The sequence below is a fragment of the Panulirus ornatus genome, chromosome 58 (assembly GCF_036320965.1).
Source record: "Panulirus ornatus isolate Po-2019 chromosome 58, ASM3632096v1, whole genome shotgun sequence".
In the NCBI taxonomy this organism is placed as follows: domain Eukaryota; kingdom Metazoa; phylum Arthropoda; class Malacostraca; order Decapoda; family Palinuridae; genus Panulirus; species Panulirus ornatus.
Genome location: NC_092281.1, coordinates 29,714,648 through 29,777,491, shown reverse-complemented (window position 1 = coordinate 29,777,491; position 62,844 = coordinate 29,714,648). Strand labels below are relative to the sequence as shown.

General features: G+C 42.7%; 7 protein-coding genes and 1 pseudogene across 7 annotated transcripts; all 8 read left to right on the top strand.

The window, feature by feature from the left end:
* Positions 1-5,602: 5,602 nt before the first annotated feature.
* LOC139766701 (uncharacterized) lies at positions 5,603-7,207 on the top strand. Its single transcript, XM_071695620.1, has 2 exons — positions 5,603-5,776; positions 6,277-7,207. Exons 1-2 carry the CDS (start codon positions 5,618-5,620, stop codon positions 7,066-7,068), a joined length of 951 nt encoding a protein of 316 aa, XP_071551721.1. The 5' UTR covers positions 5,603-5,617; the 3' UTR covers positions 7,069-7,207.
* A 3,897-nt stretch (positions 7,208-11,104) lies between these two features.
* On the top strand, positions 11,105-12,591 carry LOC139766816 (uncharacterized). The gene is made up of 2 exons (XM_071695737.1): positions 11,105-11,155; positions 11,667-12,591. The coding sequence occupies exons 1-2, from the start codon at positions 11,144-11,146 to the stop codon at positions 12,456-12,458; spliced, it is 804 nt and encodes a 267-aa protein (XP_071551838.1). The 5' UTR covers positions 11,105-11,143; the 3' UTR covers positions 12,459-12,591.
* Positions 12,592-16,519: 3,928 nt separating this feature from the next.
* Positions 16,520-17,985, top strand: LOC139766815 (uncharacterized). The gene is made up of 2 exons (XM_071695735.1): positions 16,520-16,591; positions 17,055-17,985. Exons 1-2 carry the CDS (start codon positions 16,580-16,582, stop codon positions 17,844-17,846), a joined length of 804 nt encoding a protein of 267 aa, XP_071551836.1. The 5' UTR covers positions 16,520-16,579; the 3' UTR covers positions 17,847-17,985.
* A 3,913-nt stretch (positions 17,986-21,898) lies between these two features.
* Positions 21,899-23,383, top strand: LOC139766814 (uncharacterized). Its single transcript, XM_071695734.1, has 2 exons — positions 21,899-21,949; positions 22,455-23,383. Exons 1-2 carry the CDS (start codon positions 21,938-21,940, stop codon positions 23,244-23,246), a joined length of 804 nt encoding a protein of 267 aa, XP_071551835.1. The 5' UTR covers positions 21,899-21,937; the 3' UTR covers positions 23,247-23,383.
* A 5,230-nt stretch (positions 23,384-28,613) lies between these two features.
* Positions 28,614-30,234, top strand: LOC139766700 (uncharacterized). Its single transcript, XM_071695619.1, has 2 exons — positions 28,614-28,799; positions 29,296-30,234. The coding sequence occupies exons 1-2, from the start codon at positions 28,629-28,631 to the stop codon at positions 30,091-30,093; spliced, it is 969 nt and encodes a 322-aa protein (XP_071551720.1). The 5' UTR covers positions 28,614-28,628; the 3' UTR covers positions 30,094-30,234.
* Positions 30,235-41,004: 10,770 nt separating this feature from the next.
* On the top strand, positions 41,005-43,637 carry LOC139766813 (uncharacterized). Its single transcript, XM_071695733.1, has 2 exons — positions 41,005-41,143; positions 41,961-43,637. The coding sequence occupies exons 1-2, from the start codon at positions 41,132-41,134 to the stop codon at positions 42,441-42,443; spliced, it is 495 nt and encodes a 164-aa protein (XP_071551834.1). The 5' UTR covers positions 41,005-41,131; the 3' UTR covers positions 42,444-43,637.
* A 4,290-nt stretch (positions 43,638-47,927) lies between these two features.
* Positions 47,928-50,083, top strand: LOC139766812 (uncharacterized). Its single transcript, XM_071695732.1, has one exon. It carries the CDS (start codon positions 48,564-48,566, stop codon positions 49,056-49,058), a length of 495 nt encoding a protein of 164 aa, XP_071551833.1. The 5' UTR covers positions 47,928-48,563; the 3' UTR covers positions 49,059-50,083.
* A 2,209-nt stretch (positions 50,084-52,292) lies between these two features.
* On the top strand, positions 52,293-54,368 carry LOC139766697 (uncharacterized; annotated as a pseudogene).
* Positions 54,369-62,844: the final 8,476 nt, after the last annotated feature.

The window sequence follows — 62,844 nt, the reverse complement described above, 5'->3', positions numbered from 1 at the left end:
GAATTTTCAAAGCAAAATTATCTTACCGTACACGAAGGCCAAAAGGGAATCAACCTATTTTGTATGCTCTTGACGAAAACCAATCAAAATTTCAGTATCAAAAGCATGAACAAACACGCAAGAAAAGAGAAGAAACATTTTTCTGCCGACTCAACAATACCAGAATACGGACTCTTCACTACAACCATTACCATAAAACAGGAAGAGGAGGTATGTAGACAAGTGCCTATGTGTAGTTAAAGTAGACATGGTAGATGTTGATCTTACAAATCTATGCATTAAAACTGCAGATAAAAAGGGAAAAAAACACTTTTTGGTGCCATAAATAGAATCCAAGACACTGGCAAAAAAAAAAAAAGGCATACCTCTAAAGAATGAAACAAAATAATGCGTTAACGACAAAAAAAAAAAAAAACTAACTGAATGTACTTTATAATCTTGGTGTGGATGGGAATACTTTAAACGAGAGAGAGAGAGAGAGAGAGAGAGAGAGAGAGAGAGAGAGAGAGAGAGAGAGAGAGAGAGAGAGAGAGAGAGAGAGAGAGACTGAAGACTATTCTTAACCAAATATCTAACAAACCAACTAAAGGCATTAACAGGCGTGGCCTTCATCTTACTGCTAACAGCGATTAGATCAATTCCAGCGACATTGAGGCAATGCTCTAGCCAACAGTGACTACCATATCATCATAGAAATAAGATCTGAAATCCGTTGTAACAAACTTTTGTTCCCAAATCACAGGAAAAACAATTTTAAGAGAAAATGGGACACGAATGTAGAAAAATTAACTGGATTAACTTCGATACTCATTTTGAAGAAGAGTTGGGTATGCTCGCATCAAAAAAACAAACGACAAAATGGGCAAACATGACCACGAAAGCCAACGTTCACGATCGAATGCAGTAGGTCTCCTTCCTCCTCCACCTTCAATCTCTTCGAGCCCAGACTCATCATAATCAGTGATATGATGAAGCGGTGGCACTGTTGGAAGCACAGTAAGGGATCTCTAGAGTCAAGCCTCAGCAACACAGGTTGATATATTACTTCAGGAAACTGGGCCAGGCACTACAACTGTGGGTCTGACTGGACTGGTCTGGCCTCCTTCGCTGAATACCAAGATGTGTTCAAATCTTACATTTAGATAGGGTATTGTATGAGGACTTGCTGAAAAATTTCTTCGTGGCGAGTTTCATCGACAATGAAATCAGGTAGATTGGTCAACGATCCTGCAGTTCTTGGAAATCTTTAGCCTCTAAAGAAGGAAAACAAAATTATGGTCGTGACAAATAAGTCACCAGGATTATGCAGGGCTTATGGAAACAAAGTTTATGGCAAATTTCAAGAAAACTGGCGCAGACAGAGTCATGTTATGGCCCAAAAGTGAAGAATTGTGCTTCTCTATGTGACCTCCTAATTGGTAACAAAAATAAGTCAAATGACAAATTTGATAAGAAATGTAAGAAAAAAAAAATGAGTCAAGCATCAATGCCAAAATAAAAACGCGTCCCTTTTTAATTAGTTCTGGCCTCTGTAGAAAAATGGCTGAAATCACAAATATATCATGTGTATTATAACGGTCTTATGGAAAGGTACCTGCATACAGTGTTTTCGTCTATACTGATTTAAACTCTAAGGACAGCAACTCTAAATACATGGTTTTAATTTGTTTTCACCCTGTGACCCCCTTAAATCCTGTAAATGACCTAAATTAAAATGAAATGAAAAAGGAGGCGGATTGTACAGAAATGCAGTACGTGTTTATCTTGTTTTAAATCAGTTGATCCGAAAATGAAGGAATGGCTGACAGTGACGCATTTCACGGACCGTCCGTGCTGGAGCCCACATAGGCCCGCATCCTAGTAACGGCAGTCGGTCCTCAGTCAACCCAATTTTTCATCCTACCTCAGGGTACCTGGCTTAGGCTAAGATATATATATATATATATATATATATATATATATATATATATATATATATATATATATATATATATATATATATATATATTTTTTTTTTTTTTTCTTTTCTTTCATACTATTCGCCATTTCCCGCATTAGCGAGGTAGCGTTAAGAACAGAGAAATGGGCCTTTGAGGGAATATCCTCCAGGCCCCCTTCTCTGTTCCTTCTTATGGAAGATTAAAAAAAAAAAAAAACAGAGGGGAGGATTTCCAGCCAATCGCTCCCTTCCCTTTTAGTCGCCTTCTACGACACGCAGGGAATACGTGGGAAGTTTTCTTTCTCCCCTATCCCCAAGGATATATATATATATATATATATATATATATATATATATATATATATATATATATATATATATATATACACACACACACAAGTACAAAGAAGGACCATAAAACCGACACCCACTCTCAGAAACCTACTTCATGATCAAAAGCTGAGATCAAATTTATTCTCTTAAGAAGAGTAGACTGTACAGGGATTTCATAAAAGTTCTTAATATTCTGAAGGGACCTGATAATGTAGATCAAGAACTTAGTTTAAATAAAATTCATTATCTACTGGAACAAATGGAATGCAAATTCTACAGACTAATATGTAACATCAACAGAAGAATTATCTTCTCTATAGAAGGTGGCGTTACACTTCTTTCATGTTAAGATATCAATTACTTCAAAATCGCTTGTACACATATATCAACACTTCTGATTTTACGAAAAAAACATTAGCACGTTCCATTTCATCAACGGGTTCCAAACACGGACCTCCTCAAATGACTCATCACCAAAGAACAGTTTTGCATAGATTAGTATCGATAGTGAACAATTTCCTCTTTTGACCTCATTCTTTCATGTGAAATTCCATGCTTCCTTTACTTCACCAGTGCATGGTATTTCTTCCAGTCTTTAACCTGCTGGATGTCTCTACCGGTGGGGATCAACGGTGGGGAAAGAGCACTCTTAATGTTTAATGTCCAAACGTCATCTGCCTCGAACAGACACGTAGTCAATCTCATGTTATAATATGGCAGACAATCTCGTCATTGGCCAATGCGGACTACTGTCATCTGCATTTCCTGTGTACCTCTACGCTTCCTATGTCACTGTCAGAGACTTACATATCGATCTACGAAACCTGTGCATCATCCTCCTCCTCTCCCTTTTTTCTTTTCGTTGGAAGCTCCAGTCACAGACATAAGTCCACATCAAGGCCGGACATAAATTGAAATATACACAGCTCAATTACAGAGAGAAAAAAATAGCAAGAGAATGCATTTAGGAATTTTGAAGAGAGTGAAAAAGCTTTTCTTTTAAAATGTGGCAGGTCATAGTTATTGGGAAAGACAAGAGAGGGTAGAGAGTTCTAAAGCTTCGAGGCGCAGAGAAAGAAACTGTTATCGAAACGGCCTACCCTTGAGCTACCAACGGCCACAAAATAATCATGTGACCCAGTAGGTTACCGAGTTTTGCGTGGTCTAGCTAGTGGTTGGGTCACACAAGCAGCCAGCCTTCGAGTATAAGAACCAAAGTAATACCTATAGAAGAGGGAAAGTGAATCAAAACTGTGGCGTACGGCAAGTGGGTCAAGTTTTGAAGTTAGACTGGGAGAGTCGATAAGTCGGACCGCTTTTGACTCAACTCAGCAGTCGAGTAAGGATAAAGAGCGAGAACCACACCAGATCTGAGAGCAGTATTCCGTACAAGGCCGGATCAATCTTTTCTATAAACGGAACAACTGTTCGGAAGTAAAGAGATTTCGACATCTAAACAGGACTCGCAGTTTCTTAAGGGCAGACTTGGAGTCCTCTAACATCGCTGAGACCTTAACAATTGCTGTCTCAGATCTTTCGCATCAACTGAGAATTGTTAATCGGTCTATACGAGTCGGGTGTCGTTGTATGGATTTGTGTAATGTCTCTCTCATCTCTAGATATTGGTGCATGAAACCAGGTAAGCTTCCCTGACTCTGTAGATAAGAGATACAAACTACAGACTATATCGCTACTTTACGGCTATATGAAAATGTACAGACGTTTAAGGCTCTACATGAAAGACTTTTTGTAGGATACAAGACGCACCCTTGAGAAGGGAAGGGGCTCAGCTAGACGAGCCGACTCATGTATTATATGAAGGAGAAAGATATTAAAGTTCTGAAGGAGATAGAAGGACACTCTAAAAAGGCGCATTGCCTACCAGGAGAGACGGGAAGGGGGATGAGGCCGAAGATGAGAGGTTGGGGGTTGTGGGGGGAAAGAGAGATTTAAGCATATCACTACACAAAGTAAAAAATGCGCTAACGCTTGGAATATGGAGCTATGGGATATGACCATTGCTGTATCAGTAAGTCTGTAAAATGTACATCAAGCAGGAGTGTGGCCAACACAGGTTAACAACTGGATGAAAGACATATTTCTAAAAAGGACTAGTCATTTTATATTATTGCATTTTCAATAATGGTTTTCATGAGGATGTCTGCTGTAACACATAAAATTACACCTCTATCTTTCTAAAAAAGAATTCTAGGGAATCTCTCTCTCTCTCTCTCTCTCTCTCTCTCTCTCTCTCTCTCTCTCTCTCTCACGCTCGACTCCTCTAACACATTGGACAAAGTAGAGAACTTTCACATAATGAGAAGGAAAACAGAATATCAGATGTTAAGAAAAAAAAAAAAAAAAGGTTTTCAAGACGACAGAAAACTAAAAGGGAGTTTTTTCTTCTTTCTGGGGTACCATTAGGGAAGGTATCAGCTTTTCTATTAATTGTAGTAATGTTGTAAGAGAGTCACAGAGAAGTCAAAGGGAGTACAGTCAGATGTTTTATAAATGATACGTAAAATGATACGATCGGAAAGCATCATATATATATATATATATATATATATATATATATATATATATATATATATATATATATATATATATATATATATATATATATATATATTATATATCTATATAATTATATATATATATATATATATATATATATATATATATATATATATATATATATATATATATATATATATATATATATATTTATTTTATCCCTGGGGATAGGGGAGAAAGAATACTTCCCACGTATTCCCTGCGTGTCGTAGAAGGCGACTAAAAGGGGAGGGAGCGGGGGCCTGGAAATCCTCCCCTCTCAATTTTTTTTTGATTTTCCAAAAGAAGGAACAGAGAAGGGGGCAGGTGAGGATATTCCCTCAGTGGCCCAGTTCTCTGTTCTTAACGCTACCTCGCTAACGCGGGAAATGGCGAATAGTTTGAAAAAAAAAAAAAAAAAAATATATATATATATATATATATATATATATATATATATATATAAATATATATATAAATATATATATAAATATATATATAATATATATATAAATATATATATAATATGTATATATATATATATATATATATATATATATATATATATATATATATATATATATATATATATATATATCATATATATATATATCATATATATATTATATATATATTATATATATACACACAAACACACACACATCAAAGAAACTCGAAAATAACCTAGAATTAAGGGACTGGCCGCCAATCCTGCTCAGAAAGCTTACAAATTCTGAAGAATTGAAGAACAGTCTACCACCATAAGTGGCAGCAAGGGTCCAGGACCTGATGTTGGCGGGCGTGGTAAAAGCCGGATGGAGAAGCTACGCTGGGCGTGGTCGTCGCCTCCTAAAGGACAGGGTCGCGGGATCTTCCTATATAAGCAACCACGACCATCCCCAGGCAGACCAGAAGTACGACGAACTTCCCGACGACATGAACCCAATGGTGAGTCCTCCAGCAACGCGATCCCAAGCAAACCGCAGTGAACCTGTTTCATGGCCAGTTTAGTGGATCTTCTTATGAGCGTTCGTTAATAGTGATCGATAATCTGTTCATCTTGGAATTTTTGGCTACCAAGCCCTAGTTCTTTAGTTCTTTGATAATTATAAACGAGTATATGGATTTGCTTTACAAAACTCGTAACCTGTTCCTGTTTACACAGTTTGAATCTAGATCACAGATCCATATCTCGAAATGTAAAGCATGCTAAAGTGATAGAAATGCCACAAAACAGAACGGAAGAAACGGTGATCAATTGCACACTATCTGGCAGGTTAAGGTTGCATTTCCACCTACTATTTTACACTCAAATACCAACGAGTTTCCAGTGCACAAGAATTGCAGCTCGATAAATGTTTCACTACAGTACCTATCAACGCCTTCCAACTTATACTTTTCCCCCAACCACCCACTCGCATGACTTAACAGCGTTTTTCTCTCCGCAGGTACTCCTTCCCTTGTTGGTTGCGGGCTGTGTGGCCGCACCGGCCGCAAGCACTTTGGCTATCCACGCCGCGCACCTGCCCTTGGCCGCGCCTTTGGCTGTGCAGCATGAGGTGACGGCTCATGTGCCTACTGATGTAGAGCTCAAGGCAGTGGGAGGGGCAGTGGCTCTGGCTCACCCTGTGGCCGCAGCCGTCCCCGGGTACACCGTCCAGGGTGAGCTTCGTCAAGTGGAACATACCGTCGCCGCACCTGAACCTGTTGAGGTTGACGTGAAGAGCCTTCCCATCCTCGCCGCCCCCATCGCCCACCCTGCTATTGCTTCTGCTCTCCCTCTAGCTCAGGTCAAGGCCCTCGAGGTCCCTGCCGTGGCCCCTGTGGCTGTGGCCCCCGCGGCTCTCACCTACTCCAACTTGAACCTGAACGTGCCAGCACCTGTGCCAGCTGGAGACGCCCCCGCCCCTGAAGAGCTGGTCCAGCGCATCCCCGTCAAGGCTCTTGGCCGCGCTCACTACTCCTTCACTCCCCAGGTCACTGAGGTCCGTCCTGAACTCAAGATCTACGAAAAGACCTTCGATGTCGCTGTGCCTAAGCCCGTCTACGAGACCAAGGAAGTGACTCCCATCCACCACTCCTACGTGCCCGAGCCTTATGCCGTGCCTCAGCCCTACGCCGTACCCGAGCCCTACAATGTGCCAGTGCCAGTTCCCCATCCCGTCCACGTGCAGCACCATGTAGCTGCTCCTTTCGCCTACGGTGCTGCCCCCTGGGCCGGCCCCGTCGTCACCGTCTAACACTGAGTCTCCCTCGGGAGGCAGCGTCAGCTTCCACTGCCACCTGCAGTGGTAGAGTGACGCCGCAGTCCCGCTGTAAATATCAACATCTGTACAGGTTATCCTGAATACAGAATAAATTTCAGTTCCTCATTACAAATCATGCCTTTCACTCTAACGAACAATTCAACCTTTAATAAATAGTAATCTGTACAAAAAATACCAATACATAATTAAACAGATAAAAAACAGCCGTGAGTTATGAATTACCCAATGCTGACACATGTCTGCATACTCCCTTATTCACAAATAACACACGTTCACTTCTATGCAGGATCAAATGGTTTTGGTTGATTATATAAATCAAAATGAACGAGATTTCATCTGTTCGTCAGCTTTAAGACGCCCTTTCACACATACTGATCCAAATCCTTCGTCATATCAACTCAAACTAAAGCCAGTATATCGCCGCCGTGAAGACCTGTAAAATTTCTCCAATCTGTATGAACTATCACTCATGTTAGATGTCACCTATAATACGGAGGGCGTCCATCTGACTGATTTGCTGGTATGCCTGCTTAACTTACTGCGCACCCCATGCTCATCCTGTGAGCGGTAGCGAAAAAGGATTACAGATATCACAAAGGTTTTTTTTATCAGACCGTAGTAAACAGATATTACACTGGCTGCTACAAAAATAATTCACTATATAATCTTCAATACATACATTACTCATCCCTTCACATGGTAAGTTTTACCGGCTGTAAGCACAGTGGATACAATCTTAAAAGCGCTTCTACCTCTGGACACAATCAAAACTTATAGACCTGATGGCATCCATTCCCGTGTACTGAAAGTGTGCTTCCAAACTTGCACTTGTGCTTGCACATTTGTTCCATTTCTGTTTAAAAACCAGAATTTTTCCTTCTTCTTGGACGCATGTATCGGTACATCCCATCTCAAGGAAGAGTAACCGTTTCGACACCTCTAACTATCGTCTCATTATTTTCCCATCTACTGTTTACAAAGTCTTTCAATCCTTCAACTTTTATATCCTCAAAAATCTTGAATTTGTCTTTCCTCTGATCATTAGTATGGCTTCCGTAAGGAAAGATCCACTGGTGATATTCTTTTCTATTTTACTGATGATTGGCCATCATTACTGAAATATTTGGTGTAAATGATGGCCAATAACGAGGTTGGCTGCCATATTATAGTATGAGATTTACTGCGTTTCTATTCAAGGTTGATGACGTTTGGATATCAAGCAGTAAGGGGGTTCTTTCCCCACAATTGATTCCCACCGGTAGAGATATCCGGCAGGATAAGGACAGGAAGAAATACCATGCACTGCTGAAGTAAAGGAAGAATGGAATTTCACATGAAAGAATGAGGTCAAAAGGGGAAATTGTTCACTATCGAGACTAATCTATGCAAAACTGTTCTTTGGCAATGAGTCAATTGAGGAGGTCCATGTTTGGAACCCGTTGATGAAATGGAACGCGTTAATGTATGCATCAGTTTCGTTGTATACCTTTTCTTTTTTAGTAAAATCGGAAATAATGAAATATCTTTCCAAGCGATTTGTGATGTAACTTATATTTCAACATGAAAGAAGTGTGACGCCAGCTAATTCTAATGTTCGACTGTTCTGTCTGAAAGAAGCTAATTCTTCTGTTAATATAACATACTTTTTCTCTAGAGATTTGCATTCTATTTCCTCCAGTAGATAATTCATTATTTTTTAAACTAAGTTCTTGGTCTATATTATCAGGTGTCTTCAATATAAAAAAAAAAAAAAAATATTGAAATCCCGATACAGTCTAAACTTCTTAAGAGAATAAAATTGATTTTCTTGGTTTCTGATCATAAAGTAGGTTTCTGAGACTTGTTAGTTTTGTGGTCATTCTTTGTAAGTTCTAATCTTTTATTTCGTCCGCTATGTAGTGCAGGGATGAGAACTATGATACACCCACAATGTTGCTTTGCCAGCGCATTCAATTGTACCCGAGTTGTTCCTAGCAATTTTCGATCGATGACTATATTTAGAAGTCTTGGTACTAAGCTTACAGCTAAACTTTTTTCATGAACTTCAGGATTTGCCAGTGATAATAACTTCGACACATTTTTGTTTATATACTTTGAACACCGAATTTCGAGTATTTCATATTAATGTTCTCTAGTGTGAGAAATATTGTTTTGTTCAGTTATTTCTTCCTTGCGTTACTCCTTCACTTTGGGACCGATTGACCTAAAACTTGGTAGGGACGTACATGGACTCAATAGATCAAGGACGCCTCTTTTCATTTTTCTTCGCTCTCCTAAGAATTTTCTGTCAAAAACCATAAGACCTCAAAACGTACATTTCTGGCACATGTTCCTTATATGTAGTCTGTTGAGACAGGGAACTCATTACAACGATATGATTTTCGCATTATTGGGTAAAATTTCACAGTGTTCACAGAATTTGGCATGACGATTTTTTCCAAATGCCTCACATAGTGTTGAGCAAATTTGTGATAGGAATATTTGTGGCTTGTTCTTGAATGTATGTCGGCCAGCGTTCATGGAATTTGGGTAAAAAATGTCTTAACACATATCCTAATGACAAGTCTAAAGGTAAAGACTTACACATACAAAATTGTATCAACTTTGCCATTCCCATTCAAGGTGTGGGATTAAACAGCTCATGAATAGTTGCCGAGTACAGCGTGGTCTAAATGGCGGTGAGAGGCACACAACCAGCCAGCTCTCGGGAGCAAAAACCAAATTAATAACCTATACAAGAAGGAAAGTGAATCAACACTGCAGCGGAGGGCAAGTGAGTCAAGTTTTGAAGTAAAACAGTGAGAGTCGATAAGTCGGACCGCTTTCGACTCAACTCTGTCAAGTTAGTATACAGAGCTAGAACCACCCCAGATGTAGGAGCACTACTCCACACAATGATGGATCAATCCTTTGTATAAACGAAGAAACTGTTCGGAAGTAAGGAAATTTCGACGTCTAAAAAGCACTCCCAGCTTCTTTAAAGCAGACTTGCATTAATCTATCATCGCTGAGACTTATACATTTGCTGTTTTGGACCTTTTGTATCACCTGAGACTTGTGAACAGGTCTGTATCATAAACCTGGGTATCATCGTCCGGGCTTGTATAATAACTCTGAGCCATACATGAAACCAAGCAAGCGTCTCTAACTCTGTATGTAAAAACGAATTACTGCCTCCTAAATCAAGAGCACCATGACAGACTATATATCGACTTGAGAAATTCAGGGACATTTAAGGTTCTACATGAAAGTCTTATGTCGGATATAAGATGCTGCCTTGTGGAAGCGGATGGGGAAGAGCTCAGCTAGACGGGCCCCACTTATGTATTATATGAAGGAGAAAGATATTAAAGTTCTCAAGGAGATAGAAGGACACTCTAGAAAGGCGCAATGCCTACCAGGAGAGACGGGAAGGGGGATGAGAGTGAAGATGAGAGGTTGGGGGTTGTAGGGCGGGGAGGAGGAGACGTTTGAGCATATCATTACACAAAGTACAAACTACGCTCAAGGTCGGAATGTAGAGCTATTGGAGTAGGGCACTTCACGTATTGACAATACACTAACGGACATGACCTTCACTGTATCAGTAAGTCTGTGAAATGTACATCAAACAGACAATATGTGTGGCCAACACAGTTTAAGTTAATAACTGGATGAAAAACAAGGTCTAGAGACATTTTGAATTACTGCATTACTAACAGTGCTTTTAACGAGTTTGTCTGCTGAAACACAGGTAAACTTTAACCTGAAACTTTCTAATAATTCTAGGCAATTCTAGGTATGATATTTATGACTTATAATAGTTGTATATAGTCAGAAATATGGCCAGAGACCGTGAGCCTAACTCCATAACATTAAGGAAGAGTCTACCACCATAAGTGGCAGCAAGGGTCCAGGACCTGATGTTGGCGGGCGTGGTAAATGCCGGAGGGAGAAGCTGCGCTGGGCGTGGTCGTCCCTTCCTACTAGACAGGGTCGCGGGATCTTCCTATATAAACAACCACGACCATCCCCAGGCAGACCAGAAGTACGACGACTTCCCGACGACATGAACCCACTGGTGAGTCCTCCAGCAACGCGATCCCAAGCAAACCGAAGCTTTGACTCAGTTAACCTGTTTCACAGCCAGTTTAGTGGATCTTCTTATGAGCGTTCGTTAATAGTGATCGATATTCTTTTCCTCTTGGAATTTTTGGCTGCCGAGCCCCAGTTCTTTAGTTCTTTGATAATTATAAACGAATATATGGATTTACTTTACAAAACTCGTAACCTGTTCCTGTTTTCACAGTCTGAATCTAGATCATAGATCCATACATCGAAATGTAAAGCACGCTAAAGTGATAGAAATCCAACAAAACAGAACGGAAGAAACAGTGATCAATTGCACACTATCTGGCAGGTTAAGTTTGCATTCCCACCTACTATTATGCATACAAATACCAACGAGTTTCAAGTGCACAAGAATTGCAGCTCCATAAACGTTTCACTACAGTACCCATCAACTCCTTCCAACATATACTTTTCCCCCAACCACCCACTCGCATGACTCAACAGCGTTTTTCTCTCCGCAGGTACTCCTTCCCTTGTTGGTTGCGGGCTGTGTGGCCGCACCGGCCGCAAGCACTTTGGCTATCCACGCCGCGCACCTGCCCTTGGCCGCGCCTTTGGCTGTGCAGCATGAGGTGACGGCTCATGTGCCTACTGATGTAGAGCTCAAGGCAGTGGGAGGGGCAGTGGCTCTGGCCCACCCTGTGGCCGCAGCCGTCCCCGGGTACACCGTCCAGGGTGAACTTCGTCAAGTGGAACACACCGTCGCCGCACCTGAACCTGTTGAGGTTGACGTGAAGAGCCTTCCCATCCTCGCCGCCCCCATCGCCCACCCTGCTATTGCTTCTGCTCTCCCTCTAGCTCAGGTCAAGGCCCTCGAGGTCCCTGCCGTGGCCCCTGTGGCTGTGGCCCCCGCGGCTCTCACCTACTCCAACTTGAACCTGAACGTGCCAGCACCTGTGCCAGCTGGAGACGCCCCCGCCCCTGAAGAGCTGGTCCAGCGCATCCCCGTCAAGGCTCTTGGCCGCGCTCACTACTCCTTCACTCCCCAGGTTACTGAGGTCCGTCCTGAACTCAAGATCTACGAGAAGACCTTCGATGTCGCTGTGCCTAAGCCCGTCTACGAGACCAAGGAAGTGACTCCCATCCACCACTCCTACGTGCCCGAGCCTTATGCCGTGCCTCAGCCTTACGCCGTACCCGAGCCCTACAATGTGCCAGTGCCAGTTCCCCATCCCGTCCACGTGCAGCACCATGTAGCTGCTCCTTTCGCCTACGGTGCTGCCCCCTGGGCCGGCCCCGTCGTCACCGTCTAACACTGAGTCTCCCTCGGGAGGCAGCGTCAGCTTCCACTGCCACCTGCAGTGGTAGAGTGACGCCGCAGTCCCGCTGTAAATATCAACATCTGTACAGGTTATCCTGAAGACAGAATAAATTTCAGTTCCTCAATACATATCTTGCCTTTCACTCTAACGAACACTTCAACCTTTAATAAAAAGTAATCTGCATTTACAAAAAAAATACCAATAGATAATTAAACAGATGAAGAACAGCCGTGAGTTATGAATTACCCAATGCTGACACATGTCTGCATTCTCCCTTATTCACAAATAACACACGTTCACTTCTATGCAGGATCAAATGGTTTTGGTTGATTATATAAATCAAAATGAACGAGATTTCATCTGTTCGTCAGCTTTAAGACGCCCTTTCACACATACTGATCCAAATCCTTCGTCATTTCAACTCAAACTAAAGTCAGTATATCGCCGCCGTGAAGACCTGTAAAATTCTTCCAATCTGTATGAACTATCACTCATGTTAGATGTCACCTATAATACGGAGGGCATCCATCTGACTGATTTGCTGGTATGCCTGGTTAACTTACTGCGCACCCCATGCTCATCCTGTGAGCGGTAGCGAAAAAGGATTACAGATATCACAAAGGTTTTTTTTATCAGACCGTAGTAAACAGATATTACACTGGCTGCTACAAAAATAATTCACTATATAATCTTCAATACATACATTACTCATCCCTTCACATGGTAAGTTTTACCGGCTGTAAGCACAGTGGATACAATCTTAAAAGCGCTTCTACCTCAGGACACAATCAAAACTTATAGACCTGATGGCATCCATTCCCGTGTACTGAAAGTGTGCTTCCAAACTTGCACCTGTGCTTGCACATTTGTTCCATTTCTGTTTAAAAACCAGAATTTTTCCTTCTTCTTGGACGTATGTATTGGTACATCCCATCTCAAGGAAGAGTAACCGTTTCGACACCTCTAACTATCGTCTCATTATTTTCCCATCTACTGTTTACAAAGTCTTTCAATCCTTCAACTTTTATATCCTCAAAAATCTTGAATCTGTCTTTCCTCTGATCATTAGTATGGCTTCCGTAAGGAAAGATCCACTGGTGATATTCTTTTCTATTTTACTGATGATTGGCCATCATTACTGAAATATTTGGTGTAAATGATGGCCAATAACGAGGTTGGCTGCCATATTATAGTATGAGATTTACTGCGTTTCTATTCAAGGTTGATGACGTTTGGATATCAAGCAGTAAGAGGGTTCTTTCCCCACAATTGATTCCCACCGGTAGAGACATCCGGCAGGATAAGGACAGGAAGAAATACCATGCACTGCTGAAGTAAAGGAAGAATGGAATTTCACATGAAAGAATGAGGTCAAAAGGGGAAATTGTTCACTATTGATATCTATGCAAAACTGTTCTTTGTTAATGAGTCTATTGAGGAGGTCCGTGTTTGGAACCCGTTGATGAAATGGAGCGCGCTAATGTATATATCAGTTTCGTTGTATACTTTTTCTTTTTTAGTAAAATCGGAACTAATGAAATATCTTTCCAAGCGATTTGTGATGTAACATATTTCAACATGAAAAAAGTGTGACGCCAGCTAATTCTAATGTACGACTGTTCTGTTTGGAAAGAAGCTAATTCTTCTGTTAATATAACTTACTTTTTCTCAAGAGATTTGCATTCTATTTCCTCCAGTAGATAATTCATTACTTTTTAAACTAAGCTCTTGATCTACATTATCAGGTGTCTTCAATATAAAAAAAAAAAAATATTGAAATCCCGATACATTCTAAACTTCTTAAGAGAATAGAGAAAATTGATTTTCTTGGTTTCTGATCGTAAAGTAGGTTTCTGAGACTTGTTAGTTTTGTGGTCCTTTGTAAGTTCTAATCTTTTATTTCGTCCGCTATGTAGTGCAGGTATGAAAACTATGATATAACCACAATGTTGCTTTGTCAACGCATTCAATTGTACCCGAGTTGTTCCTAGCAATTTTCGATCGATGACTATATTTAGAAGTCTTGGTACTAAGCTTACAGCTAAACATTTTTCATGAACTTCAGGATTTGCGAGTGATGATAACTTCCACACATTTTTCTTCATATACATTGAACACCGAATTTCGAGTATTTCATATTAATGTTCTCTAGTGTGAGAAATATTGTTTTGCTAAGTTACTTCGTTCTTGCGTTACTCCTTCACTTTGGGACCGATTGACCTAAAACTTGGTAGGGACGTACATGGACTCAATAGATCAAGGACTCCTCTTTTCATTTTTCTTCGCTCTCCTAAGGATTTTCTGGGGTCAAAAACCATAAAACCTCAAAACGTACATTTTTGGCACATGTTCCTTATCTGTAGTCTGTTGAGACAGAGAACTCATTACAACGATATAATTTTCCCATTATTGGGCCAAATTTCAACCAGTGTCCATAGAATTTGGCATGAAGATTTTTCTTCCAAATGCCTCACTTAGTGTAGAACAAATTTGTGATATAACTATTTTTGACTCCTCTCTACAGGTCTAAGGTCACCAGAAATGTTCTTGACTGTATGTCGGCCAGCGTTCATGAAATTTGGGGTAAAAGATGTCTTAACACATATCCTAATGACAAGTCTAAAGGTAAAGACTTACAAATACAAAACTGTATCAACTTTGCCATTCCCATTCAAGTTGTGTGATGAAACAGCTCATGAATAGTTGCTGAGTACAGCGTGGTCTAAATGGCGGTGAGAGGCACACTACCAGCCAGCTCTCGGGAGCAAAACCCAAATCGATACCTATACAATAGGGAAAGTGAACCAACACTGCAGCGGAGGGTAAGTGAGTCAAGTTTTCAAATAAAACCGCAAGAGTCGATAAGTCGGACCGCTTTCGACTCAACTCTGTCAAGTAAGTATACAGAGCTAGAACCATCCCAGATGTAGGAGTACTACTCCACACAATGATGGATCAATCCTTTGTATAAACGAAGAAACTGTTCGGAAGTAAAGAAATTTCGACGTCTAAAAAGCACTCCCAGCTTCTTTAAAGAAGACTTGGATTAATCTATCATCGCTGAGACTTATACATTTGCTGTTTTGGACCTTTTGTATCACCTGAGACTTGTGAACCAGTCTGTATCATAAACCCGGGTATCATCGTCCGGGCTTGTATAATAACTCTGAGCCATACATGAAACCAAACAAGCTTCTCTAACTCTGTATGTAAAAACGAATTACTGCATCCTAAATCAAGATCACCATTACAGACTATATAGCGACTTGAGCGCTACATGGGAAATTCAGGGACGTTTAAGGTTCTACATGAAAGTCTTATGTAGGATACAAGATGCTGCCTTGTGGAAGCGGATGGGGAAGAGCTCAGCTAGACGGGCCCCACTTATGTATTATATGAAGGAGAAAGATATTAAAGTTCTGAAGGAGATAGAAGGACACTCTAGAAAGGCGCAATGCCTACCAGGAGAGACGGGAAGGGGGATGAGAGTGAAGATGAGAGGTTGGGGGTTGTAGGGCGGGGAGGAAGAGACGTTTGAGCATATCATTACACAAAGTACAAACTACGCTCAAGGTCGGAATGTAGAGCTATTGGAGGAGGGCACTTCACGTATTGACAATACACTAACGGACATGACCTTCACTGTATCAGTAAGTCTGTGAAATGTACATCAAACAGACAATATTTGTGGCCAACACAGTTTAAGTTAATAACTGGATGAAAAACAAGGTCTAAAGCCATTTTGAATTACTGCATTACTAACAATGCTTTTAACGAGTTTGCCTGTTGTAACACAGGTAAACTTTAACCTGAAACTTTCTAATAATTCTAGGCAATTCTAGGTATGACATTTATGACACATAATAGTTGTATATAGTCAGAAATATGGCCAGAGACCGTGAGCCTAATTCCATAACATTAAGGAAGAGTCTACCACCATAAGTGGCAGCAAGGGTCCAGGACCCGATGTGGGCGGGCGTAGTAAATGCCGGAGGGAGAAGCTGCGCTGGGCGTGGTCGTCCCTTCCTAAAGGACAGGGTCGCGGGATCTTCCTATATAAACAACCACGACCATCCCCAGGCAGACCAGAAGTACGACGACTTCCCGACGACATGAACCCACTGGTGAGTCCTCCAGCAACGCGATCCCAAGCAAACCGCAGCTTTGACTCAGTGAACCTCTGTTTCATAGCCAGTTTAGTGGATCTTCTTCTGAGCGTTCGTTAATCTTTTCTTCATGGAATTTTTGGCTACCAAGCCCCAGTTCTTTAGATCTTTGATAATGATAAACGAGCATACGAATTAGCTTTACAAAACCTATAAAACGTTCCTGTTTTCATAGTCTAAATCTTGCTGACAAACCCATATATCCAACTGTAAAGCATTCTGCAGTGATGGGAATTTCACAAAATGTCAGGTTAAGTACTGCATTTCCACCTACCATTCCACACTCAAATACCAACGAGTTTCCAATACACAAGAATTGCAGCTCCATAAACGTTTCACTACAGTACCCATCAACTCCTTCCAACATATACTTTTCCCCCAACCACCCACTCCCATGACTCAACAGCGTTTTTCTCCGCAGGTACTCCTTCCCTTGTTGGTTGCGGGCTGTGTGGCCGCACCGACCGCAAGCACTTTGGCTATCCACGCCGCGCACCTGCCCTTGGCCGCGCCTTTCGCTGTGCAGCATGAGGTGACGGCTCATGTGCCTACTGATGTAGAGCTCAAGGCAGTGGGAGGGGCAGTGGCTCTGGCCCACCCTGTGGCCGCAGCCGTCCCCGGGTACACCGTCCAGGGTGAGCTTCGTCAAGTGGAACATACCGTCGCCGCACCTGAACCTGTTGAGGTTGACGTGAAGAGCCTTCCCATCCTCGCCGCCCCCATCGCCCACCCTGCTATTGCTTCTGCTCTCCCTCTAGCTCAGGTCAAGGCCCTCGAGGTCCCTGCCGTGGCCCCTGTGGCTGTGGCCCCCGCGGCTCTCACCTACTCCAACTTGAACCTGAACGTGCCAGCACCTGTGCCAGCTGGAGACGCCCCCGCCCCTGAAGAGCTGGTCCAGCGCATCCCCGTCAAGGCTCTTGGCCGCGCTCACTACTCCTTCACTCCCCAGGTTACTGAGGTCCGTCCTGAACTCAAGATCTACGAGAAGACCTTCGATGTCGCCGTGCCTAAGCCCGTCTACGAGACCAAGGAAGTGACTCCCATCCACCACTCCTACGTGCCCGAGCCTTATGCCGTGCCTCAGCCCTACGCCGTACCCGAGCCCTACAATGTGCCAGTGCCAGTTCCCCATCCCGTCCACGTGCAGCACCATGTAGCTGCTCCTTTCGCCTACGGTGCTGCCCCCTGGACCGGCCCCGTCGTCACCGTCTAACACTGAGTCTCCCTCGGGAGGCAGCGTCAGCTTCCACTGCCACCTGCAGTGGTAGAGTGACGCCGCAGTCCCGCTGTAAATATCAACATCTGTACAGGTTACCCTGAATACAGAATAAATTTCAGTTCCTCATTACAAATCATGCCTTTCACTCTAACGAACAATTCAACCTTTAATAAATAGTAATCTGCATTTACAAAAAAATACCAATAGATAATTAAACAGATAAAGAACAGCCGTGAGTTATCAATTACCCAATACTGACACATGTCTGCATACTCCCTTATTCACAAATAACACACGTTCACTTCTATGCAGGATCAAATGGTTTTGGTTGATTATATAAATCAAAATGAACGAGATTTCATCTGTTCGTCAGCTTTAAGACGCCCTTTCACACATACTGATCCAAATCCTTCGTCATTTCAACTCAAACTAAAGTCAGTATATCGCCGCCGTGAAGACCTGTAAAATTCTTCCAATCTATATGAACTATCACTCATGTTAGATGTCCCTATAATACGGAGGGCATCCATCTGACTGATTTGCTGGTATGCCTGCTTAACTTACTGCGCACCCCATGCTTATCCTGTGAGCGGTAGCGAAAAAGGATTACAGGGGTCACAAAGGTTTTTTTTATCAGACCGTAGTAAACAGATATTACACTGGCTGCTACAAAAATAATTCACTATATAATCTTCAATACATACATTACTCATCCCTTCACATGGTAAGTTTTACCGACAGTAAGCAAAGTGGATACAATCTTAAAAGCGCTTCTACCTCAGGACACAATCAAAACTTATAGACCTGATGGCATCCATTCCCGTGTACTGAAAGTGTGCTTCCAAACTTGCACTTGTGCTTGCACATTTGTTCCATTTCTGTTTAAAAACCAGAATTTTTCCTTCTTCTTGGACGTATGTATTGGTACATCCCATCTCAAGGAAGAGTAACCATTTCGACACCTCTAACTATCGTCTCATTATTTTCCCATCTACTGTTTACAAAGTCTTTCAATCCTTCAACTTTTATATCCTCAAAAATCTTGACTTTGTCTTTCCTCTGATCATTAGTATGGCTTCCGTAAGGAAAGATCCACTGGTGATATTCTTTTCTATTTTACTGATGATTGGCCATCATTACTGAAATATTTGGTGTAAATGATGGCCAATAACGAGGTTGGATACCATATTATAGTATGAGATTTACTACGTTTCTATTCAAGGTAGATGACGTTTGGATATCAAGCAGTAAGAGGGTTCTTTCCCCACAATTGATTCCCACCGGTAGAGACATCCGGCAGGATAAGGACAGGAAGAAATACCATGCACTGGTGAAGTAAACGAAGCATGGAATTTCACATGAAAGAATGAGGTCAAAAGGGGAAATTGTTCACTATCGATATCTATGCAAAACTGTTCTTTGGTAATGAGTCTATTAAGGAGGTCCATGTTTGGAACCCGTTGATGAAATGGAACGCGCTAATGTATGTATCAGTTTCGTTGTATACTTCTTCTTTTTTAGTAAAATCGGAAATAATGAAATATCTTTCCAAGCGATTTGTGATGTAACTTACATTTCAACATGAAAAAAGTGTGACGCCAGCTAATTCTAATGTTCGACTGTTCTGTTTGAAAGAAGCTAATTCTTCTGTTAATATAACATACTTTTTCTCTAGAGATTTGCATTCTATTTCCTCCAGTAGATAATTCATTATCTTTTAAACTAAGTTCTTGATCTACATTATCAGGCATCTTCAATATAAAAAAAAAAAAAATATTGAAATCCTGATACAGTCTAAACTTCTTAAGAGAATAGAGAAAATTGATTTTCTTGGTTTCTGATCATAAAGTAGGTTTCTGAGACTTGTTAGTTTTGTGGTCCTTTGTAAGTTCTAATCTTTTACTTCGTCCGCTATGTAGTGCAGGTATGAGAACTATGATATAACCACAATGTTGCTTTGTCAACGCATTCAATTGTACCCGAGTTGTTCCTAGCAATTTTCGATCGATGACTATATTTAGAAGTCTTGGTACTAAGCTTACAGCTAAACTTTTTTCATGAACTTCAGGATTTGCCAGTGATGATAACTTCCACACATTTTTCTTCATATACATTGAACACCGAATTTCGAGTATTTCATATTAATGTTCTCTAGTGTGAGAAATATTGTTTTGCTAAGTTACTTCGTTCTTGCGTTACTCCTTCACTTTGGGACCGATTGACCTAAAACTTAGTAGGGGACATATATGGATTCAATAGATCAAGGACGCCTCTTTTCATTTTTCTTCGCTCTCCTAACGATTTTCTGAGGTCAAAAACCATAAGACCTCAAAACGTACATTTCTGGCACATGTTCCTTATATGTAGTCCGGTGAGACAGAGAACTCATTACAACGATATAATTTTCCCATTATTGGGCCAAATTTCAACCAGTGTTCATAGAATCTGGCATGAAGATTTGTTTCCAAATGCCTAACTTAGTGTTGAGCAAATTTGTGATACGAATATTTGTGGCTTGTTCTTGACTGTATGTCGGCCAGCGTTCATGAAATGTGGGTAAAAGACGTCTAAACACATATCCTAATGACAAGTCTAAAGGTAAAGACTTAAAAATACAAAACTGTATCAACTTTGCCATTCCCATTCATGTTGTGTGATGAAACAGCTCATGAATAGTTGCTGAGTACAGCGTGGTCTAAATGGCGGTGAGAGGCACACAAGCAGCCAGCTCTCGGGAGCAAAACCCAAATCAATACCTATACAACAGGGAAAGTGAACCAACACTGCAGCGGAGGGCAAGTGAGTCAAGTTTTGAAGTAAAACCGCGAGAGTCGATAAGTCGGACCGCTTTCGACTCAACTCTGTCAAGTTAGTATACAGAGCTAGAACCACCCCAGATGTAGGAGTACTACTCCACACAATGATGGATCAATCCTTTGTATAAACGAAGAAACTGTTCGGAAGTAAAGAAATTTCGACGTCTAAAAAGCACTCCCAGCTTCTTTAAAGCAGACTTGCATTAATCTATCATCGCTGAGACTTATACATTTGCTGTTTTGGACCTTTTGTATCACCTGAGACTTGTGAACAGGTCTGTACCATAAACCTGGGTATCATCGTCCGGGCTTGTATAATAACTCTAAGCCATACATGAAACCAAGCAAGCGTCTCTAACTCTGTATGTAAAAACGAATTACTGCCTCCTAAATCAAGAGCACCATGACAGACTATATAGCGACTTGAGCGCTACATGGGAAATTCAGTGACGTTTAAGGTTCTACATGTAAGTCTTATTTAGGATACAAGATGCTGCCTTGTGGAAGCGGATGGGGAAGAGCTCAGCTAGACGGGCCCCACTTATGTATTATATGAAGGAGAAAGATATTAAAGTTCTGAAGGAGATAGAAGGACTCTCTAAAAAGGCGCAATGCCTACCAGGAGAGACGGGAAGGGGGATGAGGCTGAAGATGAGAGGTTGGGGGTTGTAGGGCGGGGAGGAAGAGACGTTTGAGCATATCATTACACAAAGTACAAACTACGCTCAAGGTCGGAATGTAGAGCTATGGGAGGAGGGCGCTTCACGTATTGACAATACACTAACGGACATGACCTTCATTGTATCAGTAAGTCTGTGAAATGTACATCAAACAGACAATATGTGTGGCCAACACAGTTTAAGTTAATAACTGGATGAAAAACAAGGTCTAAAGCCATTTTGAATTACTGCATTACTAACAATGCTTTTAACGAGTTTGTCTGCTGAAACACAGGTAAACTTTAACCTGAAACTTTCTAATAATTCTAGGCAATTCTAGGTATGACATTTATGACACATAATAGTTGGATATAGTCAGAAATATGGCCAGAGACCGTGAGCCTAATTCCATAACATTAAGGAAGAGTCTACCACCATAAGTGGCAGCAAGGGTCCAGGACCTGATGTGGGCGGGCGTGGTAAATGCCGGAGGGAGAAGCTGCGCTGGGCGTGGTCGTCCCTTCCTACTAGACAGGGTCGCGGGATCTTCCTATATAAACAACCACGACCATCCCCAGGCAGACCAGAAGTACGACGACTTCCCGACGACATGAACCCACTGGTGAGTCCTCCAGCAACGCGATCCCAAGCAAATCGCAGCTTTGACTCAGTGAACCTCTGTTTCATAGCCAGTTTAGTGGATCTTCTTCTGAGCGTTCGTTAATCTTTTCTTCATGGAATTTTTGGCTACCAAGCCCCAGTTCTTTAGTTCTTTGATAATGATAAACGAGCATACGAATTAGCTTTACAAAACGTATAAAACGTTCCTGTTTTCATAGTCTAAATCTTGCTGACAAACCCATATATCCAACTGTAAAGCATTCTACAGTGATGGGAATTTCACAAAATGTAACGCTAGAAACGGTGATCAATTGCACGCTAAATTACATTGTCAGGTTAAGTACTGCATTTCCACCTACCATTCCACACTCAAATACCAACGAGTTTCCAATACACAAGAATTGCAGCTCCATAAACGTTTCACTACAGTACCCATCAACTCCTTCCAACATATAATTTTCCCCCAACCACCCACTCGCATGACTCAACAGCGTTTTTCTCCGCAGGTACTCCTTCCCTTGTTGGTTGCGGGCTGTGTGGCCGCACCGACCGCAAGCACTTTGGCTATCCACGCCGCGCACCTGCCCTTGGCCGCGCCTTTCGCTGTGCAGCATGAGGTGACGGCTCATGTGCCTACTGATGTAGAGCTCAAGGCAGTGGGAGGGGCAGTGGCTCTGGCCCACCCTGTGGCCGCAGCCGTCCCCGGGTACACCGTCCAGGGTGAGCTTCGTCAAGTGGAACACACCGTCGCCGCACCTGAACCTGTTGAGGTTGACGTGAAGAGCCTTCCCATCCTCGCCGCACCCATCGCCCACCCTGCTATTGCTTCTGCTCTCCCTCTAGCTCAGGTCAAGGCCCTCGAGGTCCCTGCCGTGGCCCCTGTGGCTGTGGCCCCCGCGGCTCTCACCTACTCCAACTTGAACCTGAACGTGCCAGCACCTGTGCCAGCTGGAGACGCCCCCGCCCCTGAAGAGCTGGTCCAGCGCATCCCCGTCAAGGCTCTTGGCCGCGCTCACTACTCCTTCACTCCCCAGGTCACTGAGGTCCGTCCTGAACTCAAGATCTACGAAAAGACCTTCGATGTCGCTGTGCCTAAGCCCGTCTACGAGACCAAGGAAGTGACTCCCATCCACCACTCCTACGTGCCCGAGCCTTATGCCGTGCCTCAGCCCTACGCCGTACCCGAGCCCTACAATGTGCCAGTGCCAGTTCCCCATCCCGTCCACGTGCAGCACCATGTAGCTGCTCCTTTCGCCTACGGTGCTGCCCCCTGGGCCGGCCCCGTCGTCACCGTCTAACACTGAGTCTCCTTCGGGAGGCAGCGTCAGCTTCCACTGCCACCTGCAGTGGTAGAGTGACGCCGCAGTCCCGCTGTAAATATCAACATCTGTACAGGTTATCCTGAATACAGAATAAATTTCAGTTCCTCAATACATATCTTGCCTTTCACTCTCATGAAAACTTCAACCTTTAATAAAAAGTAATCTGTATGAAAAGAAATACCAACAGATAATTGAGTAAATAAAGAACAGCCGTGAGTTATGAATTACCCAATGCTGACACATGTCTGCATACTCCCTTATTCATAAATAACACACGTTCACTTCTATGCAGGATCAAATGGTTTTGGTTGATTATATAAATCAAAATGAACGAGATTTCATCTGTTCGTCAGCTTTAAGACGCCCTTTCGCACATACTGATCCAAATCCTTCGTCATTTCAACTCAAACTAAAGTCAGTATATCGCCGCCGTGAAGACCTGTAAAATTCCTCCAATCTGTATGAACTATCACTCATGTTAGATGTCACCTATAATACGGAGGGCGTCCATCTGACTGATTTGCCGGTATGCCTGCTTAACTTACTGCGCATCCCATGCTCATCCTGTGAGCGGTAGCGAAAAAGGATTACAGGGGTCACAAAGGGTCTAAGACAGACCACAGTGATCTGATATTACATAGGTTGTTACAAAATTGGTTCATTACATAACCTTCATTTCGCACATTATGTAGTGTTTCATACAAGTTTTACCGACTAGCCGAGAGAGAGAGGATACAAGCTTAAAATTTTAGGTACTTTGTTATTAACAATAAGGTGTTGACATTTCTTACAGGATTCATTTAAACCTATCCCTAAAACGGCCTGTTTTTCAGATTCTAAGACATAGTGCTCTAGTTTGTGTCCCAGTGTACGACAAACTTGTCCTAGCTGCGTTTTACATGACAACATCAGGCAAGTGCTACACAGAGATAGAAATGGAACATTAGGTCAGCCAAGGGAGAAGGAATCAGATAAGGTGACCCACCCAGCCTAGGTTATTAATATATGGTCAGCCAAGGATCAGTAACGAGGATCAAGAAGTCAGGATTTCCCAAGACACTGCAGCGAGATTGAGGCAGGTAAAGAGTTCAAGTGACTAACATGAAAACCAACACCAGAAGAAATATACACCTATGAGTTGACCCCGGAGTAAGTATTTCCCAAGACCGTTCAACACATCGTAACAATTCAATGTATACCAACTCTAGAAGCATAATCATCAGTTAAATACTTACCACAAACATTTATCAACGGTATCAGATACCTATTGTTGACAAACATCCATTAACTATCAGATACTTACGACGAATATTCATCAACTGAATCAATAAGACGTAATGTAAACTGTTCACTGAAAACAGTTTGCGTTAGACAGGAAAATGTGCATCTATTTTGATGATTTGATTTTTTACGGTTAAAGTGGACATATTACAAGTGGATTCTGCATTTCTGTGTGTATCAACATCACTGATAAGAACTATGATAAATAACGGGGGGATGTTCGTACACCTCCAGAGCAAAAGGAGGAAACGGAACCTACCTCTTGCAAAATGAAACGAAATGATTGCTTAATATCAGCAAGTTTACGACAAGAGGTGATTAACAATCTTCTCGCGGACAACATCAACGAGAGATCAGAGAAACAAGAGGTAAAGCAGTTTTCGTTTGGTTGATGAGACCATCGGAGGCAACAGCATTCGTGAACAGGTTTTTACTGCCGACTTCAACTTAATGAGGTCTTGCTACGCAGGTCCAGCTTCATTGATCTGTGACCACCACATTATGAAACTAGAAACAAGACCTTATATGATGGTGATTCAACTCTTGATCAAAATTACAGTAACAAAACTGAGGAAATTAGACAAGAAATCAGAAACAACTGAATTGATATCCTTAACTTACATAATGATTAAGATGTGTGAAGTGTATTTGAAAACTACTTACTATTGACAATGAATATATATATCAATAAGCGCCAATGAATATTTGAAAACCATCCAGGATGACTTGAATTATGAAGGATATAATTACTCGTAAGAGAAAATAAGCATAGAAGAAAAGTCAACTGACAACAGCGGAGATAGAAAATTTGACAATACACAGAAAGAATAGAAATTCAAAAAGCAGACGACAAAGTAAACACACAAAAATAAACAAACACGAAAACAAGAAGATACAAGAGAACCACTAACACACGAATATGGCAAATATAGCAAAGACAATCTTTTTACTTCTAAGTATACAGTCGAAAAATATTCCATTTCCACACCACAAAAAGTATTTCCAGATGTATATCTTACGTTGAAAAAAATTAAGAGCTATAAAGTACTGGAATTCTTAGATGAAGTAAAACTGGACACAAATCAACTGCTGCTAATAACAGCCTCAAGACTTTTATGGAAAGTTAGACGTTAAGTGACATTTCGTATAAACTCGATGTTTCACAAGTCACTAACTGACGGCAAAATACCACTCGAAGATAACAACCCCATATATAAGAAAAGTGTAAAGTAACGAGCCTTAAAGAACCATTCGATTAACCTCGCATAATTTAGATAAATAATCAAAGAATAGTGAAGCAGACTTGTAAAATCTATTGAGGCATACGAAACAGACAATGTACAATCAACAAAAAAGTAACGATACACTTGCCGTACTCTACAGTTTGAAAAACAGGACTAAAACTTGTGAAATTTTCTCCTGGGTCTCATGTATTGGCATGCATGCACTCCTTATCTAGCAACGGCACTACACAAGAAAGGAAAGCTATCAAGGAAAACTGGAGATGTATAGGAACTTATTCTATTCTGATTGGAATTACTAAGTACTTTTATATTTCTGTCATCTACTATCTACTGTATACTGAAATCTTTCTTGTATCTGGTAGGAAACGTAACAGAATATCTAATATTCATGTAAAAAAAAGTATACTGAAGTGTACAGCCATGAACGAATATTCAGGAATTTGAAAGAATTCTAAGACTCACATTTCGAAACGTAAACTTTGCAATTATACGTCAGCATAATCATCATCTCCCTCTGTTCTTTGACAAATGCAATGGTCGTAACAGCCACATACAAATTCAAGTATGACTCATTAGTACATGTACCTTTTGAGCACTCGTGGTCGATCATGCACCAATGTCCTGTAATTAAAAACAAATTAGCATGCACTGGTTTGATAATTACCTCAAGCAAAATAATGATTTCCAGATAATTAGTTCAATTTTGTCTACATGCTCTTTTTTTCCCTCTGCAAACTTTCAGTCTTTTTTCCAGGAATATTAGCCAGCATTTTCATTTTCTAATCGTTTTCTTACATAACTATATACGGGAAGTGGCAACGCATCCGTCTAACTTTTGTACTTGTTTCCAAGAGTAAGTGTGGTGCAAGTGCGTCTTGAAAGCAGTGAATACGCAAATAAAGTGACACTTCATTTTGAATTCCATCAAACCCATGGGTAACGATACTTCTTTTGTTAAATGTACATGGGTTCAGTAACTGAAGCGGCCGACTGGCTGAACACACACACACACACATACACACATATATATATATATATATATATATATATATATATATATACGAATAAAGTGCATATGAACGCGCACCTTCATAGAACATACAAACCTCCAACCTGCCAGGATCGAACCCGGGACCCCTGTGCAAGAGGCAGGCATGCTAACCGCTAGGCTATGGGACTGTATAATAGGAAACAACTATTCGAAATACTAAGTACTCGAATACCCTTCGTCTCACAATGGTGAGCAACGGGGTCTATCGGTTGTTTCCGAACAGACGCACATAGCCAGCTGATAGCGTTTTACCGAACCTAACTGTACAACGCGGAGGTATATGAATACGAATAAAGTACAGTTAGGTTCGGTAAAACGCTATCAGCTGGCTATGTGCGTCTGTTCGGAAATAACCGGTATAGACCCCGTTGCTCACCATTGTGAGACGAAGGGTATTCGAGTACTTAGTATTTCGAATAGTTATTTCCTATTATACAGTCCCATAGCCTAGCGGTTAGCATGCCTGCCTCTTGCACAGGGGTCCCGGGTTCGATCCTGGCTGTTGGAGGTTTGTATGATATATATATATGTATATGTATGTATTCTTTTCCTTTTTTTACATTGGAGGCTAAAATGTAAAATGATTCAGACAAAAGTCCACATCAAGGCCGAACCTCAAGTTAAATATACAAAGGTAAATGAAAGGGAAAAGGAAGAGGCAAGGGATAGTACTTGCGAATTTTAGAGGGGGGTGAAAACCCTGTCTTTTAAATTGTGCCAGGTCGTAGTTATTGGGAAAGATTTAAAATGGTACAGAGTTACAAAGCTTCAAGATGTAGAGAAAGAGAGTTATCAAAACGGCCCACCCTTGAGTTGCCAACGGCCACACAATAAACCATGTGACGCAGCAACTTGCGAGTCAAAAGCCACAGATGCAACTTCTCAAAATTTTTGGGCAAAAAAATGCAGGAAGTAGGACTGTACATGAATAACACTACGAAAACATAAAAAAAAAAAAATATCCAGAGATTATGTCAAATGGGAACAGTGATTAGAAAAAGAGCCAAACAATTCTAAGCGAAGAGAATATAAAGTCATGCACTTTAGAAACAAGAATTCTAAAACATGAAAAATTGCTAGGAAATCCAAGGTTCAATGGAAATGAAGAAAATTATTTTGAATTTCTAATCACCAATCTGAACTACACTAAGTAGTGTTAACGGCAAGGATGAGAGAGAGAGAGAGAGAGAGAGAGAGAGAGAGAGAGAGAGAGAGAGAGAGAGAGAGAGAAGGGGGGGGGGAATTTATGGATAAGAACTTCCATTACAAAACCTAAGAGACAATCCTACCTTTCTTCAACGCTTTAGTAATGCCACATTTTGAATGCATTCTGTTCAGTCTTCGTCTCCTGAATAATTGATAAAGAAAAAACAAACACAAAACACGGCTATAACAATACCTCCTGTTCAGAGAAACATACCTTGCGGAGAGAGGCTAATACGGTTAAGCCATTTATTACGTAATAAGCGAAATGGTGGGATAAATCTCTCCCCCCCATCTCTCTCTCTCTCTCTCTCTCTCTCTCTCTCTCTCTCTCTCTCTCTCTCTCTCTCTCTCTATCCTTGCCGCATAACCCGATCCAGTATACTACAGACTGGTGATAAGAATTTCAAAATCATTTCATTCATTAATCATTAGACTCTACAGTCACCAGTTTCACAGAGTCTTCACCACTGCGAGATATCTACGATAAGCTGTATGTGGCCAGAAACATTTTCAGAGGCCATATGGCTTGTTTCGTAACACACGAGAAGATTCTGCTACCACCAGTGACAGGATCGGATGGCCTACTGCTCATGTAATCGGGCATGGTTGCCGGAGGGGGAAGCTGCGCTGGGCGTGGTCGTTGCCTCCATAAGGAGATGGACCGCGACATCTTCATATATAAGCCGACCACGACCGTCCCCAGGCAGACCAGAGCTTCGACGACTTCCTGACGACATGAACCCACTGGTGAGTGCTCGAGCAACGGTGTCCTGAGAACACCGCAGTGAACTCAGTGAACTTGTTCAATGTCCAGCTTTGTCGTCTACTTGTAAACCTTAAATACTGTTATCGAATCTAGGTTATAAGCGCTTGTGGTCAATTTTCTGACATTTGATACAAGAAAAGCCAGATTATTTTTCCCTAATCCGCAATTCATTCGTAATTGCATGTTTTGGATCAACAAGAAGTTTAAAATCACGCACTGTAACGCATCCAAACCTACGCTACAATATTCTGAATGTTTTCCCCACAATAAACGCAGCGCTACATGTCATATTCAGTTCTCAAACTGCTTCAAATCGTCAGGTTACTCTTCCTTGCTCACACACTGAACGCTCCTCCTATACATACACGTATTACTGCTTCCCTGCCATTATGTTCTGAGCACCCCAAAACACCAGTATCGAACCCATCCGCCTTTCTATGGGAAAGAACGCTCACATGAACGTTGCTTCCTCCACAGGTACTCTTTCCCTTGTTGGTTGCGGGCTGTGTGGCCGCACCGGCGGCAGAAACTGTGGCCATCCACGCCGCGCCTCTGACCCTGGCTGCACCTTTGGCTGTGCAGCATGAGGTGACAGCTCATGTACCTACTGATGTGAAGCTCAAAACTGTAGGCAAGGCAGTGGCTCTGGCCCACCCAGTGGCCGCAGCCGTCCCCGGGTACACCGTCCAGGGTGAGCTTCGTCAAGTGGAACATACCGTCGCCGCACCTGAACCTGTTGAGGTTGACGTGAAGAGCCTTCCCATCCTCGCCGCCCCCATCGCCCACCCTGCTATTGCTTCTGCTCTCCCTCTAGCTCAGGTCAAGGCCCTCGAGGTCCCTGCCGTGGCCCCTGTGGCTGTGGCCCCCGCGGCTCTCACCTACTCCAACTTGAACCTGAACGTGCCAGCACCTGTGCCAGCTGGAGACGCCCCCGCCCCTGAAGAGCTGGTCCAGCGCATCCCCGTCAAGGCTCTTGGCCGCGCTCACTACTCCTTCACTCCCCAGGTCACTGAGGTCCGTCCTGAACTCAAGATCTACGAGAAGACCTTCGACGTTGCTGTGCCCAAGCCTGTCTACGAGACCAAGGAAGTGACTCCCATCCACCACTCCTACGTGCCCGAGCCTTATGCCGTGCCTCAGCCCTACGCCGTGCCCGAGCCCTACAATGTGCCAGTGCCAGTTCCCCATCCCGTCCACGTGCAGCACCATGTAGCTGCTCCTTTCGCCTACGGTGCTGCCCCCTGGACCGGTCCTCTCGTCACCGTCGAGCAATGAGTCTCCCTCGGGAGGCAGCGTCAGCTTCCACTGCCACCTGCAGTGGTAGAGTGACGCCGCAGTCCCGCTGTAAATATCAACATCTGTACATTCGCAAGCACTCTTTGACTATCCTAAATGCAAAATAAATTTCAATGACGCCGTATATCTTTTATTTCCCTGTCAAGCAAAATTTCATTTTGCCTGGACCAATACACTTTAAATACCACAGATGAACTACAAAAACACAACCAACAATAATGAAGATCTGGCGTGTTTGCTGAAATCGCCACTGCTGAATCAGGTACTCCTCGATTATCCCTGCTAGCGAGTCTATGGAGGAGAGCCATCAACTTAACATGGAAATAAAGTAAAACGTGTAAGGCCAGGTCTTGTTATTGCTGTAGTTTTACTAATCAAAACCAGGTGATGGGAAATGCCTTACCTAGTTTGAAGATATCAGCAGTTCTGTTTGGATAGGGACGTTTTTTTCCTACGTGAGAATTAAATTGTTTTTTTTTTCTCTTTTGTTCTAGTGACTGTAATGCTTTGCATTTTAATGTAAGTCTGCATCATTTATATTATGATTTTCAGAGATTTTGAAGAAATCGCATTGTTTCAATACTGTACTCGTATCTTAAGTACGGAGAGACTTTACCATGTTATTCTCTTCTTATGGTACATTTCTCAGAACTGGAAATAGTTTTGTAGCCATTCTTTGTATTTATTCAATTACTTATGTAATTCGGATATCAAAAGTAAACTGTACATTCAAGATGTGAAATTACAGAGTCATAGAAAAGTCATATGACTGTCCCTAGCGTTTGATCGTCGAAGTTATTAGCTATAAATCCCATCACGAGGTTTCCCTTATTGCTTGCTGCATAACACTGTTTATTTCATTCAATACGTGTACGTGTGCTGAAAAGGATTCCACGATCTTTTTCCTTACTTACTGAAGAATTCATATTCCCAAGCATTCTACATCATGTTTAGCATTTTTGTTTCCAAGGTGCACCACGTTACATCCGTCTACGTTACATCCCATTTTATATTTTTCAAGCTTTCTGGGTTTTCTTTTTATCCACATAGTTGCTTAATTATTGCTCTGTGTCCTGTTCTTGTATTACTGGTACGTTTCGAGACCTTATATTCGAGACCCACCTGTAGGTTGTTTATATATATTTCCTAAGGAACGAGGCAGACTACCACCAGCTTCTGTTGCATCCCACACCTTTTCATTCAGCCAGCCGGAGGCATCGTCAGTGAAAACTACACGTAACTGTATGGCGATGTCTTAATTATTAATCCATGTACACAGTCCGTTTCCTATGTTTCGTGATTTTAAACTAAATACGCCTATTACGGCTTTATCGAAAGCCTTTTTGAAAGTACATTACATCAAAGTGTATCAATAATTCCCAGTCGTTTTACGTATCACTGAAGAATTCAAATATATATGTTAGAGGAGCTCTGTTCTTGTAGAGGTCAGGTTGACTGGTATCATACTGGAATCCTCAAAAGACACAACAATTTTGTCTCCCCCCCCCTTTTTTTTAGTTGAAAATGAGGCTAATCAGAGTTTACTCTAATGAACATTTCTGATCTTTTTTCCTGCATAGATGACAAAGCCCAGTATCCAGTCTCTTGTGACTTCAACCTCTGGTTTGTGCTTTGCTAAGTGACGTTGTTATGGGAATATTATTTCCCCGTGTGATTTCATTTGAAATTCATGGGTCTGTTATCACATCTAACTGCTTCAATAGTTGGTACTGTACTCAGTTTCTATCAGTTTAGTTTTTCGTAATCTAGCCCTGGGAATGATACCGTGGTCTGGGGTCTTCGACTATAAGTTGCTATATGAAAGTCCTGAGAAGGATACAGAACGGCTTGAGGAACCACAAACAGGAGAGCTTAGCGGCACCAATCCCACTGATATATCGCACGAAGGAGAAGAATATTAAAGTTCTGAAGGAGGTACAAGGAGACGTTAAGAAGGCACACTGCCTACCCAGGAAGGTGGGAGACGGAGGCGAAGACGACAAGGGATGAGATGCAAGGAACAGAGGCACTAAGGATCAGACTGTAATGCTATGCAGAAGGCGTTTCTCATTCATGGACAGCAGTCTGTCAGACAATTATCTCTGCTGTGTTCTTCATAACGTGATCTGCAAAGTGTTAACGCAGACTTGATAGTAACGACGTAAAACAAGTTTGTAAGTGAGCTTGAGGTCGATGTCATCAGTGATTCAATATCAATAATGGTTCTTGTCACTATACTACCATACGTTGGGAAAACTTAAAAACATCTCCCTCACAACAGCTAATACACAGTATATGTACCATTTATATCTGCAGCTACTGTTTCATGACATCGGGGGAGAGGCACTCCGTTCGCATTTGATTGGGTTGTGCTCTTCAGCGAACTAGAATATGGATACTTCGCGTGTTAATGAGCAACTTAGTACTCCAATTATTCCTAAGACAGTCAGAGTTTCTTTCCCAGTCTCCGTTGCACTTCCTAAAACCTCACATGCAGAGTCTGAGCCTTATTAAGGTTTAATATTTCAGTCCACAAGTTGCGATACCGTTCACAGTTAGGCAGACCAGAGTGTTATCATACAACCTAACGGAACAAGGCCTCAATGTAACAAGCATCATCTAGGTTAATGCCGATAATACGTGAACGATACATAAATCGTAAATGTATATAGATCTCGCAAGGCGAAGATCCACTTCTCTCCGTGAGCAGAACTAGTGTTTAATAAGCAGAGGCCCTCCCGGTGTAGACACGTCGCGAATTTGCATACAGTTCGTCCAAGTAGTCAGGTTTGCCAGTGTTGCCCGGAACATACGGCGTCTTCTGGCTAACCTGCTTTATATAATATTTGAAATACACTCTCCCAATATTCTATTTCACTTTATCACTCTATGATACTCCCCCACATGCCTCCTTGATTACTATTCTATTTTACCCTACCATTATCAATACCGAATTTTTGCAGTGTTACAATAATTCCTTAACATATTAAAATCTGTTGCTCGGTCATTACTGGTCATTACTATCTAAGTCTATCAGCATTGTATTTTAATCAACAACTATCAAGTTTTGCTCTGATGACCCTAGTTACTCTAATATTAATCAGTATTGCTCGATCTCGACTGAATTTCTCTCTTACGAGCAGCTGATTTCGCTTATCATTCATCAGTACTTCACAGCTAGTCACTTTCATTTGTTCATTTACTCGTGTGGCTCTTTTTCTTTAAGTAACCAACATGGCACGGTGATGCCCCAATTAAAGTGAAAGAGAAAAGTAGTCCGACAGAAACATTGCAGGAAATTAATAAGAGATAAACAGGCGTTTATAGACCTAATTTTTAAAGGCATAAAAGTTTTAAGAAGGATAAATGAGAGGAGGAAAAGGATCCCACAACTCAGCTGTCAGAGAAAGGGAGGAGGTGTAACGGTCAATCTTCGAAACGCCTGTCGCCATACAAGATATTGTGGGAGGCAGACTTGGTGGCAGAGACACACAGAGACAGCTCACGAGAGCAGTGGCCAAAATGATACCAGCAAAACAAGGAGAGCGTACCAACACAGCGACCTACTACTGTTTCATTCGACTTAAACCAAACTTTTTTACACACTACAATGTTTTATTACATCATTACTCTCATGAGCCCAGGGTAAGTCCAGGGATTTTGGTTGGGTCGTTGGTCGACCAAGCCCTCAGGCCTAAATAAACCCCCCACAGCCTGGTAGCCTTGGCACACTATGCAGGCACTTGTCCAGTACACTGTTAAACTTCTCTCCTGAGAATTGAACACATTTTCTTGTTACACATCCGTTTAAAGCCGTGACGTCCCCATTCTACTTTCATGTAACTCAAAAGCTGCCTCATTCTACCCAATTACCGGTCCATCCTGTTTCATCTGTTTTACGCCGTTACTTCCCCATTTTACTCTTATATAACTCAAATGCCGCCCCATTCTACTCAATTACCGGTCCATCCTGCTTCATTAGTGAGTTTAGGCTAACCCATCCCCCATGGGTCCGGAGCTTATCTTAATATCATGGATGAATACACGGGAATCTAATTTCACCTCCAGGCCTTCCTGTGCAAAAGATTACATGAAAGCAAGTTTTTTCTCTCGTGGGGAATAACTTTACCGAGGCAAGGCTCGTCATCTGCATTAAACTCTTCTCAAGAACAGTAATTTTTTCTTTTACGGATGAAATATTGCACACGACGTTCTAGGAGAATGTTTATAGCAATAAAGAAATTATTCGTTTTTTTCAAAACTTATCAAGCACATAACCACAGTTAAACATCTAATACTTGTAGAAATGATACATAACGGAAGAGTGATTTTTGCTGAGAAATCCTCGAAAAGTCTCGTTGGATAATGATAATAAACGAATGTCTATTATCCTGTAAACTTTGCCTACATGAAGATGAATAAGATCCTTATTGTAGATTCTAATGGTGACTTAGGACACACACACACACATACACACACACACACACACATACACACACACACACACACACGTCACAGAGTAAAGGTTCTTTCTAAATCTAGGAAATCAACTCCAAGGTCCAGACGACTGCAGGCAAGCTAAGAATATCTTTCTTGACTGCTGACTGTTAAAACGAGTTATGGGAGTTTGAGAATTTGGAAGGGTTCTTTGGAGTACAGTCTTACAAAAAGGTCAAGACAACAAGAAAAGTTTATAAAAGTAATCTATACTCGGACTCAAAAGAGGTGCTACCGTGTTCAATCACTCAATTGTCTTTCGTAATTCAAATCAACCTTTCTCCCGTACTGGGAGGCCAGCGACCATCCATTCCAAAAATGCTCACCTTAAAGTTGCCCGACTCCGTCCAACCGACTTCCTCTGATTTATTTTCCCCCATTGCACTTATCCTATGACATTACACTGTGACCTTACTGTACAAACAAAAAACGGGAGTACTCGATTTTTTTCCCCTGTTGAAAATACCGATGATTCCAGGATATACTACATTCCAGTGCTTCCAGGAAACACACTACAGCGATTCAGAAAACTTACAAACGCCTTCAGGAGAGCTAGGCTTTACACCTCAAGGATTTATTCCGGAGTAATTGATGAAGGAAAACATGATATTGTAATTATACTAAATAAATACGAAGAGTATCCGTTTGTGGGCACAAAGCCCTTCTGTCTCGCACGTTGTGGCACTTCACCAGCCTGGTGCCTCCCGACAGAAGGCTTGGTATCGCGTCGTTACCACTGTCTGGTACAACAAGGCCCAGTGACGTGGTTCGTACCATCTCCGGCGCCCAACAGCGGGCTGGCTCAACAGACCATACTCTTCTTCCCCCACGCGAGTTTGCAAAGTTTGCGAGCTCTTACCTGGGGAAAAAAGATAACTTCTTGTTCCCCCAAGTTTGTCCGAGATGCATCCTGGTCGTCTCCTGAGAGAGGGATATAAAAACCCTTGATAACCTAACCGTTCAAAAGGGCTGGTGACAGTGGAGATGGCCAGCCGCTGTGGCCTCGCCTCGCTCCCCCCCAGGCTAGAAACCCCACACACACACTAGGGGCTAACACCACGTCTGCACGGTTATAAAGAAATACACACACGTAGCTCCATCCTGTGATCATACTTCTTCATCCAACTCTCGGCTGAGACACTGGCCTTTTAGTATTCCTTATAAGAAGGCAGGGTCAGTCTCTAACCCTCACACTTTCACGCGACGTAAAGGGCAAGGAATGAATCTGCCAACAAACATGGACGATATCTTACCTGAGATATAAATACCGAACGATAACAGACTATGCACCTGTCTTCGTTTGAGGAAGGCACATTCGAGACCAGAATGATGTGGCTATATTGAGACCACTGCCAAACAAATGGTGGTCGTTCGCGTAATTTGATAGTACCGTATCGAGAGTAGCAATAGACAGACATATGTCCCATGACCTACGAATTAGGTTAACCCCAACAACACCCTTTTATATGATGTGTTCCCGAGCACGATCCATAAACAGCTAATCCTACCATCTACACTTACAATCTCGTGGTTTTGCGAACTATACCGTACCGTTAGATGACTTCCATAATTCATCAATGGGTCCCAAAGAATACAAAGAAAAAATACACATGCATTCATCTATACATACTGTACCATTTGATGTTTATAAAACATATAAACAAAATCCACAAATTCTAAATGCTGTTCAAGCCGTCCAGTAATCAAAACGCCAGACACGTTGTAACTATTATCCACCACCTACTAAAAGCACTCCACTACCATCTAAATCATACATCTATCACCATCAAAATAATTTGCCATCAAAAACCATACAATCACCTCACTGAATACCTTCAGAACCATCTACTATCCTCGAAACCATCCACCACCACTAAAACCATTTAAAGACGATCGAATCACCCACAGCGTTCAAGTGCACCACTGCTGTCAGAGCCTTCTATCAGAATCATATCGACCAGCACCACGAACATTACGCTCTAACCTTATCTAAATATTCACAGCCATCAAAACCACTAACCAACACGGAGGCCATCAACATCAAAGCCAAAAATCACTGTCAAAGCCATGTACGACCGACCAAAGCATCTGCTATCATCGAAACCATCTACAGCCATTTGAAGAATCCAATACCAACAATACCATCCACCAGTAAAAAACTATCTAACTCTCTAGATTACCTAACAGTAGAAGAATTAACCACCGTTAAACCATTCAGTAAAACCAGATCGTCCTTTACAGTCATCTTTCACCACCAAACCATCTCTTGCACCATCAAAACTACCCATCACCTCCCAAGTGACCTCTCACCTTCAAAACCATCAGAATTCTGTTGTGTTCCATCATAAAAACCAACTACGACCATCAAAGCTATACAATATCATCAAAAAACATATATCACCCTCGCAGTCACCTTCCAGTCTAAAACCATTCCCGCCCGTCAGAACCATAAAACACCATCTTAAAACCACACACAACGCTCATAATATTCATTGTTTCGTCCAGCATCAACGAACAATCCATCACCATTAAAACCTCAACACTATCCATCACCAGAACTTCCTATCATCCCTAAATCTTCGTCCGTTATCAAAACTACTCATATTCCCCCTCACATTCACATGGCATCACCATGAAACACATCCAGACATCCCATCACCCTCCGGCAGCATCCTTTACGATCATCTTCACCGTCAGTACCATCCATCACCTTCACAATCATCCCTCACCAGCAATAAAACCCACCCCGCACTCCCTAAAAGACCGCGCATTCTTCTTCAATTCATTCGTCACAGCCATCTACCAACGGAAACACCAACGTCACATTCACCATCAGAAATCACCCATCGCCCTCGGCACCATCATTAACCATCACAACAATGCAGCCATGCTCATCCCCCTCACTATCGCCTTTGATCATCGAAACCGTCCAACATCAAACTCGAGCGACGAGTTTTTTTTTTTTTTTGTCTCGCATCTTTTACATGCGTGTCTCTGTGGGATCGTCCGGCATCGACCTTCCAGAGCACAGAGCCAGGGAGGAGGTGTGCGAGAGGCCCCTTCTACGTTCGCTTATACTGTTGCCAAGCCTAGAATGCTGGAGGTGCCTCCCCTGCGCGGCCCACAATGGCCACGACGACGCCACACAGGATGGGTGGGGCTATGGGACCTGGTCCGGCTAGTGGGGCCATGAAAGGTAACCTGCCCCCTACAGTCACTCTAGCCTTGTGTCACACACCTTTACTAGTCTCTCTCTCTCTCTCTCTCTCTCTCTCTCTCTCTCTCTCTCTCTCTCTCTCTCTCTCTCTCTCTCTTGTTGGTGGTAAGTGGTAGGCAATGAGCCAGCACTGCAGTGGCTGTCAAGTGTCCCTCCTTTGGCCTCATCCACATGTAGGGCGGCTGGCATTTAGTCCACGGACATAAGAGTCACTCCTCTTACACAACACTTGACAGCACGTGACTCATCACTCGTCCTCCGTCACTCTCGGTTCTCTTGCGGTGAGCTCTGCGCAGCGATAGCTAGCTATGCTTGCTTTGTAAAGTCTTGTCGTAAATTCTCATAAGTTCTCTCTCTCTCTCTCTCTCTCTCTCTCTCTCTCTCTCTCCTCTCTCTCTCTCTCTCTCTCTCTCTCTCTCTCTATATATATATATATATATATATATATATATATATATATACGTGTGTGTGTGTGTGTGTGTGTGTGTGTGTGTGTGTGTGTGTGTATTATCCAACAAGTTCCTTTTTTTTAAAGTGACAGACTTGGTATGAGCAAAACACGACCCATTCAAGGCAATCTCGATTAAGTGGACAAAATGAGTAGGAGGAAGTAAAAGCTGATATCAATCAGATTTCCGCTGGATCAGAGATTATAGGGAAAAAAAGAAAGATAGAAAACGAGAAAAGGAAGAGATTTCCACAGCTGAGCTGCTCGAAGAAAGGTGTTATAACGGTGAGTCCTCAAGTGGCCGGTCTACATATAGAAACTGCGGGAAGCAGCGGCTAAATGGAGGTGGGGTACACATGCAGACTGTTCACAAGAACAGCGGCCAACATTATACCTGTAGAACGGGAAGAGGACAGCAACATCGCGGCAACCATAAGTATACGGTTGGGAAGAGGTGATACCATGAGAATTAATGAGACGGACGGTTTCCGGTTGCCCCTCTCGTCAACGGAGAGGTGGACGGAGAACCATCCCAGGTATGACAGCAGAACAGGGAAGCTTAAAAGCGCCAACAAAGTGTGCCAGACGAGCCAGGCTGTGTGGGGCCTATATGAATCTGCGGGTTGCGGCTTCCAAAGGCTTGGTCGACCAACGATCCAGTCCCACAGCCTGGGTCTAGCGAGAGCTGTTGGGGGAGAAAATTCCGATAGACTTCCCCAGGTATTCACTAGTTATGTAAGCAGTGCTCCAGGAAATGGAGGATAAAAGCTCTACACATATGGAACAGCTGTTAACGAGGATAATGATCACGACACTTACACAACAACCCCAGCTTTTGGAAAGTAGATTTTGAGATAATGATTATGTGGAGTTACCAGGAGAGAGTGAGGATCTGGTTATGCCAACATGTTCATGTTATTACAGAGCTGAATTGTCGCGTTTTGAAAGTGAAAAGAGAAAATAGAGTAGAAGTGGGAAAGAGATGGGATAAAAACTGTATTTCCTCACCATTAAATTTAACGTAGTTACTGCCTCCTCATTCAGAGATGTTGAAGGGCCCAAAATAAGAGATGAAATACATTCGTCACGATAATAACGAGTATTAAAAGGAACGGGGAATGGAAGGAAAGTAAGCTAAAGAGTGAAAAAAAAAATAATTGGAGTCATCAACATAAGAGTGAATGAGCACAGAAGTGGAAGGGATCATCGATGGAGAGCAGAAAGAGTAGAGACAGAACAGAGTCCTGAGGGACACCACTGTTGACAGGACAAAAGGTAGGGAAGTCGCTCTATCAATGACTACTGCAGTGCAGCGGCCGGGGAGGAAGCCGTGCACGAGAGAGAGAGAGAGAGAGAGAGAGAGAGAGAGAGAGAGAGAGAGAGAGAGAGAGAGAGAGAGAGAGAGTACAAAACGTTTTAAGAGCGTATCCTAGAGGGCTGACGACCAGGAGCAGCGTTAACCTCCGCGCTACACTGGTTACCGCGTGGGAGGGACTGTCCTCTTGGCCTTACCAGTGACCCAGCGCCTCACCCACACATATAATCTCCTGAAGGCGTAATGCTCAACGTGTCGGACGGGTGAGGTGCTCTTAGAGAACACCTATGGTTGTTTAACGTCTGTTATTTGAAGACATTAACACATCAAACACGATAAGTAAACGACATTGAGGATAACTCAAGATTCGTACTTTGTATCTGACGAATCAGTTAGGAATATTACCGAATCATCTACAGAATCATATGTAAATAAGAAAAGAATGAAATCAAACAGATTGGAAACAACTAATCATAAACATTTGCAATCGTCAAAATGATCTCAACCATTATAATGATTCAGTTCTAGTCTGATGTGCGTCGATTGCAAACAAACGGTCATATCAAAAGACTGAAACCTCCCTCACATTACACCTTCACCACAGAAATAATCAAATTTCCTGTGCAACAGAAGGTTACCTTTACCACAACCATCACCGGCTGGCAGCCTGGGTTAACTTATTCATTACTGTACCACACTGCAGGATTATGTGTGTGTGTGTGGTTAACCCACTGCAAAGGCTCTCCATCTTCCACAGTGTTCCTGAGTGACCAGTGATGACTGCTGACCCAGGCTGACTGTAGCAGTCCTACAGCCCGCAGGATCTTGTGCAACACGCTGCTATTTGCTGTCTGCCTTCAAAAACTTACACAAGCCTATTATAAATGACAATCTTTAAGCTACTCCTGCCTCTACTATGAGTAAGGAGTGGGAGCAGGCCAAACCAGAATGATGAATGGGAGAAAAGTGTTCATTAATAACACGTCATTCCCACTTCTGAAGCAGAATTTAGTTCCAAATGTATGAAAAAGACATGAAGAGTCTGAATGGTAAGAGCGGCATCATGGAACAGTCCACTGTATGAAAATACTGTAAACTCCTATTCAGATACAATGAAGCAGTTGTTCAGTTTATGACTCCAGGGCACTGATGGTAAGGTGAATAAAAGGGAAGATGTAAGGTAATAAGAGAGACTGACAGGAAAACAGACGATACACGTCTGTCTGTATATATATATATATATATATATATATATATATATATATATATATATATATATATATATACACACACACACACACACACACACACACACACACACACATACAGACGTGTATCACTTCATTCATTGACATTACAGCAGGGACAGCACTGCAGCAGATGTTAGCGAGCGTGGGTGTGGGAGGGGGCAGCTGCGCCGTGCGTGGTCGTCGCCAACATAAGGACAAGGGTCGCGTAATGGTCGTATATAAGCCGTCCATGACCATCCCCAGGCAGACCAGAACGAGGCACGACGGAACTACGACGACCTCCTGACGACATGAACCCACTGGTGAGTCCACGAGCAACACGGACCTATACACACCACAGTTGTTAGTCAGTTCATAACACCATGTTCTTCCTCGATTCTCCCTGACCCAGTGCCGTTGGTTAATTCTTCGATATTTCATGAACAAGTATTGAAATTAGTTTTATCTTCACAATCTGAAACTCGTTCATACCTCTGCGTGGTTTGCATTAAGTAAACCTTATATTCATTTGAAACGATTCCTGAACTTATGCAGTGATGATATGTCCAGAATCTTACACGCTAAGATAAAAAAAAAGTTCAATATCAGATTTATCCACACAGTATCATGAATCGCCAGGATAATCTTGCATTTCCATCTAATCTTCCATAGTAATATTGCGAATACTTCAACTGCAGCGGATTTGCTCTATCCCCTTGAACTATGGTCTAATATACCAAGCCTGCAACTGCTCATTTCCCGAACCAAATGTTTTTGCTGTTTTTCTTCTTCCCATCCCTTCCCTCCCACCACTCAACTCATCCCTTCCCTCCCACCACTCAACTCATCCCTTCCCTCCCACCACTCAACTCATCCCTTCCCTCCCACCACTCAACTCATCCACACTCATTGTTGAACACATCGAGATTTGAATAACAAGATATCACTGTCAATTTCATGCATATGAAACTGTAATGCAGGTTTGCGCTCTCTCATGTGGGAGCTGTTCACCGTGAGGGTTTGAGCACTAGTAGGCCGTCTCTGTAATATACAGCTCATGAGTAACAGTTAAGACAGTCGTTCTTATCTGCAACTTAATGTAGTATATGAACGATCATGTGAACGTTGTTTCCTTCACAGGTACTCCTTCCGTTGTTGGTTGCGGGCTGTGTGGCCGCACCGACCGCAAACACTGTGGCCATGCACGGCGCTCCCCTGCCCTTGCCCACGCCCCTGGCTTTGCAGCAGGAGTTGACGGCTCATTTGCCTGCTGATGAGGAGTTCACGATGGTGGGCGAGGCAGAGGATGTAGCTCATCTCGTAGCCGCCGACGACGACGATCCCGGATACACCGTCCAGGGTGAAATTGATCAGGTGAATCAAACCGTCGCCACACCAGAACCTGCTGAATCCGATGCCACGATGTTTCCTTTCCTCGCCAACTACACCGCCCTCGCTGCTGATGCTCTTGATCTCCCTGTGGGTGAGGTCAAGGCCCTCGAGGTCCCCGCCCTGGCACCCATGGCTGTGGACCCCGCGTCTCTAATCTACTCCAACTTGAACCTGAATGCGTCTGCGCCCATGCCAGAGGGAGAGGCGGACGATCACGATGAACTGGTCTAAGAAAATCCCTTCAAGGATGTCGGCCGCGCTTACTGCTCCTCCACTTCCCAGATCGCTGAGGTTCCCTTCTATCTCAAGATCTACAAGATCTCAAGCAACTTCTATGTGCCAAAGCCTGTCAGTAGGACAAGTGAGGTGACTCCCATTTACTATACCTACGTGTCAGAACTATAAGCCGTGCCTTAGACCTACTATGTTCCCGTGCCTGATCCTCAGCTTACCCATGTATGTGGCTGTCTCCGTTGCCTTCGGCGCTGGTCGCTGGGCCAGTATCTTCGTCTGTATCGAAAACTAAACAGGGAGGCACCGTCAGCTCCCTCTGCCTCCAGCAGTGGTAGAATAATGTTGCTTTTCCGCTGTATATATCATAATCTGTATAATCTGTACTTTTCTTTAGCTATCCTGAAAGTAAAGTTAATCCAAATTATCATTTTCTTTAATGTCATTCTAATGGAAAATATCATCATGCCAGACCTAACAAATACTTTCATCATTAAAGATAAATCAGATAACATCAAGGGTCGTATGTGTGTTGAAATAATTGCTGCTTGATTATGCATTAGTGTCCCTCAGTCATCACAAAATGTGAAATGGATCTGGTCGCTCGACATTATACATGTTGGTTGAGCATGGTTTGGTCCACTCGACAGCCTTTAGATCAGCCACTTAACAAAACGACTCGAAATTCTACCTAGAATAAGTGTATCCAAACTGAGATACAAGACGCCTTCAGGAACCATAAATATGAGGGCTTAGCTGCACAGATCCGTCTAATACACTGATGGAGGACCAACGAGACATTAAGAAGACGCACTGCCTACCATGTGGGAGGGAGGGCGAGAGAAAAGCTAGCGAGGATTGAAATGATTGTTATGCTTGCTACAAAAGGCACTTTGGATCGGACGATTGACCTGAGAAGGAAGCAGAATTCACTAATGGAAAACAATCCACCACAAATCAATTTGATCCTAAACATGATGACTTGCAGTTTGGTGCACACAGAGGACTGCAAGACTGGCCAACACATACTCAGTAAAAACTGGATGCCAAACATGTTTTTGAGTAAGCTTAAAGATATTTTGATTCTTAGTTCAGGGTCAGTAATGGTTTTCATGGCTTTCTATGATGTAACATGGAGGAAAACAGACAAAAAAATGTCAACTTACTTCTTCCATCATTCAATCAATTTACATTTCTCTAACAACAGTTACATGACAAGTACATCTACCTATCCAGTTCTGAGAAGGCAACATCCTCTCTCTCTCTCTTCTCTCTCTTCTCTCTCTCTCTCTCTCTCTCTCTCTCTCTCTCTCTCTCTCGTCACAAGGAATGAAGGTGGCGCCATTAAGTTTCAATTTCTTCTGCATCATTCGAATAAGTGTGGAGATGCTTCAGCACATTCAACGTGGAGGCCAGCGCTTCATATCAGGTACTGGGACATGTTAACAGTGCGGGAGCTTATTTCTTACCACTCTGTACATTTTACAAATATTACAAATATAACAATCTGTCAAAAATATTTACGCGATTAGTCCCTCAAAGAAAACAAGAAATGATAAAATAGTAAAGACTAAAGGAGACAACGAGAGATAGATAGATAGATAGATAGATAGATAGAGAGAGAGAGAGAGAGAGAGAGAGAGAGAGAGAGAGAGAGAGAGAGAGAGAGAGAGAGAGAGAGAGAGAGAGCGCATTTACCTGTATTCATGAATACTTATGAAGAGATTTCGCCTTTAGATAGAGCAAAAGCGTACTGTTCGCAGCGTATGCGAACTGAATTTGGCGTTCCGAGGCGTTCACCCATCCAAGTACTGACCAGACCCAACGTTGCTGAACGTGGTCGTGTGAGGAGCGATAATGAGTATTAGTTTACGAGCAGTTATGATGATATTTTGCTCAAAGGCAGGGCTAACACGTAGCGCTTACCACAGTCAAAATACATTTTGAGCAGGGCTACCACGTATTGCTCACCACAGTCAAATACAGTCATGAAGAACGAATTGTGCGAGTTACGTGTTGTTAAGTGTTATGTAAGTGAAGGAGAGACGACTGTATGTATGTGGACTGAAAGCAAGCTGCCCACGCGTGGGTGAGACACAGGAAAAAAAAAAATAACAGCGACCTGGGCTAACAGAGTTGACATAGCAATCGAAGTGCTGGCTCATTGCGCTGCCTCTTCACTAACCCTCCCGATACCCAAGCTGGTAGTCCCTCCGTGGTACTACCCGCCTACCTACCATCTACAGAGAGAGAGAGACAGAGACAGAGAGAGAGAGAGAGAGAGAGAGAGAGAGAGAGAGAGAGAGAGAGAGAGAGAGAGAGAGTTTATAAAACCACGTGTTGGGGTTTCCACCAACCGCTCTGTAGCAATCTGCCCCCCACGTTCCCCTGGGTTACGCGTGGGAGAGGCTGTTTGCTCCTCTGCCCTTACGCTGGAAGCATCGCCGCGCCCACTCGACTAACCTCTTGAAGGCGGAATACTCACTGTGTCGCACAGTGAGGCGCTCTTAAAACAATACCTGCCGCTCTGTTTCTCTGCTCTGTGCAGAAGATAACGTATGAAACAGGATGAAGAATCGACGAAGCAAATTAGTAAGGATTCAAATATTGTTCCTGATGAAACAGTTACGAACGATATCAATTCATCTTCATATCCTTTACTTTATCACTTCGAATCATATATCATATATATATATATATATATATATATATATATATATATATATATATATATATATATATATATATATATATATATATATATGGTTTCAGTGCATTACACATGACAGCTAGGGACTGCGTGAACTAATGTGGCCTTTGTTGTCTTTCCCTAGCGCTACCTCACGCACGCGCGGGGGAAGCAGGGTGCCATTTCATGTGTGGCGGGGTGGCGACAAGAAAGGATGAAGGCAGCAAGTATGAGTATGCACATGTGTATATATGTATATGTCTGTGTATTCATATGTATGTATACCTTGAAATGTATAGGTATGTGCATGTGCGTGTGTGGGCGTTTATGTATATACATGTGTATGTGGGTGGGTTGGGCCATTCTTTCTTCTGTTTCCTTGCGCTACCTCGTTAACGCGGGAGATAGCGACTAAATACAATATATATATATATATATATATATATATATATATATATATATATATATATATATATATATACATATATATATATATATATATATATATATTTATATATATATATATATATATATATATATATATATATATATATATATATATATATATATATATATATATATATATATATATATATATATATATGCTTTGAAGAATGTATGTGAGAAATACTTAGAAAAGCAAATGGATTTGTATGTAGCATTTATGGATCTGGAGAAGGCATATGATAGAGTTGATAGAGATGCTCTGTGGAAGGTATTAAGAATATATGGTGTGGGAGGAAAGTTGTTAGAAGCAGTGAAAAGTTTTTATCGAGGATGTAAGGCATGTGTACGTGTAGGAAGAGAGGAAAGTGATTGGTTCTCAGTGAATGTAGGTTTGCGGCAGGGGTGTGTGATGTCTCCATGGTTGTTTAATTTGTTTATGGATGGGGCTGTTAGGGAGGTGAATGCAAGAGTTTTGGAAAGAGGGGCAAGTATGAAGTCTGTTGTGGATGAGAGAGCTTGGGAAGTGAGTCAGTTGTTGTTCGCTGATGATACAGCGCTGGTGGCTGATTCATGTGAGAAACTGCAGAAGCTGGTGAATGAGTTTGGTAAAGTGTGTGAAAGAAGAAAGTTAAGAGTAAATGTGAATAAGAGCAAGGTTATTAGGTACAGTAGGGTTGAGGGTCAAGTCAATTGGGAGGCAAGTTTGAATGGAGAAAAACTGGAGGAAGTAAAGTGTTTTAGATATCTGGGAGTGGATCTGGCAGCGGATGGAACCATGGAAGCGGAAGTGAATCATAGGGTGGGGGAGGGGGCGAAAATCCTGGGAGCCTTGAAGAATGTGTGGAAGTCGAGAACATTATCTCGGAAAGCAAAAATGGGTATGTTTGAAGGAATAGTGGTTCCAACAATGTTGTATGGTTGCGAGGCGTGGGCTATGGATAGAGTTGTGCGCAGGAGGGTGGATGTGCTGGAAATGAGATGTTCGAGGACAATGTGTGGTGTGAGGTTGTTTGATCGAGTAAGTAACGTAAGGGTAAGAGAGATGTGTGGAAATAAAAAGAGCGTGGTTGAGAGAGCAGAAGAGGGTGTTCTGAAATGGTTTGGGCACAAGGAGAGAATGAGTGAGGAAAGATTGACCAAGAGGATATATGTGTCGGAGGTGGAGGGAACGAGAAGTGGGAGACCAAATTGGAGGTGGAAAGATGGAGTGAAAAAGATTTTGTGTGATCGGGGCCTGAACATGCAGGAGGGTGAAAGGAGGGCAAGGAATAGAGTGAATTGGATCGATGTGGTATACCGGGGTTGACGTGCTGTCAGTGGATTGAATCAGGGCATGTGAAGCGTCTGGGGTAAACCATGGAAAGTTGTGTGGGGCCTGGATGTGGAAAGGGAGCTGTGGTTTCGGGCATTATTGCATGACAGCTAGAGACTGATGTGAACGAATGGGGCCTTTGTTGTTTTTTCCTAGTGCTCCCTCGCACACATGAGGGGGAAGGGGGATGGTATTCCATGTGTGGCGAGGTGGCGATGTGAATGAATAAAGGCAGACAGTGTGAATTGTGTACATGGGTATATATGTATGTGTCTGTGTGTGTATATATATGTGTACAATGAGATGTATAGGTATGTATATTTGCGTGTGTGGACGTGTATGTATATACATTGTGTATGGGGGTGGGTTGGGCCATTTCTTTCGTCTGTTTCCTTGCGCTGCCTCGCAAACGCGGGAGACAGCGACAAAGCAAAATAAAAAAAAAAAAAAAATATATATATATATATATATATATATATATATATATATATATATATATATATATATGTGTGTGTGTGTGTGTGTGTGTGTGTGTGTGTGTGTGTGTGTGTGTGTGTGTGTGGGTTTGTGTGTGTGTGTGTGTGTGGGTGTGTGGATGTGTGGATGTGTGTGTGTGTGTGTGTGTGTGTGTGTGTGTGTGTGTGTGTGTGTGTGTAAACATTTATCTGTCGATTCATTGATATTATAGCAGAGGCGGCGCTGTTGCAGATGTTAGCGAGCGTGGGTGTGGGAGGGGGCAGCTGCGCCGTGCGTGGTCGTCGCCAACATAAGGACAAGGGTCGCGTAATGGTCGTATATAAGCCGTCCAGACCATCCCCAGGCAGACCAGAACGAGGCACGACGGAACTACGACGACCTCCTGACGACATGAACCCACTGGTGAGTCCACGAGCAACACGGACCTGTACACACCACACTTGTTAGTCAATCTGTTCCATATCAAACTCCGAGATCAGTTTATAGAAAAATAGTTTATTGCTTCTCTAGTCATCAGTCACTGCCTTGATGATGAGCGAGCGATCAGTTTGTTGTCTCATAGTCCGCAAGTTGTTCCCTCAGGTCGATATGGATGTAGTTAGTAAAATCTCATATCCTCCTGAGATGCATCCTTAATCTACGTATGTAATGGTAATCGGACGGAAATGCTACACATTAAACAGTGCTACAAATCAATTGCAATCACACACTGTATTAAACAGTCGGGGTAGGACTGCATTTCTATCTACTTTTCCTCACTCACAGATTGAAGACTTCGACTGCATATGATTAATCCTCTTTTGCAATCACGTTCTGGTATCCCCAAGCCTAAAGTCTAACCCAGCCTATTTGCAGAAGCCAACCAATCTCTTGTACAGTTAACGTCTCTCCCCGACCCTTTACGACCTCTCGTAACGCAACCATATTATTTGTCGTACAACTTCACACTGGCAGATTTTGTTTTACATAAAAGATTGAAACTTGCTGTGTACGTATTAATTATGTGCATATGTCTGAAACCGTAATCTTGGTCCCCACCAACTATCACTGAATGCTGTCTCCTCTTCTCATGCTGAATCAGTACAACTAAAAACTACAGAGTATACATAAAGCCTTATAGTGTAATGGTTGTTTATAACAACGAAATATGTGAACATTCTTGTAAACGTTCTTTCCTCCGCAGGTACTCCTACCAATGTTTGTTGTGGGCTGTGTGGCCGCACCGACCGCAAGTACTGTGGCCTTCCTCGCCATCCCCCTGCCTTTGGCCGCGCCCCTGGCTGTGCAGCACGAGGTGACGGTTCCCATGCCTGCTGATGTAAAGCTCCTAATGATGGGCGAGGCACTGGCGGTGGCCCACCCTGTGGCCTCCACCGTGCCCGGGTACACCGCCCAGAGTGAGCTTCGTCAGGTGGAACACACTATCTCCAAACCTGAACCTGTTGAGGTTGACTTGAAGAGCCCTCCTGTCCTCACCACCTACACTGCCCACGCTGGCAATGAACCTGCTCTACCTGTGGCTGAGGTCAAGGCCCTTGAAGTCCCAGCCCTGGCTCTTATATCCTCCAACTTAGACCATCCCAGAAGAGGAGGCCGGCCGACCATGAAGAGCAGCTTGAGCAGATTCCTGTCAAGGCCTCGTCTGCTCTTCCTACTCCTTCACTTCCGACATCACTGTGGTCCGCCCTAAAATTCTCAATCTACGAGGATACCAGGGACGTCGCTGTGCCCGAGCTCGTCTGTAAAACAAGTGGGGCGAGTTTCATCCGCAGCATCTACGTGCAAGAGCCTTACACTGTGCCTTAGCCATACGTCGTTCCCTAGCCCTACAATGTCCTCGTGTCTGACCCCCAGTCCGTCCATATACAGCACCGTGCAGGTCTCCCTGTTGCCTATGGTCCTACCTACTGGGTCCTATCGTTGCCACAGAACACTGGAGACAGCGCCAGCTCCCACTGCCACCAGCAGCGGTAGACTGATCCTAAAGTCCCGCTGAACATATCCATTTGTATCATTCTCTAGATATCCTAAAAGCGTAATAAAGTTAAGTTACCTGTTTTGTATCTTTCATTACAATGGAAAATTTCATTGTCAGAGCTAACAAATACACTTACGATTAAAGAGAAATTTGCAAAAAGAAACAAGAAAACACTGAGGGTTGGATGTGTGGTGAAATAGCAGCTGCGGCACCATGTGCCATTATCCCTCAGTCACTAGAAAATGTGAAATGGATCTGGTCCTCCGACTTTATACTTGTAGAATGAATATGGATTTGTCCAGTGGACAGCGATCCGGGCGGAGACAAGCAACATTGAAGGTTTTCCTCACATTTCGTCGATTGGGAAGCTGCTACTGGAAATTTCAACTCTTTCATCCATTACTATGACTGATATTTGAACCAGTTAACAAACTGAATCCAAAATCAGAGCATTATATCGTCTGGGACCTGAATGTCACCGTCAGAGACCTGGATGTCGTTATGCAGATCCAGACAAGGTCTCTGAAAACTCATACCTTTAAAAAAAGTGTGCATCGTGGATAAGGACACAATTACCATCTCAACTGATTCAAGTTTTGAGTTATTTGGGTAAGTCATCCCGGGACACCAACCTGGTGGAGGGACAAGACATAGTACTGGACGTTACTGCAATGAAAGTGGAGAGGATTATACTTTTCTGACTCCTTTCGTAAAATCTACGAGTAGCTGTAGCAGAACTCAGGCTGACACTAAGAGAATACTAGAACTGTGATACCGTGGCCAAAAATCATTTTGTACAAACTGTTTGGGAAAACCAAGTGTATATATATATATATATATATATATATATATATATATATATATATATATATATATATATATATATATATATATATATATATATATATATTATATAAATATATAATAATCTACTGGTCCCCCAAATTGTTATAAACTAGTCACGGTCACTTCACCATTTAACGGCAGTGGAAACAAAAAGTTTTGATGGTTACCTCATCTGATCGTGAGATGGTAAGACCATGGCGTCAGAATTTTGTGGTTAACAGAAGTCAGATTTTTCTTTTCAGGTACTTTTTTCTGAAATAGGTAACATCAGTACAGACAGTAAAGTGAAGCAGTCCCTTTAATATGATTCTGATGTAAGTAGGAGCGTTTCAATGAGCTTTTAGTTCAATATCTTGCTTCAGAATTAGGTGGATTCATGATTTCTTGTAGCAATGTATCTGATGTATACAGATCCGTATGACAAAATTCTACAGTGCCGTCTGGGACCTGCATATACCTCCTGACCTCGTGTATGGCCTTGCTGTCTAAATTAATATCGCCATTATAGCGAATATCGTCATTTAAGGGCTAAAGGTATTTGATTTAGGTTTAAGCTTCTACACGAGAGTCTTAAGTAGGATCCAAAGGCGCTTACAGAAACTAAAAGTAAGAGGGCGGCTAAGCTGCATTAATCCCTCTAATAATATGAAGGAGAAGGATATTAAAGTTCTGAAGGAGGTACAAGGAGACGTGAAGAAGGCACACTGCCTACCCAGGGAAGAGAAACAGGGGTAAAGATGACAAGGGCTAAGATGATTGAATATACAAGATGCAAAGATAGAACACATATAGACGCTAACCTGTCACATATTAATTACTTTACATGACCTGCAGCTCAGGGCAGATTGAATATGATAGAGACAGGACCTATCAACAGCAATTTAGTAAAAAGAAAAAAAAATAGATGCAGAACGAGTCTCTGAATAAGCATCAAGTCATTTTGACTTACGTTAGAGTTAGGCATTGTTCTCGTGGCTTTCTGTGATGTAACACGAAGGAGTGACAATGAATGTATTTAACCTTAATCATCTCCATCACAAGTTCAATTCAAAGCACTTATGCAAAGCCAATTTCCATTTCCCTGACAATTACTGTTACACGAGAAGTGTTTCTTTACATTCATCTCTGGAAGGCAGACATCTGCCATCATTTTCACCGAGTGTGAACCAAAATACGAAATTCATGATACATGAGAGTTAGTTATTGGCAGAAACATAGTCACACGACCCAAGAGTATACCAGGTGTACTGTTGCTTATGTATTATTTCATAACATTCAACACTTCTGAAATCTGAGGAGGATACTCAGGCGTTTTAATGAGAAAACGCTAGAATGATTCCCAATCTAATCACAATGTTTCTACATCAGTCTCCGTCGCACTACTTAAAACTTTACACTTAGTCATGAACTCCTGAGCTCGTTCGTAGGTGTCTTAGCTCTGGAGTCTGCTGTGTCATGTGACATATCGGGATACCGAAGCATTACAAGACAAACCGACGGAACAAAAGCCTTATTCACACAACCTACCAATGCATGTAAATTCTTACAATGTGTGCGTAACTACAGATCCTGCAGTGTACAGACTACTGTCAGGGAACTGAACAAGTTCGGTTCTGTTCTGCCCTTAGTTTGACCTGCTCTCGCGCCTACACAGTCAATCTTCTGAAAGTGGAATAGTTAAAACGTCGCGGAGTGAGGCACTCCTGATAGGCTACCTTTCACTCCACTGTCTACTATTTGGCCTCCTGGCTTCACTTCATTCACTAGTGTACCACAGAGCCTCTGTTTCTGAGCAAATTTTGGTTCAAATGTGAAAGAAGGAGAACAATCATCAACGTGTATGGTGAACTGAGGCTTTTCAAAATCTAATAAGAAAAAAAAATGGATTTTCAACTCCTGTGCATGAAAGCAAGCGTTTACGTATATCTTTGCAAAGAAAAGGGAGAAAGGAGTACGCAAAAGAGATGATAGTGGAGAAAAAATGAGTGAGTGGTAAACCCTAGAAAATACATTGACATAAATGAGAAGTAGAGAGAGGAAGAGGAGAGTTCCTTATTAGTGGTGAGTGGTAGGGACAGCACAGCTCCTGACGTTGGCGGGCGTGGGTGCCAAAGAGGGATGCTCCAGTGGGCGTGGTCGACACCTCCACAAGGACAGAGGTCGCGGAATCTTCGTATATAAGCCGACCACGACCATCCCCAGGCAGACCAGAAGTACGACGACTTCCAGACGATATGAACCCACTGGTGAGTGAACACGAGCAACGTGCACCGCAGTTTTTATCCACCGCTTCATACCCATGTTTGTGATCTACAGTATAAGCAATGATCCTCTTTCTGACATTCGGTTAAGAAATGCCATTACGTAGTTCCGACTGACTAATTGTTGTGGTTAGCATTGATTTATCCATTGGCCAAGATTCGACCCAAACGCGGGCAGGAGCGCACAGTTCACCCAGCTGTTCATCCTTTCTCTGGTTGGCTGTTAAATGGGTGCCAGCTTTAACTGGGGTAAAACACTAAAGACAGGACAGGTCCAGACAACCGACAGCTTGTATTAGAATCGAGTCTATCCAGAGGTGTTCATGTCTGGGCACATGGCTTCATCGACATGGGCTGTTACCTTACTTTTCGCCTTCATTTAATAAGGTTCTCAGGTTTAGATTCTGTGATCCCAATTTTTTTCTTGTTTATATAGTTTGCAACGAGTGTGAAAGGTTTTACATTCCGCTGAAGAGCAGTATAAACCTGCGCGGTGATAACCCCAATAGAATCATCCTCACTAAACGCAACATTACACACCACATCCAGTTATACGCTACTTTGAATCGTCAGATTTTGTCTTGCAATTTCGTCTACAGTTCCGACTCACGCCTGACTTTACTGCAAGCCTGTCACCGTGGTCTGGAATACCCAAGGGTCCAACAGCTCACTCCAAATCTCCTAAGGTTTACTTCCTCACTCTCTTACATAACTCTTGATCCCCTGCAGCATCTCTCTCTCTCTCTCTCTCTCTCTCTCTCTCTCTCTCTCTCTCTCTCTCTCTCTCTCTCTCTCTCTCTCTCTCTCTCTGCAGAGTCAATGGAACTTGAGGAACAGGCATTAACAGGTGGTCCTTGTATACACTACCCATAAGTAACAGTGTAAACACTGGTTACTGACTTACAGTAGGGTCACTAACATCTGTAACGGAATTGGTTATGTGAACGACCATTTCAACGTTGTTTCCCCCACAGGTACTCCTTCCCTTGTTGGTTGCGGGCTGTGTGGCCGCACCGGCCGCAAGCACTTTGGCTATCCACGCCGCGCACCTGCCCTTGGCCGCGCCTTTGGCTGTGCAGCATGAGGTGACGGCTCATGTACCTACTGATGTGGAGCTCAAGGCAGTAGGAGGGGCAGTGGCTCTGGCCCACCCTGTGGCCGCAGCCGTCCCCGGGTACACCGTCCAGGGTGAGCTTCGTCAAGTGGAACACACCGTCGCCGCACCTGAACCTGTTGAGGTTGACGTGAAGAGCCTTCCCATCCTCGCCGCCCCCATCGCCCACCCTGCTATTGCTCCTGCTCTCCCTCTAGCTCAGGTCAAGGCCCTCGAGGTCCCTGCCGTGGCCCCTGTGGCTGTGGCCCCCGCGGCTCTCACCTACTCCAACTTGAACCTGAACGTGCCAGCACCTGTGCCAGCTGGAGACGCCCCCGCCCCTGAAGAGCTGGTCCAGCGCATCCCCGTCAAGGCTCTTGGCCGCGCTCACTACTCCTTCACTCCCCAGGTCACTGAGGTCCGTCCTGAACTCAAGATCTACGAGAAGACCTTCGACGTTGCTGTGCCCAAGCCCGTCTACGAGACCAAGGAAGTGACCCCCATCCACCACTCCTACGTGCCCGAGCCTTATGCCGTGCCTCAGCCTTACGCCGTACCCGAGCCCTACAATGTGCCAGTGCCAGTTCCCCATCCCGTCACGTGCAGCACCATGTAGCTGCTCCTTTCGCCTACGGTGCTGCCCCTTGGACCGGCCCCGTCGTCACCGTCTAACACTGAGTCTCCCTCGGGAGGCAGCGTCAGCTCCACTGCCACCTGCAGTGGTAGAGTGACGCCGCAGTCCCGCTGTAAATATCAACATCTGTACAATCTGTACTATTCTCTGGCTCTCCTGAAGGAAGAATAAATTTCAGTTGCTCACTATATGCCTTTTATATCATTTCCCTTCAAATCTTCATCGTGCCAGAACGATGATACAGTTTATCAGTAAACCACTAACTTAAAAACCAAAAATATAAAGGACAGAAATTAAGTGTGAAAATAACCTTTGTTAGATAAATTTCTTTCGGTACGAAATCAACCTTAATACTTAACAGTCACAATCCACTCGTACAATAACACAAAAAAGCACAAACTAAAATGCAATGGATAAGAGACATTGACAACTCGCACGATCCACACTGTCATCATTACCCAAGCTGGTCGTCCACGTGGCTCAAGTCCAAATATCCCCAGCACAAACAAAGATTCACCAAGGTAAAAATATGGATAAGAAAAAACGCTTCGGAGAGAATCTGCTTCACGGCATCCAGAGAGAGAGAGAGAGAGAGAGAGAGAGAGAGAGAGAGAGAGAGAGAGAGAGAGAGAGAGAGAGAGAGAGAAAAGTGGTTTGGCGAGGGTGTGGTTTCATGGTCATTGCCAGCCACTCACCCAGGGGAGGTCAGCCTTTGCTGGAAGGCGACGCCCTTACTTCCAAAGCTGGGGACGGACATCTTCACCGATGCGACCATCGTCTGCAGAGATCTGTCAGTGGTCTTCTACTGGCATATCATACCACTTGCAAACCAGGATACAGCGACCAATTGTAAGCAGCAACGTTGGCTCAAGGAACGAAAACATACGAAGGTTCGCCTGACGAGTGCTGCTCGCTGGGTGGAGCAGAGGCAGGGTGGGGTGAGGCTGCTGGTTGGGAGTGGTCCGGGTGTGTTGCCAGAGTGAAGCTCATGGCCACCTACCAACCCGGGTGTCCTCGGACCACACCCTATACTACTCCCCACCACCACTCCCACCTACCCTCATCCACGCCCGTAACTCACTAACACACACACACACACACACGTACACACACGTACACACACACGTACACACACAAACACACTACTTCCTCATAACCCTCTTTCTTATCTGACTTCTATCCCTCCACTAGATCATCTCTTTCTCTCTCACCTACCTTCTTCATCATTCTTCCCATCCTCACTCGTTTTTGCATCATTTCTTCTTGCATCTCTTGTTCGTCCCACGGCTCTTCTCCTCCAACTCCCTCCGCTAACCCCGAGCTCACAGATCCCCCAATATGGACACTCCTCAGTAACTCTACAGACACACCTGTGCCTCCTCCTCAGTTCTTCCAGTCACACACCCTACCCTTCAAAGGAGGTTTGTTTTCTCTTGATCGTTCACACTGGTGACTCGCCTCACTCATGGTTTCGTTAATCGTTCTACGTAAATCCCACTGGAAACATCAATAACGCTTCCATCCCTCTCTGTTAAATCTCCACGCAGTTCTCCGTGGTTTGCTAGCCTTTACATGCTAATGCTCCCCCGTCCACCCGGATAGAAGTCCTTTTAAAGTGTTATTGAAGTTGCTCGTTGAGTAATGACTCAGCTCTGGAGGCAAGGCATAGGTGGATATGCAGAGGGTAGAGGCAGTGAGGGAATTACGAAGAAGCGATTGGTGGCAAAGGTCGTGATTCTTGCAGATCTGGCTGACGCGGGGTTATGAAGGATATGTAGGAGAAACGATGTGGGTGTAATAACTGTTGTTTTTAACACCGATTCGCTAAGCTTTCTCTATGATTCAACAGTTCATAAGATTCTTCTCTCACGGAGGATGACGTGATATATGCTGTGTGGCGCAGGGTGTGTTTGTGTGTGTAGTAAATACGTGCATGTGTGATGTGTGCACTTATGTTGTACGGCGTGACAGAGCGTCAGTATGTATACACGGTGTATAGTATTTCAGTGTACATGTCCTGTATTACATTTCCCTGTACACGGTGCATTGCGTCGCTGTAGTAATGAGGTGCGTGCACTAATTACAGCCGACATGAAACATTACTCGTCGTCAGATCAAATTACCTTAACGCGCCTCATAAACTTGCACCTCCCTCTGCACAACAGCCCATTTTTATCAAGAGGCCTTAATTAACGAGAATATCACCCGTGAATAAAAAAAAAAAAAAACTGATCCAAGGGGCTGTAGTGCCAGCATGCGCGCAGTCCCCTTCATCCAGGAACAACACCTACAAACGAGACTGGTAGCAGCTGCCGTCACTGAAGGACTATGGTGTTCTCCGGCCCTCATTATCGTCCCCCATGCGGTACAAGATGTCGGTAAACCCACCCGCATCAGAGCCATGCTAAGGCGACATGAACGACACCATGCCATGATATCTCACCAGAACAGTCTCAATACAGTCTAAACATACACATAACTTTACAAAGCAAGTGATTATATAAACTACAGTTTCAGGGTACAAATATGGAGGTACCATGCAGTTCCATCATCGAAACTGATCTGAAGAAATGATAAAAAGTATAATCTAGGGTTAAAAAATTAACCTTATGCTCGAAAAATATAAAATAAACCTCACAGAGCCAAGGAAATCATCAGCTGCAAAGTTGTGATATCCACGTGAACATGTGTGGCTTTAAAGAACAAGTCAAGAACACAAAGTACGACTAAAAAGGATATTATTTATCATAGATAAAGACAGGACACGCTTTAGGAAGCGTGACCCAACTTCCTCCTTTGACGGGAAGTGATAATCAATGATAACACCAAAGTCAGATCAAAACTGAGCAAGATTCTGCAAACCTCGCGACGAAAGTGTAAAGCTGCAGGCGTGTTTATACAGAGGGGCGTGCGAATGCGTTAGTAAGTGCATCTTAAAATGAGCAGTGGGGATCAACCAGACGCGTGATGACGCCCTCATGAAGTTTAATGAAAATACAACCTCAGCAAACCCAGTGAAAATGTTCTAGGCTTCGGACCAGACTTGACAACGAGTGCATTAGTATGCTCAAAGGCTCTAGCTCATAACTTCACCTATGAATAGACTGTGTACGTCATCGCGTCCAGGTGATTGAAAATCCAACATCATTCTGTAATGCTAGTGGTGAGAGAGAGAGAGAGAGAGAGAGAGAGAGAGAGAGAGAGAGAGAGAGAGAGAGAGAGAGAGAGAGAGAGAGAGAGAGAGAGAGAGAAGAGAGAGAGTGATGGTTGAGTATGTAGCTACTGACACACGTCTTAATGTGTGGTTCTTGTTCATCTGTGAAGCAGAGTAGATGATCCCTGATATTGATAATGTCTATACACTGATCAATGCCCAACAATATCCACCAAAGTTAACAGGTTCATACATATTAGTGTCCATGGACGCTTGGTTGTGTGCTGGTGATTAACAAAATGAACAACCAACTTCATCAAGTCTAATCAAGATTGCGCAAAGCTCGTGATTCGAATCGGGTTGGGACATACGCACAGTCAATTAAACAAGTTCGTTATTTGGCTCCAACTTCAGTATCATCATATGTGATCGAAAGTCAACATGGTTTATGCAGGCCAACGTTCAGACATCACATTCGTGACACAACCAGAGGGAGAGACAGAGATGATTAATATTTCGGTATAAGTCCAAAACTCACATAATTTCGCCTCCTTAGTCACATAGACAATATGCAGGTTTTTCTTGTTGAATTACATGTATGCCTCCCTACCTTACCACATTAATCTGTGAGTTTCTGATATCCTCCACTAATGCAAACAGTCTCGAAGGGATCCAATGGCCTGTTGCTGTTTAAATTCCTTTGCATTTCTTCTGCTATATCCCAGTCTTCACAAATACACTGGCTCTTAATCTAAGGATCGTCTGAGCAAAATTTCAAACCTGTATGAATCATCAGTCGCGGAGTTGTCTCTACAGACAAGAGACAGACGCTATAGAGTGTTATCCATAACGACCAATGGGTAAAAGTTAGCAAGGAAAACTGAAAGAACGATTCAGAAATTCATTCCTCTCAACTAGTTACGACCAAGTCTTCTTCAGGACATTCTCTTGCAGGTGTCGAAACCAGTTGAGAAGAAAAAATTCCTGATCCCTTCTTTCCGTTTTCTTTGCCACCTTAGACACCAAGGAATGCAATAACAATATCTCTCTCTACTTCCAGTCTGGAAATAATGAGACGAAGCAATTCCTAATTCCTCTGCGAACAGTCTGAAAGTCCTATTTTAGGCATGTGATAAATGATGGCCAAACTGACGAAAATACACTACTGTATGTAATTATCCAGTTGGTTATTAGGATAATAACAAGCCCTCCTTAACGCCAAACAACTCATCTGAAGAAATATGCTTATGCATGCGTATTACCAACTTTACTGTGTGTGTGTGTGGAAGAAAATTTATGGAATTATCTTCAGTCTTACATCCATTAGTCTTTATAAAGTGTGTGGGTTCCCACCGAGCAGCAGGTTACGCAGAGTTCATATCTTCATCGTCTCCTCTGGGGTCGAACACCCACTACTAGACTTGGGAGGCAGTCACTAGACCCGGACCTTCAGCTCTCGGGCCAAGTCTGGTCACTCCACTGTATTACTCACCGGTAACCACTCCCCTACCTCGAGGTTGATCCACAAGGATGTGTCCTGGCCGCTCGATGGCTGACTGTTCAATACATCTCCAAGATAAATTACCAGTGATGGAATCATCATTCGTGACAACTGGTGTTTGAACTTGTATAGGAACCCACTAGATTTTCTTGCACCAGCATCAATATTCATATTGTTCCATCTTAGAACAAACAAGTTCAATAAACCACACAAGAACAGCACCGCATCACATCTAATTTTATATATAACGTCATTCTAACCAGAGACAACTTCTCGAGTCGAATCTGTGTACGGGAAATCTGAATACAGTGTCAAACTGGTATTCAAAACATGTCATACACGCGGTAGACTCTAAATGTAGAGATTGCCAAGACTCCGTACTCGATATACAAATAAATACGCGCGCAAAAAAAACTCGTGATATACACACACAAAAAAAAGCCTTATGATAAGTACCTAACCTTCACGTTCGACTGTTTTGCTACCAAACAAACTCATAAACATGGCTAGAAACCTTCACCAAGATACCAAACTAGAATTCACCAGACCTACCAGACAGCCCTTCTGTTTATCCTTCTTTCCATCGCCTCTTGCGGTGCCTCCAGTTCCCGAGGCTGTTTCAAACATACATGAATCAGCAGCCTCTACCATGATGTTCCTTCTGATATTACTCTATCACACCTCATCAGTTATTGGTGTTTTATTGAGAAGTTCTACTGGCAACCAGGTGGTCAGCCAGGGAAGTGTAGGGCGGGTGTTCAGCCGAGGAAGGCGAACAGGTGGTGGCCACGAGAAGTCAAGCAGGTAGTGGTCATCTGAGTTGGTCAGTGTTACGACCTTTGCCTGTGATTTGTTTCTCCATTTTTCCTTCTACAACGATGCTCTGTGAAGTGCATAAATGAAAACAAGAGAAACATTTGGTAGATTTTAGATAACGTAGGGATGGACGGGCCAAAAAGTATGCAAACACGAACAGGAATAACAGATATCATTCCTACGTGACTATAGATAGTTAAAGATAAATGTTACTTGCCGTGTTTAATCCAATAAACATTACCCCCTCTGTGAATAAGATGTAAGGATGATTGCTCTATGGCTGCATCAAACTGTTTCTTGTTTGTATAATTTCTGGTACTTCCATCCCTACACCATCTGGCATTCATCCAATGTCTTTTCATTACGTGTCAGCATTAAAACAATGGTGAATTCCGATTAGGGTAAAGAAATAACGAAACAGTTTTTGTAACCAGTGAAGCTGAGAATCGATAAAAGGACTAACCAGGACAGATCCATCAGAACAGAATAGAATTTAACAGGTTTATTTTACGGACGACATCATTCAAACGAAAGCAAATTCATTATCAAGCTTCACGTAAACCAGCATCGAGTATCAACTTGAGCTAAACGGAACAATAGTTCAGTCCAGTAACCTCTCTAAATAGAACCGGAGTGGTTCCAGCTTCAAGTAATGGGCGGCTGTCGACGTGAGGAAGTAAAATATCAACGAACAAAATTAGACATCATGAAGTAAAGTCGACGGGTATACAAAATGTTTGGACGGGCTAAAAATTGGACGAATGGAGCATGGAAATATTTCTTTCATATTTCTATTTGTGTAATGGTGAGGATAATTTCCTCCCCTCACAACATTTTCCAAAAGAAACAGACAGTAGAAAATATTTCCAACATAAATTAGGCAGAAAATGTCGGATATTGTGGTTGTCAGTCTCGTCTGGAGGTCCTGGAGCGTCAATATTATCACGTTTCAGACAAAAAACACATCAAATTTCATTGAAATCCTCATGCAATAGTCTAACATTCGACATGTGAAATCTTTTAATGGCCAAACTAAGTTTCCACTGACTAATCTTGATGATGGATAGAATAAGAATGTATGGTGATGTGGTTATCAATGCTGAATATAAATCACGCGAGAGCCCACTAGGGCTCGAAACCAGAACAGAAATGTCGGCTCATACACAATACTTTTTGAGCAAACATCTTTTAAAACGAATAATGGGGATCCTGTGTACATGACAACTTCAAATCTTCACCGACAACTGAAGTTGTGCAAGAGGATGATCTATATCCCTTTGTGGTTTTGCTTAAATATTTGGGGATTGTATGGCTCTTTTCCCACTTCCTTCTAAACAGAGCCTAATTAAAACCAGTTAAACGTCTTATTCTCTTTCACTTTCCGAACTGAATACCTTTCTCCCCACCACGATGGTACCAGGAAGACTTCATTCCTTCCACATCTAAATTCTCACACTGTTATTCTTAATCCCAACCCATATACTGTTTAAGAGAGTGAGGTATCATTAACTAAAGGCCGGGTGGCCTTTTTTTTTTCATTTTTCTATAATCAAATCCATTATGCAGACCAACAACAAATGAAATTACATTAATGAATGAATGGATAAATGAATAATTTGATGAATAAGAATTTATATATATATATATATATATATATATATATATATATATATATATATATATATATATATATATATTATCCCTGGGGATAGGGGATTAAGAATACTTCCCACGTATTCCCTGCGTGTCGTAGAAGGCGACTAAAAGGGGAGGGAGCGGGGGGCTGGAAATCCTCCCCTCTTGTTTTTTTTTTTAATTTTCCAAAAGAAGGAACAGAGAAGGGGGCCAGGTGAGGATGTTTCCTCAGAGGCCCAGTCCTCTGTTCTTAACGCTACCTTGCTGATGCGGGAAATGGCGAATAGTTTGAAAAAAAAAAAAAAAAAAAAAAAAAAATATATATATATATATATATCCGTCTCAGCTAACAAAAAAAAAATTCTTAGGCAGTAGCTGACATGGCGCCGGCAAAAACATGCCCCAGTCGTGGCCATCTTGGATGAAAGGAAAAGTGAATAGTACGAGACTGAGAATCTAAAACTAATGTGAGGTCTTTTGGTGTTTGTAGACGCGGCTCTTAAAGGTTAGAAGAAGTAGTAAACACGACAAAGAGAAGAGAATTCCACAGCTCCGTCGGTCGTGAAAAGGAGTAGATATCATAACGGTTGCTTCAGTGTGGTTGGTATTTACACAAAATCTATGGGAAGCACTAGTCAGTCGTTAGTCGCGGGTCCGGATTTTAGTGACTGGGGGACACGCAGACAACTCTAGAGATTGACGAGCGAAATGATACCTGCAGAGATGCGACGGGATGGAGAGAAATGGGTGAAGCAAGATGACAAAGGGTGAGGTGATGAGGCACAATGTTTTTGACTCCTCCCTACTAAATAGAGGAGTGGAAAATAAGCTACGATGGATAGGCAAGGAGGACCAAGTACTAGTACTTGTACGGGTGAGACTCTTGTGCATATATATATATATATATATATATATATATATATATATATATATATATATATATATATATATGTACTATATATATATATGTACTATATATATACTATATACATATATGTACTATATATATACTAAATATATATATATATACTATATATATATATATATATATATATATATATATATATATATATATATATATATATATATATATATATATATATGGAACAGCTGCTCAAGAGAAAATAACTGCGACAGCTGCACAACACACGCAGCTTTTGCGGAGCAGATTATGTCATATCAATTACATAGGGTTTCCAGGATAGAGTAGTAGATGTGGATACTGTTATGTCTCTGTAAGGTTGTATTATGGTGGTGCTCTGAGTTAACAAAAATGGAGCAAAATTTAGAAAGAAATATAGATAAAAACTGAAGTTTTTGCTTTTCTAACTTTGACTAGACTACTGCCTCCGAGATGTTGCATGATAAGAGAGCTTACGGGACTGAGGTCGGGCCAAAGTCCTAACTTCTAAAACCGCCTCGGCCAATATTCATATTCTTTCTCCCTTCTCAACAGACCAAGCCTCAAAATGAAGTCAAGTGTAATCCACGTCGCGTACGGTCTAAGGCCGACACATTATGGGCCTGACACCTGCATGACTCCCTTTCCTAAACTTCC

What these genes read in the sequence shown, in the direction of transcription:
- LOC139766700 (XM_071695619.1), top strand. Translation starts at nt 28,629, where the DNA reads ATGGCCTACTGCTCATGTAATCGGGCATGGTTGCCGGAGGGGGAAGCT. An exon ending in CTGACGACATGAACCCACTG is followed by an intron (nt 28,800 to 29,295) that starts GTGAGTGCTCGA and finishes CTTCCTCCACAG; the next exon opens with GTACTCTTTCCCTTGTTGGT.
- LOC139766812 (XM_071695732.1), top strand. Translation starts at nt 48,564, where the DNA reads ATGTTTGTTGTGGGCTGTGTGGCCGCACCGACCGCAAGTACTGTGGCC.
- LOC139766701 (XM_071695620.1), top strand. Translation starts at nt 5,618, where the DNA reads ATGTTGGCGGGCGTGGTAAAAGCCGGATGGAGAAGCTACGCTGGGCGT. An exon ending in CCGACGACATGAACCCAATG is followed by an intron (nt 5,777 to 6,276) that starts GTGAGTCCTCCA and finishes TTCTCTCCGCAG; the next exon opens with GTACTCCTTCCCTTGTTGGT.